Source organism: Bombina bombina, chromosome 2 (genome assembly GCF_027579735.1).
Source record: "Bombina bombina isolate aBomBom1 chromosome 2, aBomBom1.pri, whole genome shotgun sequence".
In the NCBI taxonomy this organism is placed as follows: Eukaryota; Metazoa; Chordata; class Amphibia; order Anura; family Bombinatoridae; genus Bombina; species Bombina bombina.
This window is the reverse complement of record NC_069500.1, coordinates 543,106,702-543,178,790: the sequence shown is the minus strand read 5'-3', so window position 1 is coordinate 543,178,790 and position 72,089 is coordinate 543,106,702. Positions and strand designations below refer to the sequence as shown.

At 38.4% G+C, this 72,089-nt stretch overlaps 1 protein-coding gene across 1 annotated transcript in view; it reads right to left on the bottom strand.

Annotated features, from left to right (window-relative positions):
- Positions 1-1,612, bottom strand: part of SPIN1 (spindlin 1) — a gene marked incomplete in the record, with an annotated part of 333,933 nt that extends 332,321 nt beyond the window's left edge. The window contains 1 exon segment of the mRNA XM_053702399.1: positions 1,209-1,612.
- Positions 1,613-72,089: the final 70,477 nt, after the last annotated feature.

The following is a 72,089-nucleotide window of genomic DNA, read 5'->3' as shown; positions in this document are numbered from 1 at the left end:
CATTCACACACTAGTCTGCAATCCAGTGAGAAATTAAAAAAAAAAAAATTGTAATGATCTTCATTGAAAACACAGATTACACAGTACGATTTACTTTTTTTTTTACATATAATTTATATGAATAAAAACACAATACAATTGCAACATTCCCTTATATGTAAATGAATGCCTTTGGAGTAAAAACACACAAACAGAAAATGACTATCCGCCAACAATTTTGGTGCAGCATGTCCCACCCCCCCTAATGGCAAACAACAATGTGACTCATGAGGCCTATCACAGATGTCACCCCAAACTTTGTATTTTAATGATTATGAAAATAGAGGGGGGGAAACTGACGTTACTGGAGCTATGTGCAAACCAGGGGATCTTACCCTAGATATGCCCCTGACGTCCTGAGGGTTTAGCCACCCTGGTTATTTTAATGAAGTTGGGGACACAACAAGATAATGAAGAAACTGGAACGGCAAAGAATAGAGCTCTGGGAGTAAGCAGGTTAGCACTCAGGCACCGCGACTGTCAGCCATGTTGTGTGTTGGTCCAGTATTTACAAACCTGCAGCAGCAGAGAGCGATTGAGTCTCAGAGAAAAGAGACTGAGGGGGAGGGGACGAAAAGCAGCAGACAAAGGAAGCAAAAAAAGCTTGAGACACTCTCACAGACAGGAGACTAAACCCTGACGTTGACTTTTAAGCATTAGCATTCGGCTTGTGACTGCTGCTCTTATTGACTTTGTGTATTTATTACATACAAAGTTTAACCCATTGACTGCCAGCGTCTGCTAAGTACTGTAGCCAACTGGTTTGAGTATTCTAAGGGATCCACGCCCTGACAGTCGTATAAAAAAAAAACTAAGGATACCTGGTGAATGCCTTAGTATGAACAAGAAACATTGAACCTTTGCAATGCATTGAAACAATAAGACTGCGTGACGTCACGGCCTTTAAAGTGGTCATGTTAATGGGGGAACACAAGGGGGCGTCAGAGCGCAACAGGGGGAGAGCCTCAGGCAGAGCAACAGGAGAAAGACTGATATGTGCAGTAACATTAGGGAGATGTTCTGACAACCTTTATTTCCAGTGTTGATATTAGAAAGAAAAGCAATGCTGAGTCCACCTCCAGTATTTACATTTCTTTTAATAAGAGAGGAAAAAGGAAAATCTTAATGGTCAGGCAATTCACAATAAATCCACAAAAGTGGTTTCTTACCTGAAGAGTGCTGCATAGACATAACATTCAGGTTACTACACAGTCCCTCCAGTCCTTGCGATTTGTTGCAGCTCTGTCTCAATGATATATTATTATTTTTTTAGTGTCCTAACCTCCTCCCTTTTTTCTGCCTGCCTTATCCGTCATAGGTTTTCTCGGCAGCACTAACAGCAACTCCCGCCTCAAGCTCTCCTGCTGAACTTCCAGACCCGGCCCATACCCTCAAATTCCAGTTCCTTGTTTTCCTTCCCTTCCTTCGTCTTTGGAACCCCTCCCCCCCACTACATTTCCTCTGCCAGATTTGGAGCTCCCAATTTGTTCTCTTTTTGGCTCAATTTCTGTACCAGGAGAAGGCATCGCCTTCCTGCCAAATAGTGACCCTATCCAAACGTCTACCCCCTCCTCTTCTGGTGCAGAACTCGTCAGAGGCGCATGCGCCGTGTCAGCCTACTCGCCGCAAGGTAAAACTCAACTACGCTTGCGCCAAATTACTCGACTGACTCACAGGACAAGTGTTCATTTGGTGTTTGTCATGTGTGTAAATTCTTTTCAGCTGCGTTCGTTGCTTTTGGCCAGAAGTAATCACAAATATCCTGAGTTGATTGTCTTAATTACAAATTGGTTATACGTTCTTTTGATTTACTCTGATCGCAAATGAAATGAAGATGGGCAACTTATTGCATTATTGAATTCCACCGTCTGTTATGAATGGGTAACAATATCGCCTCTTTGTTTAATACTTTAGTAATCTCAGTATGAAGAAAAACTGCAATTTCGATTTTTATTTTATCTCTTACACCAGGAAGACCAATAATATATTTAATGCACATATAGTATGAATACTTTAAATATTGCCTTTGGTTGAAGGTCAAATCTAAAATTGTCAGGTTTCTTTGGTATAATATAGGCTTACCATACGTCCCGTTTTTACCGGGATTGTCCCTGTTTTGAGCCCCTGTCCCAGTGTCCCACCCGTTTTTCATTTTTGTCCCGGCCGCCGGTGTTCTATCAATCATTCCAGCAAATTCATCAGACTAGCGTAGTCTGCTGAATTAGCTGGAATGATAGAACACCAGCAAATCTGTGAATTTAGCATTGTTGGGCATGCAGCATGCACTGCCTTTTACAGCTGTCTGCTGCCCGTCGGAATGTGCGACCGTGACGTCACCACATTCCTGCAACAGACGGGTCACAGAATCCGACTGATAACGCGTGCTCCACCTCTGCTTCACACTCAGTGTTTTAGGCGCCTTCAACTTAGGAGAACGCATCATGGGGCTGCACACTGTGGCTTCCTGTTGCTGAAGCAAATACCAACAACAACAAATTTCTTGACTTTTGCAGATCTTCTTGCTGATGATAAGTACGTGTGAGTTACTTACTACAATACAAATATACTTGATCTTTTCCTTTTTTCATATGCAACCACATATCTTAGGCTGCTATGTGGTGTTATTATTTATTTATATTATTAGATATCTCCATTAATAATTGTGCTTCTGGGGTCACTCATCAATCATCATTAATTATGGATGGTAAACTAATAATTGTGCTGCTGGTCATTAATTATGTCAATATAATTGTGCTGCTGAAGTCAACTCATCATTAAATTAATGATGATGATTGATGACCCCAACAGCACAATTATATTAACATAATTAGTGATGCCCAGCAGGACAATTATATTAACATAATTAATGATGATGACCCCCAGCAGCACAATTAAATTAACATAATTAATGATGATGACCCCCAGCAGCACAATTAAATTAACATAATTAATGATGATGACCCTAGCAGCACACTTAAATTACCTTCATTAATGTAATTATGTTAATATAATTGTGCTGCTGGGGGTCATTATCATTAATTATGTTAATATAATTGTGCTGCTAGGGTTATCACATCATTAAGTATGTTAATATAATTGTGCTGCTGGGGTCATCATTAAATTAATTGATGTCACTAATTATGTTAATATAATTGTGCTGCTGGGGTCATCCTCATTAAATAAATTATTGTCACTAATTATGTCAATATAATTGTGCTGCTGGGGTCAACTCATCATTAAATTAATGATGATGATGATGGATGACCCCAGCAGCACAATTATATTAACATAATTAATGATGATGACCTCAGCAGCACAATTAAATTAACATAATTAATAACATTAATTAATTTAATGATGATGTTGACCCCCAGCAGCACAATTAAATTAACATAATTAATTATGATGACCCCAGCACCACAATTATAATAAATGATGATGAGTAACCCCAGCAGCACAATTATATTACTATAATTAATGATGATGACGCCAGCGGCACAATTATATTACCATAATTAATGATGATGACCCCAGCAACACAATATATTACCATAATTAACGATCATGAGCACAGCAGCACAATTATATTACCATCCATAATTAATATAATTATGCTGCTGGGGTCATCATCATCATCATTATGTTAATTTAATTGTGCTGCTGGGGTCATCATCATTAATTATGTCAATATAATTGTGCTGCTGGGGTCAACTCATCATTAAATTAATGATGATGATGATGGATGACCCCAGCAGCACAATTATATTAACATAATTAATGATGATGACCCCAGCAGCACAATTATCTTAACATAATTAATGATGCTCACCCCAGCAGCAGAATTATATTAACATAATTAATGATGATGACCCCAGCAGCACAATTAAATTAACATGATGATGATGACCCCAGCAGCACAATTACATTAATTATGGATGGTAATATAATTGTGCTGCTGTGCTCATGATCGTTAATTATGGTAATATATTGTGTTGCCGGGGTCATCATCATTAATTATGGTAATATAATTGTGCTGCTGGCGTCATCATCATTAATTATAGTAATATAATTGTGCTGCTGGGGTCATCATCATTAATTATGGTAATATAATTGTGCTGCTGGGGTCATAATCATTAATTATGGATGGTAATATAATTGTGCTGCTGGGGTCATCATCATTAATTATGGATGGTAATACAATTGTGCTGCAAAAAAATGTAGTAATATAATTGTGCATGGAAAATTAGTTCTGGTCGACAAATGCCCTGCCCCTTGGCCACACCCCTGACCACACCCCCACTGGCACTGTGCCAAGTGGTCCCAGTTTCATCTCTAAAAATTATGGTAAGCCTAGTATAATATAATGGGTAATATCTGCAATTTTCATTCTTTCCAGTCTCCACAGGTATATATGGTAATTTGTAAGGCAATAATACAATTTTATTTCCCACTCAAATGTTCTTATGGTAGGTTTCAATAAATAAAACATTAAATACTAAACTCCAAATGATTAAGCCCCCCCCATGTTGTATGGATTTGAGGTGCGTTAACTTTGGTACCAATTAAACTGCTGAAACATGCACTAGACCTCAAGTATACCATACTGCTTTTTATTTTTGGGTAATGCTTTTAATTTTCTTAAAGAAAAGGCTTGTGCTTCTACAATTATATACAGGTGTACATCAGTAAGTGCCTTGGTGTGCTTTCTTAGTGGATTCGCAGGGAGCACTTGTGAGATCACTAGGATAAATTCTCTTGCGTTCCCAGGTGGATTTCAAATGGGATGTACTAAAAGGAATGACAATGGTGAATGACAAAATGGAATGCCCATAGACTTTAATGGGATGTAAAATTTAAAGTGTTAAAGCAAAAAAACTATGAGACATATTAACTAGATATTTACCAGATATATACCCCAGGTACAGTAGCATTTTCTGAAAGTGAGATTACGTCAGATTATAGCTGCTTTCTATGGAATGACAAGAGTGAATGACAAAATGGAATGCCCATAGACTATAATGGTATTACATTTAAAAGTGCTATAGCAACAAAAATATCAGACATATCAAATAGATATTTACCAGATATGTTCCCCAGGTACAGTAGCATAATCTGAAAGTGAGATTACGTCAGATTATAGCTGCTTTCTATGGAATGACAAGGGTGAATGACATAATGGAATGCCCATAGACTATAATGGGATTACATTTTAAAATGCTATAGAAACTAAAATATGAGACATATCAAATAGATATTTACCAAATAAATTCCCCAGGTACAGTAGCATATTCTGAAAATTAGATTACGTCAGATTATAACTGCTTTCTATGGAATGACAAGGGTGAATGACAAAGTGGAATGCCCATAGACTATAATAGGATTACATTTAGTGCTAGAGAAACACAAATATGAGACATATCAAGTAGATATTTACTAGATATGTTCCCCAGGTACAGTAGCATATTCTGAAAGTAAGATTACGTCAAATTATAGTTGCTTTCTATGGAATGACAAGGGTGAATGAGAAAATGGAATGCCCATAGACTTTAATGGGATGTAAAATTAAAAGTGTTAAAGCAACAAAACTATGAGACATAACTAGATATTTACTAGATGTGTACCCCAGGTACAGTAGCATATTCTGAAAGTGAGATTACGTCATATTATAGCTGCTTTCTATGGAATGACAAGGGTGAATGACATAATGGAATGCCCATAGACTATAATGGGATTACATTTTAAAGTGCTATAGCAACAAAAATATCAGACATATCAAATAGATATATACCAGATATGTTCCCCAGGTACAGTAGCATATTCTGAAAGTGAGATTATGTGAGATTATAGTTGCTTTCTATGGAATGACAAGGGTGAATGACAAAGTGGAATGCCCATAGACTATAATAGGATTACATTTAGTGCTATAGCAACACAAATATGAGACATATCAAGTAGATATTTACCAGATATATTCCCCAGGTACAGTAGCATGTTCTGAAAGTGAGATTTAGTGAGATTATAGCTGTTTTCTATGGAATGACAAGGGTGAATGACAAAATGGAATGCCCATAGACTATAATGGTATTACATTTAAAAGTGCTATAGCAACAAAAATATCAGACATATCAAGTAGATATTTACCACATATGTTCCCCAGGTACAGTAGCAGATTCTGAAAGTGAGATTACATCAGATTATAGTTGCTTTCTATGAATGACAAGAGTGAATGACAAAATGGAATGCCCATAGACTATAATGGGATTACATTTAGTGCTATAGCAATAAAAATATGAGATATATCAAGTAGATATTTACCAGATATGTTCCCCAGGTACAGTATCATATACTGAAATTGAGATTACGTCAGATTATAGCTACTTTCTATGGAATGACAAGGGTGAATGACAAAAATGGAATGCCCATAGACTATAATAGGATTACATTTAGTGCTATAGAAACACAAATATGAGACATCTCAAGTAGATATTTACCAGATATGTTCCCCAGGTACAGTAGCATATTCTGAAAGTGAGATTACGTCAGATTATAGTTGCTTTCTATGGAATGACAAGGGTGAATGACAAAATGGAATGCCCATAGACTTTAATGGGATGTAAAATTAAAAGTGTTGAAGCAACAAAACTATGAGACATATCAACTAGATTTTTACCAGATATGTTCCCCAGGTACAGTAGCATATTCTGAAAGTGAGATTAAGTGAGATTGTAGCTGTTTTCTATGGAATGACAAGGGTGAATGACAACATGGAATGCCCATAGACAATAATAGGATTACATTTAGTGCTATAGCAACACAAATATGAGACATATCAAGTAGATATTTACTAGATATGTTCCCCAGGTACAGTAGCATATTCTGAAAGTGAGATTATAGCTGTTTTCTATGGAATGACAAGGGTGAATGACATAATGGAATGCCAATAGACTATAATGGGGTTACATTTAAAAGTGCTATAGAAACTAAACTATGATACATATCAAATAGATATTTACCAGATATCTTCCCCAGGTACAGTAGCATATTCTGAAAGTGAGATTACTTCAGATTATAGCTGTTTTCTATGGAATGACAAGGGTGAATAACATAATGGAATGCCCATAGACTATAATGGGATTACATTTAGTGCTATAGAAGCACAAATATGAGACATATCAAGTAGATATTTACCAGATATGTTCCCCAGGTACAGTAGCATATTCTGAAAGTGAGATTACGTCAGATTATAGTTGCTTTCTATGGAATGACAAGGGTGAATGACAAAATGGAATGCCCATAGACTTTAATGGGATGTAAAATTAAAAGTGTTGAAGCAACAAAACTATGAGACATATCAACTAGATTTTTACCAGATATGTTCCCCAGGTACAGTAGCATATTCTGAAAGTGAGATTAAGTGAGATTGTAGCTGTTTTCTATGGAATGACAAGGGTGAATGACAACATGGAATGCCCATAGACAATAATAGGATTACATTTAGTGCTATAGCAACACAAATATGAGACATATCAAGTAGATATTTACTAGATATGTTCCCCAGGTACAGTAGCATATTCTGAAAGTGAGATTATAGCTGTTTTCTATGGAATGACAAGGGTGAATGACATAATGGAATGCCAATAGACTATAATGGGGTTACATTTAAAAGTGCTATAGAAACTAAACTATGATACATATCAAATAGATATTTACCAGATATCTTCCCCAGGTACAGTAGCATATTCTGAAAGTGAGATTACTTCAGATTATAGCTGTTTTCTATGGAATAACAAGGGTGAATAACATAATGGAATGCCCATAGACTATAATGGGATTACATTTAGTGCTATAGAAGCACAAATATGAGACATATCAAGTAGATATTTACCAGATATGTTCCCCAGGTACAGTAGCATATTCTGAAAGTGAGATTACATCAGATTATAGTTGCTTTCTATGGAATGACAAGGGTGAATGACAACATGGAATGCCCATAGACTATAATAGGATTACATTTAGTGCTATAGGAACACAAATATGAGACATATCAAGTAGATATTTACCAGATATGTTCCCCAGGTACAGTAGCATATTCTGAAAGTGAGATTACTTCAGATTATAGCTGTTTTCTATGGAATGACAAGGGTGAATAACATAATGGAATGCCAATAGACTATAATGGGGTTACACTTAAAAGTGCTATAGAAACTAAACTATGATACATATCAAATAGATATTTACCAGATATCTTCCCCAGGTACAGTAACATATTCTGAAAGCGAGATTACTTCAGATTATAGCTGTTTTATATGGAATGACAAGGGTGAATGACATAATGGAATGCCAATAGACTATAATGGGGTTACATTTAAAAGTGCTATAGAAACTAAACTATGATACATATCAAATAGATATATACCAGATATCTTCCCCAGGTACAGTAGCATATTCTGAAAGTGAGATTACTTCAGATTATAGCTGTTTTCTATGGAATGACAAGGGTGAATAACATAATGGAATGCCCATAGACTATAATGGGATTACATTTAGTGCCATAGCAACAAAAATATGAGATATATGAAGTAGATATTTACCACATATATTCCCCAGGTACAGTAGCATATTCTATAAATGAGATTATGTGAGATTATAGCTGCTTTCTATGGAATGACAAGGGTGAATGACAAAGTGGAATGTCCATAGACTATAATAGGATTACATTTAGTGCTATAGAAACACAAATATGAGACATCTCAAGTAGATATTTACCAGATATGTTCCCCAGGTACAGTAGCATATTCTGAAAGTGAGATTACGTCAGATTATAGTTGCTTTCTATGGAATGACAAGGGTGAATGACAAAATGGAATGCCCATAGACTTTAATGGGATGTAAAATTAAAAGTGTTGAAGCAACAAAACTATGAGACATATCAACTAGATTTTTACCAGATATGTTCCCCAGGTACAGTAGCATATTCTGAAAGTGAGATTAAGTGAGATTGTAGCTGTTTTCTATGGAATGACAAGGGTGAATGACAACATGGAATGCCCATAGACAATAATAGGATTACATTTAGTGCTATAGCAACACAAATATGAGACATATCAAGTAGATATTTACTAGATATGTTCCCCAGGTACAGTAGCATATTCTGAAAGTGAGATTATAGCTGTTTTCTATGGAATGACAAGGGTGAATGACATAATGGAATGCCAATAGACTATAATGGGGTTACATTTAAAAGTGCTATAGAAACTAAACTATGATACATATCAAATAGATATTTACCAGATATCTTCCCCAGGTACAGTAGCATATTCTGAAAGTGAGATTACTTCAGATTATAGCTGTTTTCTATGGAATGACAAGGGTGAATAACATAATGGAATGCCCATAGACTATAATGGGATTATATTTAGTGCTATAGAAGCACAAATATGAGACATATCAAGTAGATATTTACCAGATATGTTCCCCAGGTACAGTAGCATATTCTGAAAGTGAGATTACATCAGATTATAGTTGCTTTCTATGAATGACAAGAGTGAATGACAAAATGGAATGCCCATAGACTATAATGGGATTACATTTAGTGCTATAGCAATAAAAATATTAGATATATCAAGTAGATATTTACCAGATATGTTCCCCAGGTACAGTATCATATACTGAAATTGAGATTACGTCAGATTATAGCTACTTTCTATGGAATGACAAGGGTGAATGACAAAAATGGAATGCCCATAGACTATAATAGGATTACATTTAGTGCTATAGAAACACAAATATGAGACATCTCAAGTAGATATTTACCAGATATGTTCCCCAGGTACAGTAGCATATTCTGAAAGTGAGATTACGTCAGATTATAGTTGCTTTCTATGGAATGACAAGGGTGAATGACAAAATGGAATGCCCATAGACTTTAATGGGATGTAAAATTAAAAGTGTTGAAGCAACAAAACTATGAGACATATCAACTAGATTTTTACCAGATATGTTCCCCAGGTACAGTAGCATATTCTGAAAGTGAGATTAAGTGAGATTGTAGCTGTTTTCTATGGAATGACAAGGGTGAATGACAACATGGAATGCCCATAGACAATAATAGGAATACATTTAGTGCTATAGCAACACAAATATGAGACATATCAAGTAGATATTTACTAGATATGTTCCCCAGGTACAGTAGCATATTCTGAAAGTGAGATTATAGCTGTTTTCTATGGAATGACAAGGGTGAATGACATAATGGAATGCCAATAGACTATAATGGGGTTACATTTAAAAGTGCTATAGAAACTAAACTATGATACATATCAAATAGATATTTACCAGATATCTTCCCCAGGTACAGTAGCATATTCTGAAAGTGAGATTACTTCAGATTATAGCTGTTTTCTATGGAATGACAAGGGTGAATAACATAATGGAATGCCCATAGACTATAATGGGATTACATTTAGTGCTATAGAAGCACAAATATGAGACATATCAAGTAGATATTCACCAGATATGTTCCCCAGGTACAGTAGCATATTCTGAAAGTGAGATTACATCAGATTATAGTTGCTTTCTATGGAATGACAAGGGTGAATGACAAAATGGAATGCCCATAGACTTTAATGGGATGTAAAATTAAAAGTGTTGAAGCAACAAAACTATGAGATATATCAACTAGATATTTACCAGATATGTTCCCCAGGTACAGTAGCATATTCTGAAAGTGAGATTATAGCTGTTTTCTATGGAATGACAAGGGTGAATGACAACATGGAATGCCCATAGACTATAATAGGATTACATTTAGTGCTATAGGAACACAAATATGAGACATATCAAGTAGATATTTACCAGATATGTTCCCCAGGTACAGTAGCATATTTTGAAAGTGAGATTACTTCAGATTATAGCTGTTTTATATGGAATGACAAGGGTGAATAACATAATGGAATGCCAATAGACTATAATGGGGTTACATTTAAAAGTGCTATAGAAACTAAACTATGATACATATCAAATAGATATATACCAGATATCTTCCCCAGGTACAGTAGCATATTCTGAAAGTGAGATTACTTCAGATTATAGCTGTTTTATGTGGAATGACAAGGGTGAATAACATAATTGAATGCCCATAGACTATAATGGGATTACATTTAGTGCCATAGCAACAAAAATATGAGTCATATGAAGTAGCTATTTACCAGATATGTTCCCCAGGTACAGTAGCATATTCTGAAAGTGAGATTACTTCAGATTATAGCTGTTTTCTATGGAATGACAAGGGTGAATAACATAATGGAATGCCCATAGACTATAATAGGATTACATTTAGTGCTATAGGAACACAAATATGAGACATATCAAGTAGCTATTTACCAGATATGTTCCCCAGGTACAGTATCATATTCTGAAAGTGAGATTACGTCAGATTATAGCTGCTTTCTATGGAATGACAAGGGTGAATGACAAAATGGAATGCCCATAGACTTTAATGGGATGTAAAATTAAAAGTGTTGAAGCAACAAAACTATGAGACATATCAACTAGATATTACAGTATCATATTCTGAAAGTGAGATTACTTCAGATTATAGCTGTTTTCTATGGAATGACAAGGGTGAATGACATAATGGAATGCCCATAGACTATAATAGGATTACATTTAGTGCTATAGCAACACAAATATGAGACATATCAAGTAGATATTTACCAGATATGTTCCCCAGGTACAGTAGCATATTCTGAAAGTGAGATTAAGTGAGATTATAGCTGTTTTCTATGGAATGACAAGGGTGAATGACATAATGGAATGCCAATGCAGGGAGTGCAGAATTATTAGGCAAGTTGTATTTTTGAGGATTAATTTTATTATTGAACAACAACCATGTTCTCAATGAACCCAAAAAACTCATTAATATCAAAGCTGAATATTTTTGGAAGTAGTTTTTAGTTTGTTTTTAGTTTTAGCTATTTTAGGGGGATATCTGTGTGTGCAGTTGACTATTACTGTGCATAATTATTAGGCAACTTAACAAAAAACAAATATATACCCATTTCAATTATTTATTTTTACCAGTGAAACCAATATAACATCTCAACATTCACAAATATACATTTCTGACATTCAAAAACAAAACAAAAACAAATCAGTGACCAATATAGCCACCTTTCTTTGCAAGGACACTCAAAAGCCTGCCATCCATGGATTCTGTCAGTGTTTTGATCTGTTCACCATCAACATTGCGTGCAGCAGCAACCACAGCCTCCCAGACACTGTTCAGAGAGGTGTACTGTTTTCCCTCCTTGTAAATCTCACATTTGATGATGGACCACAGGTTCTCAATGGGGTTCAGATCAGGTGAACAAGGAGGCCATGTCATTAGATTTTCTTCTTTTATACCCTTTCTTGCCAGCCACGCGTGTGATGGAGCATTGTCCTGCATGAAAATCATGTTCTTGAAGGATGCAGACTTCTTCCTGTACCACTGCTTGAAGAAGGTGTTTTCCAGAAACTGGCAGTAGGACTGGGAGTTGAGCTTGACTCCATCCTCAACCCGAAAAGGCCCCACAAGCTCATCTTTGATGATACCAGCCCAAACCAGTACTCCACCTCCACCTTGCTGGCGTCTGAGTCGGACTGGAGCTCTCTGCCCTTTACCAATCCAGCCACAGGCCCATCCATCTGGCCCATCAAGACTCACTCTCATTTCATCAGTCCATAAAACCTTAGAAAAATCAGTCTTGAGATATTTCTTGGCCCAGTCTTGACGTTTCAGCTTGTGTGTCTTGTTCAGTGGTGGTCGTCTTTCAGCCTTTCTTACTTTGGCCATGTCTCTGAGTATTGCACACCTTGTGCTTTTCGGCACTCCAGTGATGTTGCAGCTCTGAAATATGGCCAAACTGGTGGCAAGTGGCATCTTGGCAGCTGCACGCTTGACTTTTCTCAGTTCATGGGCAGTTATTTTGCGCTTTGGTTTTTCCACACGCTTCTTGCGACCCTGTTGACTATTTTGAATGAAACGCTTGATTGTTCGATGATCACGCTTCAGAAGCTTTGCAATTTTAAGAGTGCTGCATCCCTCTGCAAGATATCTCACTATTTTTGACTTATCTGAGCCTGTCAAGTCCTTCTTTTGACCCATTTTGCCAAAGGAAAGGAAGTTGCCTAATAATTATGCACACCTGATATAAGGTGTTGATGTCATTAGACCACACCCCTTCTCATTACAGAGATGCACATCACCTAATATGCTTAATTGGTAGTAGGCTTTTGAGCCTATACAGCTTGGAGTAGGACAACATGCATAAAGAGGATGATGTGGTCAAATTACTCATTTGCCTAATAATTCTGCACCCCCTGTAGACTATAATGGGGTTACATTTAAAAGTGCTATAGAAACTAAACTATGATACATATCAAATAGATATTTACCAGATATCTTCCCCGGGTACAGTAGCATATTCTGAAAGTGAGATTACTTCAGATTATAGCTGTTTTCTATGGAATGACAAGGGTGAATAACATAATTGAATGCCCATAGACTATAATGGGATTACATTTAGTGCCATAGCAACAAAAATATGAGTCATATGAAGTAGCTATTTACCAGATATGTTCCCCAGGTACAGTAGCATATTCTGAAAGTGAGATTACATCAGATTATAGCTGCTTTCTATGGAATGACAAGGGTGAATGACTAAATGGAATGCCCATAGACTATAATAGGATTACATTTAGTGCTATAGAAACACAAATGTGAGACATATCAAGTAGATATTTACCAGATATGTTCCCCAGGTACAGTAGCATATTCTGAAAGTGAGATTACATCAGATTATAGCTGTTTGCTATGGAATGACAAGGGCGAATGAAAAAATGGAATGCCTATAAACTTTAATGGGATGTAAAATTAAAAGTGTTGAAGCAACAAAATTATGAGACATATCAAGTAGATATTTACCATATATGTTCCCCAGGTACAGTAGCATATTCTGAAAGTGAGATTACTTCAGATTATATCTGTTTTCTATGGAATGACAAGGGTGAATAACATAATGGAATGCCCATAGACCAGTGATTTTTAACACTTTTTTACATTACAAAATCCTGTGGCACACCACCATCCCAAAATTTTAAAAAAATCACACATTGTAGCCTAATATATATATATATATATATATATATATATATATATATATATATATATATATATATATATATATATATATATATATATAGCAAAGTTTAAAACATATGTCACACTGTTGTCAGTCTGCCGCGGCACACCTGAGGATCTCTCACGGCACACTGGTTGAAAAACACTGCCATAGACTATAATGGGATTACATTTAGTGCTATAGCAACAAAAATATGAGACATATCAAGTAGATATTTACCATATATGTTCCCCAGGTACAGTAGCATATTCTAAAAGTGATATTACATCAGATTATATTTGCTTTCTATGGAATGACAAGGGTGACTGACAAAATGGAATGCCCATAGACTTTAATGGGATGTAAAATTAAAAGTGTTGAAGCAACAAAACTATGAGACATATCAACTAGATATTTACCAGATATGTTCCCCAGGTACAGTAGCATATCCTGAAAGTGAGATTATAGCTGCTTTCTATGGAATGACAAGGGTGAATGACAAAATGGAATGCCCGTAGACTATAATGGGATTACATTTAAAAGTGCTATAGCAACAAAAGTATCAGACATATCAAATAGATATTTACCAGATATGTTCCCCAGGTACAGTAGCATATTCTGAAAGTTATATTACATCAGATTATAGCTGCTTTCTATGGAATGACAAGGGTGAATGACAAAATGGAATGCCCATAGACTTTAATGGGATGTAAAATTAAAAGTGTTGAAGCAACAAAACTATGAGACATATCAACTAGATATTTACCAGATATGTTCCCCAGGTACAGTAGCATATCCTGAAAGTGAGATTATAGCTGTTTTCTATGGAATTACAAGGGTGAAAGACAAAATGGAATGCCTTTAGACTATAATGGGATTACATTTAAAAGTGCTATAGCAACAAAAATATCAGACATATCAAATAGATATTTACCAGATATGTTCTCCAGGTACAGTAGCATATTCTGAAAGTGAGATTACATCAGATTATAGCTGCTTTCTAAGGAATGACAAGGGTGAATGACATAATGGAATGCCCATAGACTATAATGGGATTACATTTAATAGTGCTATAGCAATGAAAATACGAGACATATCAACTAGATATTTAACAGATATGTTCCACAGGTGGAGTAGCATATTCTGAAAGTGAGATTACGTCAGATTATAACTGCTTTCTATGGAATGACAAGGGTGAATGACAAAATGGAATGCCCATAGACTATAATAGGATTACATGTAGTGCTATAGCAAAAAATGTTAGACATATCAAGTAGATGCTTACCAGATATGTTCCCCAGGTACAGTAGCATATCCTGAAAGTGAGATTAAGTGAGATTATAACTGTTTTCTATGGAATGACAAGGGTGAATGACAAAATGGAATGCCCATAGACTATAATAGGATTACATTTAGTGCTATAGAAACACAAATATGAGACATATCAATTAGATATTTACCAGATATGTTCCCCAGGTACAGTAGCATATTCTAAAAGTGATATTACATCAGATTATAGTTGCTTTCTATGGAATGACAAGGGTGACTGACAAAATGGAATGCCCATAGACTTTAATGGGATGTAAAATTAAAAGTGTTGAAGCAACAAAACAAACAAAACTAGATATTTACCAGATATGTTCCCCAGGTACAGTATCCTATTCTGAAAGTGAGATTATAGCTGCTTTCTATGGAATGGCAAGGGTGAATAACAAAATGGAATGCCCATAGACTATAATGGGGTTACATTTAAAAGTGCTATAGCAACAAAAGTATCAGACATATCAAATAGATATTTACCAGATATGTTCCCCAGGTACAGTAGCATATTCTGAAAGTGAGATTTCTAGCTGCTTTCTAAGGAATGACAAGGGTGAATGACAAAATGGAATGCCCATAGACTATAATAGGATTACATTTAGTGCTATAGAAACACAAATATGAGACATATCAAGCAGATATTTACCAGATATGTTCCCCAGGTACAGTAGCATATTCTGAAAGTGAGATTACGTCAGATTATAGCTGTTTTCTATGGAATGACAATGGTGAATGACAAAATGGAATGCCCATAGACTATATTGGGATTACATTTAAAAGTGCAATAGCAACACAAATATCAGACATATCAAATAGATATTTACCAGATATGTTCCCCAGGTACAGTAGCATATTCTAAAAGTGAGATTACATCAGTTTATAGCTGCTTTCTATGGAATGACAAGGGTGAATGACAAAATAGAATGCCCATCCTATTATATAAAAGGCCAAGTGTGTTTGTCCGAAGCTGTCATGCACAGTAGAGACAGCACGAGGACAAACACACCTGGCCTTACTTGACATGCTTTTTGCGGCGGTGGGGCGAAAGGGGCGTGGCCGGACTGGGGCGTAGCTGTGGCCGGGCGCGGGAGAGAGGGGAGAGAAATAGAAAGAGAGAGGGAGAGACAAAAAGAGATAGGAAAGAGCAGAAGAGATGGGGGAGAGAGAGCAAAAGAGAGGGGAAAGAGCAAAATAGACGGAAGAGAGAGAAAAAGAGAGGGGGGAGAGAGAGCAAAAGAGAGGGGGAGAGAGAAAATAAGAGGGGGAAAGAGAGAAAGCAAAAGAGGGGAAGAGAGAGAGCAAAAGAAGAGAGGGGGAGAGAGAGCAAAAGAAGAGAGGGGGAGAGAGAGCAAAAGAGAGGGGGGAGAGAGAGCAATAAAGAGGGGAAGAGAGAGAGCAAAAGAGAGGGATGGCGAGAGAGCAAAAGAGAGGGGAAAGAGCAAAATAGAGGGAAGAGAGAGCAAAAGAGAGGGGGGAGTGAGAGCAAAAGAGAGGGGGAGAGAGAGCATTAAAGAGGGGAAGAGAGAGAGCAAAAGAGAGGGATGGGGAGAGAGCAAAAGAGAGGGGAAAGAGCAAAATAGAGGGAAGAGAGAGCAAAAGAGAGGGGGAGAGAGAGCAAAAGAGAGGGGGGAGAGGGAGCAAAAGAGAGGGGGGAGAGAGAGCAAAAGAGAGGGGGGAGAGAGAGCAAAAGAGAGGGGGGGAGAGAGAGCAATATAGAGGGGTAGAGGGAGAGCAATATAGAGGGGTAGAGGGAGAGCAATATAGAGGGGGGGAGAGAGAGCAAAAGAGAGGGGGGGAGAGAGAGAGCAAAAGAGAGGGGGGAGAGAGAGAGCAAAAGAGAGGGGGGAGAGAGAGAGCAAAAGAGGGGGGAGAGAGAGAGAGCAAAAGAGAGGGGAGAGAGAGAGAGCAAAAGAGAGGGGGGGAGAGAGAGCAAAAAAAAGGGATGGAGAGAAAGAGCAAAAAAAAGGGGAGAGAGACAGAGCAAAAGAGAGGGGGGAGAGAGAGAGCGCAAAAGAGAGGGGGAAGAGAGCACAAAAGAGAGGGGGAGAGAGAGCCCGCAAAAGAGGGGGGAGAGAGAGCGCAAAAGAGAGAGAGAAAACGCAAGAGAGAGGGGTAGAGAGAGCGCAAAAAAGAGAGGGGGGAGAGAGAGCGCAAAAGAGGGGGGAGAGAGAGCACAAAAGAGGGGGAGAGAGAGAGCAAAAGAGAGAAGGGAGAGAGAGAGCAAAAGAGAGGGGGGAGAGAGAGGGGGGAGAGAGAGCAAAAGAGAGGGGGAGAGAGAGCAAAAGAGAGGGGGGAGAGAGAGAGCAAAAGAGAGGGGGAAGAGAGAGAGCAAAAGAGAGGGGGGAGAGAGAGAGCAAAAGAGAGGGGGGAGAGAGAGAGCAAAAGAGAGGGGGGAGAGAGAGAGCAAAAGAGAGAGAGGGGGGAGAGAGAGCAAAAGAGAGGGGGGGGGGGGGGAGAGAGAGCAAAAGAGAGGGGGGGGGGAGAGAGAGAGCAAAAGAGAGGGGGGAGAGAGAGAGAGCAACAGAGAGGGGGAGAGAGAGAGAGCAAAAGAGGGGGGAGAGAGAGAGCAAAACAGAGGTGGAGCGAGAGAGAGAGCAAGGGGTGGGACCGCTGTACTGCAAAAAATGGCCCATGTAAACGGGCTTTAGGACTAGTAGACTATAATGGTATTACATTTTAACATTTTATAGCAACAAAAATATCAGCAAAAAAAAGGATATTTAACAGATATGTTCCCCAGGTACAGTAGCATATTCTGAAAGTGAGATTATGTCAGATCATAGCTGCTTTCTATGGAATGACAAGGGCGAATGACAAAATGGAATGCCCATAGACTATAATGGAATTACATTTAAAAGTGCTATAGCAACGAAAATACGAGACATATCAAATAGATATTTACTAAATATGTTCCCAAGGTACAGTAGCACATATTCTGAAAGTGAGATTACGTCAGATTATAGCTGCTTTCTATGCTTTCTATGGAATGGCAAGGGTGAATGACAAAATGGAATGCCTATAGACTATAATGGGATTGCATGGAACAGGTATATATAAACTGCGCTTTCCAGTTATCGCATAAAGTATTTCACAACAGATATAGAACCAACATATTAAAATACCATAGAAAGTAAGTGGTATATAGTTTTACGTACACTATACAATACAGAGAATATAGGGTAAAACTTCAAAGTGACCTGTATACTTATAACCACATCAGAAAAGTGTATATCACCCCTGTTGGTATGTAAGTTCCTGCATATAATGGAAGCAAAGGAAAATGTATTTTCCAATATATGTCCCTGGAAAGCTAAAGTTAAAAAATATACGTACAGGAATTAAAAACAACAAAGCATATAGTGCATATCACCACAGAAACTCTGTTGCAGGCCAGATGAGTGTTGACTTGTGCCCTTCCTACAGTCTAAGCGCAACCGGAACGTTGTGAAGACTTGGAGGTGCGGGGCTACTCAAAGTTGTAATAGCCTGTGTCTGGAGATCATGTGACTACAATATAGCTCCTCAATGCGTTTCATCGGGATCCGACCCAACTTTGTCAAGAAGTGATATATCAACAAACCGCTTAGAACCTTTTGAATTCAGCGGGCTGTCAAAGGTCAGGTACATTGCAGCGTCTGATTCGCTGACTACGTGTCACTTAATGATTGGCTACTGAACGCCAATGAAATCCTCCCAAGCAGCTGTCATAGCGATATGTGATATAATACATAAAGTGCTAAGAAGGCATATACCTAGCTATTGGACAATACTTATATAGCTATACACATACAAGCATGTATTAAGTAACACTGTAAAAGGGGTACAATGTAAAAGATTCAGTAATATAAAAACTTTGCAACGCAAATAAAACGCTTATGATTGAAAACATTACAACACGTAAAAGGCTATCCGGCAGACAAAATACAAACTATCAATAGTTAATGATGTAGGTAATTGTGTACTGTGATATGAGAAAGTGATCCAGGATACTAAATTTGAAATCCTATCTGCTATCAAAAATGGTTGACTATTATGTGATCTCATAGATAGTTCTGAAGATTATCAGCTGCTACCGCTAAAACACTGTCCTTACTAAAAGAGGTTTCAGAATCGAGAAACGTCAGTGCAACACTGGATGAAAGATGCAAGGGTCTGTCAGGAGTCCAGAAACTCATTGACCTTTTATACACACACACTAATTAGAAGCAAACAGATCACAGGTGAGGATGGTTACCTTTAATAGCCATTCAAACCCCTTTGTGTCAACTTGTGTGCATGTTATCAGGCCAAAATCACCAGGGTCTGTAAACTTTTGATCAGGGTCATTTGGGTAGTTTCTGTTGTCATTATGATTTAAAAAGAGTAAACACAGTTGATTGATAATAAATGGCTTCAGCCAAACACTAACCATGAGTGAAAGAAAAGTTTTTGTGTTATCATTCATATTCTCTGAAAAATGGCCAAGAAATCATAAATTCTGCCAGGGTATGTAAACTTATGAGCACAACTGTATATTATTAGATAAACCATTGACAATATCACCCTCCTTTTCAGTCAGCTTTGTCCCGGAATTATCCTGTTTATATATACTTTAGCCAACCTTGGCGCTACTATTCCCTTTTTCGTTACTTTGAATCAAAGATCCAGTTAAGGGGTCTTATATAGTGTAGCGTGTATATATATATATATATATATATATATATATATATATATATATATATATATATATATATATATATATATATACAGGTAGCCCTCAGTTTACGCCGGGGTTAGGTTCCAGAAGGAATGGTTGTAAATTGAAACCCAGTTTGTAATGTAAGTCAGTGGGAAGTGAGGGAGATAGGTTCCAGGCCCCTCTCAAAATTGTCATAAGTAACACCTAAAACATTATTTTCAAAGCTTTGAAATGAAGAATTTAAATGCTAAACAGCATTATAAACCTAATAAAATAATTACACAACACAGAATATATAATTAAACTAAGTTAAATGAACAAAAACATTTGCTAAACAGCATTATAAACCTAATAAACTAATCACACAACACAGACTTCACTTGCATTTTTCTGCAAACAGTTCTTTCTATGCATTCCAATCTGGACTGATTTATAGACAGGAACATCTTGTTCCTTTGAAATCTGCTTGATAGCTCAGGTCTGGTTAAACTGATTAATTTCAGATTGCTTGGCTTTGCTGCAACACAAGTGGACAGCTCCACCTACTGGCTATTTTAATCAATGCACTGCTTCTCAATGCTTTTCAATAGTAGTCACATGACTGGAAAAAAAAGGTTGCTATTCTGAAACGGTGTAAATTGAACCGTTGTAAAACGAGGGCCACCTGTATATATATAAATCTAGGCGCAGTTTTCTACAACCTCATACATCTATTTTCGTTCTTTGGTTTAACACGCCATGTTGTATCACAGAGGAGTAGTGTTTCCATATATCTTATCTCTCCCCTCTTTTAGTAAGGACAGTGTTTTAGCGGTAGCAGCTGATAATCTTCAGAACTATCTATGAGATCACATAATAGTCAACCATTTTTGATAGCAGATAGGATTTCAAATTTAGTATCCTGGATCACTTTCTCATATCACAGTACTCAATTACTTACATCATTAACTATTGATAGTTTGTATTTTGTCTGCCGGATAGCCTTTTACGTATTCTAATGTTTTCAATCATAAGCGTTTTATATTACTGAATTTTTTTACATTGTACCCCTTTTACAGTGTTACTTAATACATGCTTGTATGTGTATAGCTATATAAGTATTGTCCAATAGCTAGGTATATGCCTTCTTAGCACTTTATGTATTATATCACATATCGCTATGACAGCTGCTTGGGAGGATTACGTTGGCGTTCAGTAGCCAATCATTAAGTGACACGTAGTCAGCCAATCAGACGCTGCAACGTACCTGACCTTTGACAGCCTGCTGAATTCAAAAGATTCTAAGCGGTTTGTTGATACATCACTTCTTGACAAAGTTGTGTCAGATCACGATGAAACACGTTGACGAGCTATATCGTAGTCACATGATCTCCAGACACAGGCTATTACTTTGAGTAGCCCCGCACCTCCAAGTCTTCACAGCGTTCCGGTTGCGCTTAGACTGTAGGAAGGACCGAGTGACACAAGTCAACACTCATCTGGCCTGCAACAGAGTTTCTGTGGTGATATGCACTATATGCATTGTTGTTTTTAATTCCTGTACGTATATTTTTTACTTGCACTTTACAATTTGTATTAAATACTTTTACTCTTAGAGTGGTTTGCGCTCTCTGTTTTTGTTTTACAAGTTCCATTTGGGAGGGGGATCATAGTCCTCTCAGTATAATAAGAGCAGCATCCATTGACAGCATTTTCTGAGGCCACCGCTTGGAATTGTCCACACCGCTTTCCAAGGACATATATAGGAAAATACATTTTCCTCTGCTTCCATTATATGCAGGAACTTACATACCAACAGGGATGATATACACTTTTCTGATGTGGTTATAAGTATACAGGTCACTTTGAAGTTTTACCCTATATTCTCTGTATTGTATAGTGTACGTAAAACTATATACCACTTACTTTCTATAGTATTTTAATATGTTGGTTCTATATCTGTTGTGAAATACTTTTATGTGATAACTGGAAAGCGCAGTTTAGATATACCTGTTCCATGCAATCCCATTATAGTCTATGGGTATTCCATTTTGTCATTCACCCTTGCCATTCCATAGAAAGCAGCTATAATCTGACGTAATCTCACTTTCAGAATATGTGCTACTGTACCTTGGGAACATATTTGGTAAATATCTATTTGATATGTCTCGTATTTTCGTTGCTATAGCACTTTTAAATGTAATACCATTATAGTCTTTGGGCATTCCATTTTGTCATTCACCCTTGTCATTACATAGAAAGCAGCTATAATCTGACGTAATCTCACTTTCAGAATATTCTACTGTACCTGGGGAACATATCTGGTAAATATCTATTTGATATGTCTGATATTTTTGTTGCTATAGAACTTTTAAATGTAATACCATTATAGTCTACTAGTCCTAAAGCCTGTTTACACGGGCCATTTTTTGCAGTACAGCAGTCCCTTGCTCTCTTTCTCCCCCTCTCTTTTGTGCTCTCCCCCTCTCTTTTGTTCTCTCTCCCCCTCTCTTTGCGCTCTCTCTTGCTCCACCTCTCTTTTGCTCTCTCTCTTCCCCCTCTCTTTTGTTCGCTCTTCCCCCTCTCTTTTGCTCCCTCTCCCCACTCTCTTTTGCTCTCTCTCCCCCTCTCTTTTACGCTCTCTCTCTCCCCTCTCTTTTGCGTTCTCTCTCTCTTTTGCGCTCTCTCTCTCCCCCCTTTTTGTGTGCTCTCTCCCCCTCTCTTTTGCGCTCTCTCTCTCCCCCTCTCTTTTGCGCTCTCTCTCTCCCCCTCTCTTTTGCGCTCTCTCTCTCCCCCTCTCTTTTGCGCTCTCTCTCTCCCCCTCTCTTTTGCGCTCTCTCTCTCCCCCTCTCTTTTGCGCTCTGTCTCTCTCCCCTTTTTTTTGCTCTCTCTCTCCATCCCTCTCCTTTGTTCTCTCTCTCCCCCTCTCTTTTGCTCTCTCTCCCCCTCTCTTTTGCGCTCTCTCTCCCCTCCATTTTGCTCTCTCTCCCCCTCTCTTTTGATCTCTCCCCCTCTCTTTTGCTCTCTCTCTCTCTCCCTCGCTTTTGCTCTCTCCCCATCTCTTTTTCTCTCTCCTTTCCCTCTATTTTGCTCTTTCCCCCTATTTTGCTCTCTCTCCCCCCCTCTCTTTTGCTCTTCCCCTCTCTTTTGCTCTTCCCCTCTCTATTGCTCTCTCCCCCCTCTCTTTTGCTCTCTCTCCCCCTCTTTTGCTCTCTCTCCCACCTCCTCTCCCCCTCTCTTTTGCTTTCTCTCTTTCCCCCTCTTATTTTCTCTCTCCCCCTCTCTTTTGCTTTCTCTCTTTCCCCCTCTTATTTTCTCTCTCCCCCTCTCTTTTGCTTTCTCTCTTTCCCCCTCTTATTTTCTCTCTCCCCCTCTCTTTTGCTCTCTCTCCCCCCTCTTTTTCTCTCTTTTCCCTCTATTTTGCTCTTTCCCCTCTCTTTTGCTCTTTCCCATCTATTTTGTACTCTCTCCTCCTCGCTTCTGCTATTCCCCTCTCTTTAGCTCTTTCCTAACTCTTTTTGTCTCTCCCCCTCTCTTTCTATTTCTTTCCCCTCTCTCTCTCGCCGAACGTTCCCGGCCACGCCCACGCTCCCGCCCGACCACGCCCAAGCCCACTTTTGCCCCACCGCCGCAAACAGCATGTCAGGTAAGGCCAGGTGTGTTTGTTCTCGAGCTGTCTCTACTGCGCATGACAGCTTCGGACAAACACACTTGGCCTTTTATATAACAGGATGGGCATTCTATTTTGTCATTCACCCTTGTCATTCCATAGAAAGCAGCTATAATCTGATGTAATCTCACTTTCAGAATATGCTACTGTACCTGGGGAACATATCTGGTAAATATCTATTTGATATGTATCATAGTTTAGTTTCTATAGCACTTTTAAATGTAACCCCATTATAGTCTATGGGCATTCCAGTTTGTCATTCAACATTGTCATTCCATAGAAAACAGCTATAATCTCACTTAATCTCACTTTCAGAATATGCTACTGTACCTGTGGAACATATCTGGTAAATATCTAGTTGATATGTCTCATAGTTTTGTTGCTTTAACACTTTTAATTTTACCTCCCATTAAAGTCTATGGGTATTCCATTTTGTCATTCACCCTTCTCATTCCATAGAAAACAGCTATAATTTGACGTAATCTCACTTTCAGAATATGTTACTGTACCTGGGGAACATATCTGGTAAATATCTACTTGATATGTCTCATATTTGTGTTTCTATAGCACTAAATGTAATCCTATTATAGTCTATGGACATTCCACTTTGTCATTCACCCTTGTCATTCCATAGAAAGCAGCTATAATCTCACATAATCTCATTTATAGAATATGCTACTGTACCTGGGGAATATATGTGGTAAATATCTACTTCATATATCTCATATTTTTGTTGCTATGGCACTAAATGTAATCCCATTATAGTCTATGGGCATTCCATTATGTTATTCACCCTTGTCATTCCATAGAAAACAGCTATAATCTGAAGTAATCTCACTTTCAGAATATGCTACTGTACCTGGGGAACATATCTGGTAAATATCTATTTGCTATTTTGATATACGTACAGGAATGTCTATGGGCATTCCTGTACGTATATTTTTTACTTGCACTTTACAATTTGTATTAAATACTTTTACTCTTAGAGTGGTTTGCGCTCTCTGTTTTTGTTTTACAAGTTCCATTTGGGAGGGGGATCATAGTCCTCTCAGTATAATAAGAGCAGCATCCATTGACAGCATTTTCTGAGGCCACCGCTTGGAATTGTCCACACCGCTTTCCAAGGACATATATAGGAAAATACATTTTCCTCTGCTTCCATTATATGCAGGAACTTACATACCAACAGGGATGATATACACTTTTCTGATGTGGTTATAAGTATACAGGTCACTTTGAAGTTTTACCCTATATTCTCTGTATTGTATAGTGTACGTAAAACTATATACCACTTACTTTCTATAGTATTTTAATATGTTGGTTCTATATCTGTTGTGAAATACTTTTATGTGATAACTGGAAAGCGCAGTTTAGATATACCTGTTCCATGCAATCCCATTATAGTCTATGGGTATTCCATTTTGTCATTCACCCTTGCCATTCCATAGAAAGCAGCTATAATCTGACGTAATCTCACTTTCAGAATATGTGCTACTGTACCTTGGGAACATATTTGGTAAATATCTATTTGATATGTCTCGTATTTTCGTTGCTATAGCACTTTTAAATGTAATACCATTATAGTCTTTGGGCATTCCATTTTGTCATTCACCCTTGTCATTACATAGAAAGCAGCTATAATCTGACGTAATCTCACTTTCAGAATATTCTACTGTACCTGGGGAACATATCTGGTAAATATCTATTTGATATGTCTGATATTTTTGTTGCTATAGAACTTTTAAATATAATACCATTATAGTCTACTAGTCCTAAAGCCTGTTTACACGGGCCATTTTTTGCAGTACAGCAGTCCCTTGCTCTCTTTCTCCCCCTCTCTTTTGTGCTCTCCCCCTCTCTTTTGTTCTCTCTCCCCCTCTCTTTGCGCTCTCTCTTGCTCCACCTCTCTTTTGCTCTCTCTCTTCCCCCTCTCTTTTGTTCGCTCTTCCCCCTCTCTTTTGCTCCCTCTCCCCACTCTCTTTTGCTCTCTCTCCCCCTCTCTTTTACGCTCTCTCTCTCCCCTCTCTTTTGCGTTCTCTCTCTCTTTTGCGCTCTCTCTCTCCCCCCTTTTTGTGTGCTCTCTCCCCCTCTCTTTTGCGCTCTCTCTCTCCCCCTCTCTTTTGCGCTCTCTCTCTCCCCCTCTCTTTTGCGCTCTCTCTCTCCCCCTCTCTTTTGCGCTCTCTCTCTCTCCCCCTCTCTTTTGCGCTCTGTCTCTCTCCCCTTTTTTTTGCTCTCTCTCTCCATCCCTCTCTTTTGTTCTCTCTCTCCCCCTCTCTTTTGCTCTCTCTCCCCCTCTCTTTTGCTCTCTCTCCCCCCCTCTTTTGCTCTCTCTCCCCCTCTCTTTTGATCTCTCCCCCTCTCTATTGCTCTCTCTCTCTCTCCCTCGCTTTTGCTCTCTCCCCATCTCTTTTTCTCTCTCCTTTCCCTCTATTTTGCTCTTTCCCCCTATTTTGCTCTCTCTCCCCCCCTCTCTTTTGCTCTTCCCCCTCTCTTTTGCTCTTCCCCTCTCTATTGCTCTCTCCCCCCTCTCTTTTGCTCTCTCTCCCACCTCCTCTCCCCCTCTCTTTTGCTTTCTCTCTTTCCCCCTCTTATTTTCTCTCTCCCCCTCTCTTTTGCTTTCTCTCTTTCCCCCTCTTATTTTCTCTCTCCCCCTCTCTTTTGCTTTCTCTCTTTCCCCCTCTTATTTTCTCTCTCCCCCTCTCTTTTGCTCTCTCTCCCCCCTCTTTTTCTCTCTTTTCCCTCTATTTTGCTCTTTCCCCTCTCTTTTGCTCTTTCCCATCTATTTTGTACTCTCTCCTCCTCGCTTCTGCTATTCCCCTCTCTTTAGCTCTTTCCTAACTCTTTTTGTCTCTCCCCCTCTCTTTCTATTTCTTTCCCCTCTCTCTCTCGCCGAATGTTCCCGGCCACGCCCACGCTCCCGCCCGACCACGCCCAAGCCCACTTTTGCCCCACCGCCGCAAACAGCATGTCAGGTAAGGCCAGGTGTGTTTGTTCTCGAGCTGTCTCTACTGCGCATGACAGCTTCGGACAAACACACTTGGCCTTTTATATAACAGGATGGGCATTCTATTTTGTCATTCACCCTTGTCATTCCATAGAAAGCAGCTATAATCTGATGTAATCTCACTTTCAGAATATGCTACTGTACCTGGGGAACATATCTGGTAAATATCTATTTGATATGTATCATAGTTTAGTTTCTATAGCACTTTTAAATGTAACCCCATTATAGTCTATGGGCATTCCAGTTTGTCATTCAACATTGTCATTCCATAGAAAACAGCTATAATCTCACTTAATCTCACTTTCAGAATATGCTACTGTACCTGTGGAACATATCTGGTAAATATCTAGTTGATATGTCTCATAGTTTTGTTGCTTTAACACTTTTAATTTTACCTCCCATTAAAGTCTATGGGTATTCCATTTTGTCATTCACCCTTCTCATTCCATAGAAAACAGCTATAATTTGACGTAATCTCACTTTCAGAATATGTTACTGTACCTGGGGAACATATCTGGTAAATATCTACTTGATATGTCTCATATTTGTGTTTCTATAGCACTAAATGTAATCCTATTATAGTCTATGGACATTCCACTTTGTCATTCACCCTTGTCATTCCATAGAAAGCAGCTATAATCTCACATAATCTCATTTATAGAATATGCTACTGTACCTGGGGAATATATGTGGTAAATATCTACTTCATATATCTCATATTTTTGTTGCTATGGCACTAAATGTAATCCCATTATAGTCTATGGGCATTCCATTATGTTATTCACCCTTGTCATTCCATAGAAAACAGCTATAATCTGAAGTAATCTCACTTTCAGAATATGCTACTGTACCTGGGGAACATATCTGGTAAATATCTATTTGATATGTCTGATACTTTTGTTGCTATAGCACTTTTAAATGTAATCCCATTATAGTCTATGGGCATTCCATTTTGTCATTCACCCTTGTCATTCCATAGAAAGCAGCTATAATCTGATGTAATATAACTTTCAGAATATGCTACTGTACCTGGGGAACATATCTGGTAAATAGCTACTTCATATGTCTCATATTTTTGTTGCTATGGCACTAAATGTAATCCCAATAGTCTATGGGCATTCCATTATGTTATTCACCCTTGTCATTCCATAGAAAACAGCTATAATCTGAAGTAATCTCACTTTCAGAATATGCTACTGTACCTGGGGAACATATCTGGTAAATATCTAGTTGATATGTCTCATAGTTTTGTTGCTTTAACACTTTTAATTTTACCTCCCATTAAAGTCTATGGGTATTCCATTTTGTCATTCACCCTTCTCATTCCATAGAAAACAGCTATAATTTGACGTAATCTCACTTTCAGAATATGCTACTGTACCTGGGGAACATATCTGGTAAATATCTATTTGATATGTCTGATACTTTTGTTGCTATAGCACTTTTAAATGTAATCCCATTATAGTCTATGGGCATTCCATTTTGTCATTCACCCTTGTCATTCCTTTTAGTACATCCCTTTCAAATGTCTGATCAGATCATCAGATTATTTCAGAATCTTTTGTTTGTTTCTTTTTTTTTCTTTCTTTAACCCTTTGGCTGCTAAGCCATTTCCCACCTGGGTGCTAATATTTTCTTTTGATTTTTTTTTTTTTATTTTTGAACTTTTTTTTTTTTTTTTACAGACCCCCAAGACTTACACTATTGGAAAGGAGGTTAGGTGATTACCTTTCCAACAGTGGGCCTTGGGGGTCTGTAGCTGCTTAAATGCCTGAGATACAGGCTTCTAAGCAGCATGCCCCCTCCTCCTAAACTTAACATTGTTAAGTATAAATAAAGTTGCGCGGTGACGTCATCACGTAATTGCGCGTGGCGTCACCGTGCATCACGTGAAGCCCCTGCGATGCCTGTCACTCTACAGGCACAATCGCCAGGGTAGCAGCAGTAAGGAGCCCCCAGATCTCCCTCAAGGTGTGAGAGTGCTCATGACGGCTCTGAGCCGCCATTAGCACCAGAGTGAGAAACTCTGTGACGGCTCAGAGCCGTCATTAGCACTCAAAGGGTTAAATATTAGAGTACTTTACTTTTTTGAAAAATTTATGTTTTTCTGCTGAAACATGCATGTTCTTTTTATACTTGTAATCCCAGAGGCAGAACTTTTCTATACTTTCTGCGATCAGATTTTTTTTTAGAGAAATTTTGTTCTGCAGGTCTTTTTGAAATTAAAATTTAATTTTTAAGTTATGCATTTACGCACAAGATCAATTGCAGTGTATTGATTAACTGGAGAATAAAGCAATTTTTAAAGTTTTATAATATAATGCAGCAACTGAATATTGCAAATTGGCTGCAGACAAAAAAATAAAAAGCTTTTAGGTTTTTAAAATGTCTCCTGAATAAGTTTGTTTCCTTGTTCTCTTGGTTTAACATCAAGAGAAAACATCACAAGTAACAGCTTTCCAGACCGGGAAAGGCTAGGGGGCGGGGTTGGAAAAAAAAATCTGAGAGCCAGTCAACAATAAATACAAACTTACACAGTGCAGCCAGAGCACAGCTCTGTTGGAAGAGAACAGCCTGATGTGGAGCAGCACTGCAAAGTGAAAGTACTAACAGTTCCTGCATGTTTCCTGTTCTTTCTACAGACATTCTGCATTTTCTGCGATGACATCTCAGATCACAGCAGGTTCTGCCTTGGGGCTTGTAATGTCAAGGTATAAGTAAATATTATATATATATATATATATATATATATATATATATATATATATATATATATATATATATATATATATATATACAGGGAGTGCAGAATTATTAGGCAAATGAGTATTTTGACCACATCATCCTCTTTATGCATGTTGTCTTACTCCAAGCTGTATAGGCTCGAAAGCCTACTACCAATTAAGCATATTAGGTGATGTGCATCTCTGTAATGAGAAGGGGTGTGGTCTAATGACATCAACACCCTATATCAGGTGTGCATAATTATTAGGCAACTTCCTTTCCTTTGGCAAAATGTTTACAGTTATTTCAATAAAGCTTCTTTGAAAATAAAAAAATAAAAAAACTCCACAGGAGACAAATTCACACATTGCCTCCTGAAATGTCTCAATGGTCCCGGCTTGTAAACTTGGCCCTTGCCCTCCTGCAGTGCTGCTGGCTTAAAAAAATATGCTATCTTTAAATCAGGACACCCAACTAAAACTATTTGGCAAGGGGGGTTTGTTTTATATTAGGATAGAACTGTTGTCTCCAACATTTATGAGACGCAATATAGATGGCTTCAGAGCAGAACTAGGGGTCAGCGATCATCTGATAGGGATTTTAAATTCACGCCTCAGTGGGACATCCTTTGGAAACAGATGTGAAATATATAGAATATACAGATGATTATCTTTGAGGTAATCTGTTTTTTCACCGGAATGGTTGTTTAAATTAAGTACACCAAATGTTCTATTGTCCTCACTTGTGTGTTTAGAATAGCTTTGCATACTAAGTGGGGGGGGGGGGGGGAGAGCTGACCATAAGTGAAATCAATTTTTCTGAATGAATGAATCATTTGCTACTGACTAGCCAAATATAGGATTAATATAATATATATATATATATATATATATATATATATATATATATATATATATATATATATATATATACACACACACACACACACACACACACACACACACACACACACACACACACACACACACAGAGTGCAGAATTATTAGGCAAGTTGTATTTTTGAGGATTAATTTTATTATTGAACAACAACAACCATGTTCTCAATGAACCCAAAAAACTCATTAATATCAAAGCTGAATAGTTTTGGAAGTAGTTTTTAGTTATAGCTATTTTAGGGGGATATCTGTGTGTGCAGGTGACTATTACTGTGCATAATTATTAGGCAACTTAACAAAAAACAAATATATACCCATTTCAATTATTTATTTTTACCAGTGAAACCAATATAACATCTCAACATTCACAAATATACATTTCTGACATTCAAAAACAAATCAGTGACCAATATAGCCACCTTTCTTTGCAAGGACACTCAAAAGCCATCCATGGATTCTGTCAGTGTTTTGATCTGTTCACCATCAACATTGCGTGCAGCAGCAACCACAGCCTCCCAGACACTGTTCAGAGAGGTGTACTGTTTTCCCTCTTTGTAAATCTCACATTTGATGATGGACCACAGGTTCTCAATGGGGTTCAGATCAGGTGAACAAGGAGGCCATGTCATTAGATTTTCTTCTTTTATACCCTTTCTTGCCAGCCACGCTGTGGAGTATTTGGACGCGTGTGATGGAGCATTGTCCTGCATGAAAATCATGTTTTTCTTGAAGGATGCAGACTTCTTCCTGTACCACTGCTTGAAGAAGGTGTCTTCCAGAAACTGGCAGTAGGACTGGGAGTTGAGCTTGACTCCATCCTCAACCCGAAAAGGCCCCACAAGCTCATCTTTGATGATACCAGCCCAAACCAGTACTCCACCTCCACCTTGCTGGCGTCTGAGTCGGACTGGAGCTCTCTGCCCTTTACCAATCCAGCCACGGGCCCATCCATCTGGCCCATCAAGACTCACTCTCATTTCATCAGTCCATAAAACCTTAGAAAAATCAGTCTTGAGATATTTCTTGGCCCAGTCTTGACATTTCAGCTTGTGTGTCTTGTTCAGTGGTGGTCGTCTTTCAGCCTTTCTTACCTTGGCCATGTCTCTGAGTATTGCACACCTTGTGCTTTTGGGCACTCCAGTGATGTTGCAGCTCTGAAATATGGCCAAACTGGTGGCAAGTGGCATCTTGGCAGCTGCACACTTGACTTTTCTCAGTTCATGGGCAGTTATTTTGCGCCTTGGTTTTTCCACACGCTTCTTGCGACCCTGTTGACTATTTTGAATGAAACGCTTCATTGTTCGATGATCACGCTTCAGAAGCTTTGCAATTTTAAGAGTGCTGCATCCCTCTGCAATATATCTCACTATTTTTGACTTTTCTGAGCCTGTCAAGTCCTTCTTTTGACCCATTTTGCCAAAGGAAAGGAAGTTGCCTAATAATTATGCACACCTGATATAGGGTGTTGATGTCATTAGACCACACCCCTTCTCATTACAGAGATGCACATCACCTAATATGCTTAATTGGTAGTAGGCTTTCGAGCCTATACAGCTTGGAGTAAGACAACATGCATAAAGAGGATGATGTGGTCAAAATACTCATTTGCCTAATAATTCTGCACACAGTGTATATATATATATATATATATATATATATATATATATATAAGAAAGAGGGTTGCAATTAATATTTTAACACAAATATATGCATAGTTACTGCAGTTTAAATTACAGTTGATAGATTTAAAGAGCAGTTTATATTTTAGTTCATATTCAGTCTGTATATTGTTAAACATATATCCTTGATGCTAAATTGTTTTATCTGTGCAAATATAGAGGTATAACTCAGAGTTTGATTGTTGGCACAAATAATATATATAACTTCTAGTGTTTAAATTAGAGTATATAGACTGTCCTATTGTTTAAATAAGCATTATTAGAATTTTATTGCTTGGATGCTTAGCGATTAAAGATCTTGGAATCTCATTGTGTTAACTGGGTGGAATTTCTATTGTGAATAAGGTAGACTTTTATGGATTTTGCATAGCATATTTGAATAGTTTTTAAATGCATATAATATTGACTTATATTTTGATTCTTACAAATATATATATATATATATATATATATATATATATATATATATATATATCAATGTGTTCATAGATATTTACTAATAATAAAGAATTCAGATATTTATATTAATTTTATTATCTTAGTTTATGCATATTTGATGGTGGGTTTAGTTTAAAGAAAGATTGTTAAATATATCAAATTATAACCCTGACATATACTCACATATTGTTTGGAGAGTACTGCTAAGAATCTTATAAACATACTGACATATTATATGGAGGCACTGCTGAGAGATTATAAATATTTGTCATATTGATAGAATATATTTGTAGTAAATATAAATTATTATAAAAGAGAGAAAGACATTTCATATTTCGAATTGATATTTTGAAAATATAGAAGGTTTTTTTTGAAAATTGAAATATTGATTTTCATGTTCAAGATTAATATTTTGAAATATTATTAAAAATTAATTTTTGAAAAATTAATAAAAATATAAATTTTTCATATTTCAAAATTAATCAAAAATATTGATTTTTCATATTTCAAAGTTCATAAAAATATTAATTTTTCATATTTCAAGATTCATAAAAATATTTTTTCATATTTCAAAGTTCATAAAAATATACATTTTTTTCATATTTCAAAATTAATATTGATATTTTGAAAGTATATATTTTTTTTCCTCTCTCTTATTGGTCAAAGATTGTATTAGCTACTATATTAGAAGCCCCGGGAGCGCCTAATAAAAGGCCAAGGAAGTAAAAACAAGAAATAGTTGAAACAAGAAATAACTGAAGAGAAACCAGTATCTAAATGAAATAGTAACTCTATTTATTAAAATTAGAAAGTAACTCTATTTCTCATAAAGTGGTAAAAATCGAATGTATATATGACAAATAATAATTAAAAGCCTGGATCCATGTTACAATTGGTTAATAGTTAAAACACAACATCATAATAACGTCTTATGCAAGATTGAATAAATAAATTGTGATATCCAATGAAACGATGGTGAATATTACAAATAATGTGATAAATGTCTCTGAATCCTCAATAAATAATTAGATGAAAGCTATGTCTTCTTGTTTAGAAATGTGATAATCCAGTGAAAAAATGTGGTGTGTCCAAATATCAAAAAGCAAAAAATTAAAATAAAATGAATCACTTAAAAATTGTGATAAAAGTAAAAATTTAAAAATGGGTGAAAAAAATGAAAAAAGTGAAAAAATGGGGATAATATGTAACTCAATTGAAAAAAGAAGAAAGTTTGTGTCTATAGTGATCCTCCTTGTGAGTGTGTCCTCTGTTCGTGGATATGAAGTATTATGTGATATAAGGTGAAAGGATATCCAGACTGTACCTTGGACTTAATTCCTTAATGAATCTTGTAATGAATCCTGTAAAAGAAAATATAACATAGCGCAATAATGCTACACAAGTTTAAAAGTGGATAAGAAAAATGCTCACCAATTGTTGCCAACGCGTTTCGGCCCTTGGGACAGTAAATGTAAAAAATTATGTTACATAATTGCGCATATAGTGCAGAATTATGTAACATTATCTTAATAACAGCTTGAAAAAACAAAAGCTTTGAGAGATTTTAACCCCCAAAATTACTCTTACCTTGTTCCCTCTCCAGGCTTTTCTGATCAGGTCTTCTTTTCAAAAGCGTTACACAGGCACCCTAATAATAATGTAGCGCACACCCGCTCTAGTCTGGTAGCCCGATTCCGCTATTTACATAAATGTAGCTTGCTCCTGCTACCAGACCACAGCGTGAGCAAGCAACATTTAGTTCAATAGCGCAATTGTGAACAATGTGATTAGACAGCACACCCGTGAACTGCCTTTGAAAAGAAGACCTTATCAGAAGAGCCTGGAGAGGAAATGAGGTAAGTGTAACTTTAGCGGCTAAAATCTCTCAAATCGTTTGTTTTTTGAAGCTCTTGTTAAGATAATGTTACATAATTCTGCAGTATGTACAGAATTGTGTAACATTGTTTACTTTTCCTTTAACTGTTATTTATTCAACAAAATGATTACATAATAGTAACTTTTTGATGCCCTTAGCCCCATTAATTTGTTTTGGTCAGAAACATATAAACAGTTACTTTCTCCAACATTGGTGTGTCCGGTCCACGGCGTCATCCTTACTTGTGGGATATTCTCTTCCCCAACAGGAAATGGCAAAGAGTCCCAGCAAAGCTGGCCATATAGTCCCTCCTAGGCTCCGCCCACCCCAGTCATTCTCTTTGCCGTTGCACAGGCAACATCTCCACGGAGATGGTTAAGAGTTTTTTGGTGTTTAAATGTAGTTTTTATTCTTCTATCAAGTGTTTGTTATTTTAAAATAGTGCTGGTATGTACTATTTACTCTGAAACAGAAAAGGATGAAGATTTCTGTTTGTGAGAGGAAGATGATTTTAGCAGACAGTAACTAAAATCGATTGCTGTTTCCACATAGGACTGTTGAGATGAAGTAACTTCAGTTGGGGGAAACAGTTAGCAGACTTTTCTGCTTAAGGTATGACTAGCCATATTTCTAACAAGACCATGTAATGCTGGAAGGCTGTCATTCCCCCTCATGGGGACCGGTAAGCCATTTTCTTAGTCAAACAAACAGAATAAAGGCCTTATTATGGGCTAAAAAACTGGTAGACATTTTTATGGGCTAAATCGATTGCTTTATTTGGGCTTTTTATTCAGATTTAGGCTGACAATTTGCATTTATAAACTTGGGGAACGTTTATTAAACGGCAGGCACTGTGTTAGACACCTTTTCCAGTCAGGGGGCCTTCCTAGTTATAGACTGAGCCTCATTTTCGCGCCATTACTGCGCAGTTGTTTTTTGAGAGCAGGGCATGCAGATGCATGTGTGAGGATCTAAAAATTGCTGGAAAAGCTTCTAGAAGGCGTCAATTGGTATCGTATTCCCCTCTGGGCTTGGTTGGGTCTCAGCAAAGACTATAGCTGGGACTGTATAGGGGTTAAATTTATAAACGGCTCAGGTTCCGTTATTTTAAGGGTTAAAGCTCCGAAATTTGGTGTGCAATACTATTAATGCTTTAAGACACTGTGGTGAAATTTTGGTAATTTTTGAACAATTCCTTCATACTTTTTCACATATTCAGTAATAAAGTGTTTTCTGTTTAAAATTTAAAGAGACAGTAACTGTTTTGTTTTAAAAAGTTTTTTGTGCTTTGTTGACAAGTTTAAGCCTGTTTAACATGTCTGTACCTTCAGATAAGCTATGTTCTATATGTATGAAAGCCAATGTGTCTCCCCATTTACATTTATGTGATAATTGTGCCATAGCGTCCAAACAAAGTAAGGACAGTACTGCCACAGATAATGAAATTGCCTAAGATGATTCCTCAGATGAGGGGAGTAAACATGATACTACATCATCTCCTACTGTGTCTACACCAGTTTTGCCCACGCAGGAGGCCCCCAGTACATCTAGTGCGCCAATGCTTATTACCATGCAACAATTAACGACTGTAATGGATAACTCCATAGCAAATATTTTATCCGAAATGCCTACTTATCAGAGAAAGCGCGATTGCTCTGTTTTAAACACTGAAGAGCAAGAGGGCGCTGATGATAATTGTTCTGTCATACCCTCACACCAATCTGAAGGGGCCATGAGGGAGGTTTTGTCAGATGGAGAAATCTCAGATTCAGGAAAAATTTCTCATCAAGCTGAACCTGATGTTGTGACATTTTAAATTTAAATTAGAACATCTCCGCGCACTGCTTAAGGAGGTGTTATCTACTCTGGATGATTGTGACAACTTGGTCATTCCAGAGAAATTATGCAAGATGGACAAGTTCCTAGAGGTTCCGGTGCACCCCGACGCTTTTCCTATACCCAAGCGGGTGGCGGACATAGTAAATAAGGAGTGGGAGAAGCCCGGCATACCTTTTGTTCCCCCCCCTATATTTAAGAAATTATTTCCTATGGTCGACCCCAGAAAGGACTTATGGCAGACAGTCCCTAAGGTCGAGGGGGCAGTTTCTACTCTAAACAAACGCACTACTATTCCTATCGAAGATAGTTGTGCTTTCAAAGATCCTATGGATAAAAAATTGGAAGGTTTGCTTAAAAAGATTTTTGTACAGCAAGGTTACCTTCTACAACCAATTTTGTGCATTGTTCCTGTCACTACAGCAGCGTGGTTCTGGTTTGAGGAACTAGAAAAGTCGCTCAGTAGAGAGACTCCATATGAGGAGGTTATGGACAGAGTTCACGCACTTAAATTGGCTAACTCTTTTATTTTAGATGCCGCTTTGCAATTAGCTAGATTAGCGGCGAAAAATTCAGGGTTTGCTATCGTGGCGCGCAGAGCGCTTTGGCTAAAGTCTTGGTCAGCGGATGTGTCATCCAAGACAAAATTGCTTAACATCCCTTTCAAAGGAAAAACTCTATTTGGACCAGAATTGAAAGAGATTATTTCAGACATCACTGGGGGAAAGGGCCACGCCCTTCCACAAGATAGGTCTTTTAAGGCTAAAAATAAGTCTAATTTTCGTCCCTTTCACAATTTCAGGAACGGACCGGCCTCTAATTCTGCATCCTCTAAGCAAGAGGGTAATGCCTCACAACCCAAACCAGCCTGGAAACCGATGCAAGGCTGGAACAAGGGTAAGCAGGCCAAGAAGCCTGCCACTGCTAACAAAACAGCATGAAGGAGTAGCCCCCGATCCCGGACCGGATCTAGTGGGGGGCAGACTCTCTCTCTTTGCTCAGGCTTGGGCAAGAGATGTTCAGGATCCCTGGGCGCTAGAAATAGTTTCTCAAGGTTATCTCCTGGAATTCAAGGAACTACCCCCAAGGGGAAGGTTCCACAGGTCTCACTTATCCTCAAACCAAATAAAGAGACAGGCATTCTTACATTGTGTAGAAGACCTGTTAAAGATGGGAGTGATACACCCAGTTCCAATAAAGGAACAAGGAATGGGATTTTATTCCAATCTGTTCGTAGTTCCCAAAAAAGAGGGAACTTTCAGACCAATTTTGGATTTGAAGATCCTAAACAAATTTCTCAGGGTACCATCGTTCAAGATGGAAACCATTCGAACGATTCTACCCACTATCCAGGAAAGTCAATTTATGACTACCGTGGATCTAAAGGATGCGTACCTACATATTCCTATCCACAAAGAACATCATCAGTTCCTAAGGTTCGCCTTTCTGGACAAGCATTACCAGTTTGTGGCCCTCCCATTCGGGTTAGCCACTGCTCCAAGGATTTTCACAAAGGTGCTAGGGTCCCTTCTAGCGGTTCTAAGACCGAGGGGCATTGCAGTAGTACCTTACTTGGACGACATTCTAATACAAGCGTCGTCCCTGTCAAAAGCAAAGGCTCATACGGACATCGTTCTAGCCTTTCTCAGATCACACGGATGGAAGGTGAACATAGAAAAAAGTTCTCTGTCTCCGTCGACAAGAGTTCCCTTCTTGGGAACAATAATAGATTCCTTAGAAATGAGGATTTTTCTGACAGAGGTCAGAAAATCAAAACTTCTAAGCTCTTGTCAAGTGCTTCATTCTGTTCCTCGTCCTTCCATAGCGCAGTGCATGGAAGTAGTAGGGTTGATGGTTGCAACAATGGACATAGTTCCTTTTGCACGAATTCATCTAAGACCATTACAACTGTGCATGCTCAAGCAGTGGAATGGGGATTATACAGACTTGTCTCCAATGATTCAAGTAGATCAAAAGACCAGAGATTCACTCCGTTGGTGGCTGACCCTGGACCATCTGTCCCAGGGAATGAGCTTCCGCAAACCAGAGTGGGTCATTGTCACGACCGACGCCAGTCTAGTGGGCTGGGGCGTGGTCTGGGAATCCCTGAAAGCTCAGGGTCTATGGTCTCGGGAAGAGTCTCTTCTCCCGATAAACATTCTGGAACTGAGAGCAATATTCAATGCTCTCAGGGCTTGGCCTCAACTAGCAAAGGCCAGATTCATAAGGTTCCAATCAGACAACATGACGACCGTTGCATATATCAATCATCAGGGGGGAACAAGGAGTTCCCTGGCGATGAAAGAAGTGACCAAAATAATTCAATGGGCGGAGGATCACTCCTGCCACCTGTCTGCGATCCACATCCCAGGAGTGGAAAATTTGGAGGCGGATTTTCTGAGTCGTCAGACATTCCATCCGGGGGAGTGGGAACTCCATCCGGAGATCTTTGCCCAAATAACTCAATTATGGGGCATTCCAGACATGGATCTGATGGCGTCTCGTCAGAACTTCAAGGTTCCTTGCTACGGGTCCAGATCCAGGGATCCCAGGGCGACTCTAGTAGATGCACTAGTAGCACCTTGGACCTTCAACCTAGCTTATGTATTTCCACCGTTTCCTCTCATTCCCAGGCTGGTAGCCAGGATCAATCAGGAGAGGGCCTCGGTGATCTTGATAGCTCCTGCGTGGCCACACAGGACTTGGTATGCAGACCTGGTGAATATGTCATCGGCTCCACCATGGAAGCTACCTTTGAGACAGGACCTTCTTGTTCAGGGTCCATTCGAACATCCAAATCTGGTCTCCCTCCAGCTGACGGCTTGGAGATTGAACGCTTGATTCTATCGAAGCGTGGGTTTTCAGATTCTGTAATAGATACTCTGGTTCAGGCCAGAAAACCGGTAACTAGAAAAATTTACCATAAAATATGGAAAAAATATATCTGTTGGTGTGAATCCAAAGGATTCCCATGGAATAAGATAAAAATTCCTAAGATTCTCTCCTTTCTACAAGAAGGTTTGGAGAAAGGATTATCTGCAAGTTCTCTAAAGGGAAAGATCTCTGCTTTATCTGTCTTACTACACAAAAGACTGGCAGCTGTGCCAGATGTTCAAGCATTTGTTCAGGCTCTGGTTAGGATCAAGCCTGTTTACAGACCTTTGACTCATCCCTGGAGTCTAAATCTAGGTCTTTCAGTTCTTCAAGGGGTTCCGTTTGAACCTTTACATTCCATAGATATTAAGTTACTATCTTGGAAAGTTTTGTTTTTGGTTGCAATTTCTTCTGCTAGAAGAGTTTCAGAGTTATCTGCTCTGCAGTGTTCTCCGCCCTATCTGGTGTTCCATGCAGATAAGGTGGTTTTGCGTACTAAGCCTGGTTTTCTTCCTAAGGTTGTTTCTAACAAAAATATTAACCAGGAGATAGTTGTACCTTCTTTGTGTCCGAATCCAGTTTCAAAGAAGGAACGTTTGTTACACAATTTGGACGTAGTCCGTGCTCTAAAATTCTATTTAGAGGCTACAAAAGATTTCAGACAAACATCTTCCTTGTTTGTTGTTTATTCTGGTAAAAGGAGAGGTCAAAAAGCGACTTCTAACTCTCTTTCCTTTTGGCTTAAAAGCATTATCCGATTGGCTTATGAGACTGCCGGACGGCAGCCTCCTGAAAGAATCACAGCTCACTCCACTAGGGCTGTGGCTTCCAAATGGGCCTTCAAGAACGAGGCTTCTGTTGACCAGATATGTAAGGCAGCGACTTGGTCTTCACTGCACACTTTTGCCAAATTTTACAAATTTGATACTTTTGCTTCTTCGGAGGCTATTTTTGGGAGACAGGTTTTGCAAGCTGTGGTGCCTTCCGTTTAGGTAACCTGATTTGCTCCCTCCCTTCATCCGTGTCCTAAAGCTTTGGTATTGGTTCCCACAAGTAAGGATGACGCCGTGGACCGGACACACCAATGTTGGAGAAAACAGAATTTATGCTTACCTGATAAATTACTTTCTCCAACGGTGTGTCCGGTCCACGGCCCGCCCTGGTTTTTTAATCAGGTCTGATGAATTATTTTCTCTAACTACAGTCACCACGGTACCATATGGTTTCTCCTATATATATTTCCTCCTGTCCGTCGGTCGAATGACTGGGGTGGGCGGAGCCTAGGAGGGACTATATGGCCAGCTTTGCTGGGACTCTTTGCCATTTCCTGTTGGGGAAGAGAATATCCCACAAGTAAGGATGACGCCGTGGACCGGACACACCGTTGGAGAAAGTAATTTATCAGGTAAGCATAAATTCTGTTTTTTCAACCTTACCAAATGTTTTCTATTTAAAAATAAAAATAAAATAATATCTGCATATTTTTAAATTAACTAGATACAGAAGTATATATACTTATATAAAAAAAAGCACCAACAAAATGTTTACTTACCTGATAAATTCATTTCTTTCATGCTGGTGAGAGTCCATGATCCATTACTCCTGGCCACTAGGAGGATGCAAAGATTCCCAGAACTTCCAACAGTACTTCATTACTCCCACCTCATTGGTATACAAGTCTGACATTTAGCCAAGCAAGGAGAAGTAGCAAAAAAGCAGGGAAAACAGAGGTGCAAAATAGAACTGTAGCAAAAAAAAAAAAAAAAAAATTGCTGGGGCTTGTGAACTCTCACCACTAGGTATGTGCATTTGTGATAATCTGAATGCGGAGGAAGGAGGCCGCTTGTGGCGTAGGGTTATTTTCAGGCCCGGATTCTTTTTGTGAAACACACTCAAAATGATATTCCCAAATACTCAAAGTGGTATGGCAACTCTACTACTAGATTGACCTCTGAAATCAATCCTAAATCAAACCTCCAAAACACAATTAAGAATGCGCTAAACAGCTAACCACAAATACAGTCAGACATAAATATGTATATAATTCCGTTTACTCATAAGCACATAAAACATACATAAAAATCAATATAAATAAAATACCACCGATTGTAATGAAATTATAAAACCCACATAGGAGCAGACAGTTCTTATGCAAAGTCCACAGACAAGTTGCAAAGACAACATGCTAAGGGAAAACTCAATCCTAATCTGAAATGTCCCATTTACACTCTGAACAACCTGTAACACCTCCCCACATAGATTTGTAAGATATTTTCTGCTCTTACTGCAACTGCACAATCTTGGGGAGTTAACCTGATGTGAAGCTGAATGGTCCGGTGAGTGGAACAACTTTGGAAACACCTTAATGTGCTGTAGATCAATCTGAATGCAGATACAGCCTTAACCTAAATGCTGAAGCAAGTGTATGAATAATGTAGTGGTTCCCCATATCAAACAAGGTAATTATAGTTTTACCTTATAGCAGGACACTTTCTTGGCTTTAAACATAAAACACCCTCCTCCTCTACCCAGATAGCAGTTTTACCTAAAGCCTCTAGCCTGGTCCAAATCCAAGCCAAACCCACAAATACCCAATCCTGCCTCAAATTCAGTATGAATGTTCAGCCTAATTCCAGATAAAGCTCTGGTAAGGGGCAGATTGAATCTTTGTCAAGATGTTTGGTCAGTTCAGGACCCTTGTGTGTTGTAAATCATATCTTAGGTGAACCTAATAGGCTTTTGATCAAAGCCTCCTCAAGGAAGGTTCATATTTTATTTTTCAGTTCCTCAAGATTCTTTTGAAAGCCTGTTTTGGATCAAAAAACTCTTAAGTTTCTGAAAGTACCAACTTTCAAAATTGAGACAGTTTGCACTGTACTTCCTTTAGTGCAAGAGAGTCAGGTTATGTCTACCATTGACTTAAAAGAAGCCTTTTACATACACCTATTCACAGGGATCATGCCAGTTTCTTGAAATTTGCTTTTCCCTAAAGGCATTATACGTTTAGGTGCTGTTGCCAGACTAAATGGGATCAACACAGAGTTTTTACAAAAGTTCTAAGAGCATTGCTGACTGTGGTGCAAGTTTAGGGAATCGCTGTAGCTCTATACCTGGGTGATATTCTGGTGCATATACCATCTGGCAATGAAGCAAACGCAAGCAGTTCTTAAGCTGCTTACCAGACATGGCTGGAAAATCAAAGAGCTTCTTCACTTCTCAGCCCATGGTATCCTTCCTAGGGTATATAATTGACTCAGTGATTATGATACTTCTCTAACAGAACAGATCCTGTTGGACCAAAAGATGAGACAGTCTTTGACATGATGGCAGAATAACTATTTGCTTGTTTAGGGGACCCCTTTTTCGACCAGCATGGGTTGTGATCACCACAGACACGAGCTGGAAAAGATGTTACCAATAAACATTTTGGACCCTTCAGAGCTGGCTCAATCATCAGGCAAGAATCCTTTCTTCGCTTCCAATTAGACAATGTCACAGCAGTGGTTTACATCAATCACCAGGGTGGAACTCGCAGTTCCATTGCAATGAAAGAAGTGCCATGCATTCTCATGTCACCAGAACATTATTATTGCATGATTTCAGCCATTAATTTACCGTAAACGAACAAGTGAACTATAGCTTCACCCGGAGGAATGACCTGTGAACCAGGAGGTGTTTGACCAAATAAAGGGACACTTGGGCTTGCCAGCATTATTCAAGCTACTTTACTTCTTAATTTATTTTAAATTATTTAAAGCCAAATCGAATTTCAATCCACCAAGAATGAAGAATTCTCATATAAATATCTTTCTACCAATGGTTTTAAGGGACTTTGAAAAACTTCCTAAGAAACTCAAACAATGAACAATATGCACTTAAAGGGACAGTCTAGGCCAAAATAAACTTTCATGATTTAGATAGAGCATGTAATTTTAAACAATTTTCCAATTTACTTTTATCACCAATTTTGCTTTGTTCTCTTGATATTCTTAGTTGAAAGCTTAACCTAGGAGGTTCATATGCTAATTTCTTAGACCTTGAAGCCCACCTCTTTCAGATTGCATTTTAACAGTTTTTCACCACTAGAGGGTGTTGGTTCACATATTTCATATAGATAACACTGTGCTCGTGCACGTGAAGTAATCTGGGAGCTGGCACTGATTGGCTAGACTGCAGTCTGCCAAAAGAGCTGAAAAAAGGGGCAGTTTGCAGAGGCTTAGATACAAGATAATCACAGAGGTTAAAAGTATATTATTATAACTGTGTTGGTTTTGCAAAACGGGGAAATGGGTAATAAATGGATTATCTATCTTTTAAAACAATAAAAATTCTGGTGTAGACTGTCCCTTTAAGACTCTTATGAATGATATAAATCTAGTGATCCGCCAGGCGGACAAGGGGGAGGGTGGTTGTTCTACAAAATACTGTAGACTATATAATAGAAGCAGATTGTATCCTTAACAATATCAAATATTATCGGGTATTCCCACACTAATCCCGCTAACATATTTTCAAAAAAATTACAAACAACTACAGAGCTGCGCAAGGAAAGAGTGCAATAATAAACCATAGTTACAATCAGTCAATCAGGGTAGAATGTTATTACCTCAACAAAGTCAGTGTACGTTAAATGTCTTGAGTATATTTACATACAGACCAGACAAGTAGTCCTACTTTTATAATGGTTCCTTCTGTCAATACTGGTGTGCAAATCTTATATTGAAGACCCACTTTCAGAAATCCACATACGTGTCTCCAGGAGTAATGGTAATTCACATAGATGTGAAATATTGGCTTCCTTGGAACTGGATAGCTCTGCCTTTTAAGAATCACCGGTGCAGCTTCCACACTCTCTAAGTACTTAAAGGGATAGTAAAGTAAAAAAAAATATTTCATGATTTAAATAGGGCATGTAATTTTAAACAACTTTCCAATTTACTTTTATTACCAATTTTGATTTGTTCTCTTGGTATTCTTAGTTGAAAGCTAAATCTAGGAGGTTCATGTGGTAATTTCTTAGTCCTTGAAGACTGCCTCTAATCTGAAAGCATTTTGACAGTTTTTCACCACTAGAGGGCGTTAGTTCATGTTTTTCATATAGATATCATTGAGCTCAAGCATGTGAAGTTCTGATTGGCTAAAAATGCAAGTCTGTCAAAAGAACTGAAATAAGGGGGCAGTTTGCAGAGGCATAGATACAAGGTAATCACAGAGGTAAAAAGTATATTATTATAACTGTGTTGGTTATGCAAATTTGGAGAATGGGTAATAAAGGGATTATCTATCTTTTTAAACAACAAAAAATCTGGTGTTTACTGTACCTTTAAGGAGTACTCAGGCAAAGTTACACTGGAACATAAGAACAAAGAACCGCATCCTCGATTCAAGGTAAAAATTATACAAATGTATTAGAGCGCATAATCATATGTACTTACTAGAAACAAAAATTAAACACCTTAAAACTAATTCGATTCATATGCGGCTCCAGGCGGCTCTCTAGGCACTCAGCTCTGCTTTCGCCTGATCTTAATCGTCCGTTCAAGGCAAATTATGTTTATCTCTTGTAAGCACCTCTAAACAAGTGACAATGCGGATTGTAACTATTGTTTATTATTGTCTATCATCGCACATCTCTGAAGTTGTTTCTGTTACAAAGTAAGGTATAAGGATAGTAGCAGCAGCATGGCTGAAAGTGCATTTGAGTTAACCACTGAAACAACTGACAATTTGGCATATTTACACCAATGAAGTAGAGCCATTAACCTATTACAGGCTGCAGGTGAAAATGGAGATAGTGAGGATCCTCATAATCTATTCAAAATGCTTGAAAATTGTTGACATCTGATGATGCTAAGGAGTGGCAAGACTTAATACTACTGGACAACTATGTAATGCATAATGTCATCCATAGGGGATTGAGAATTAGAAAGTTCCCAGCTTTTCAGCTAGATGAAGTGGAATTTTCCACTGAATGGGACAAGACTCTACATGAGTATTCAATAATACAAAAAATAGAATGCGCCTAATGGTACAGATCAGTAGGTCACAAAGCAGGAATACGAGATTTAATCAGTCCTACTCAAATGAAGAAAAGCACTGGCAGTGCTTAACAAGCAAGCCGGATCCTAAGAGTCGTCCGGCAGACTCACAAGCAGCGCAGCAGCAAGGGTGATCCTCGTCCAAAAGTCTCAGGAGTCCAGGGATCCAGATGGAACTGGCAGCAGAAATAGACCAGAGAGTCCCAACAGAATTACTCAGATCTCGTGTCCAAATGGAAAATGAAGGCAGCACCAGGATGAAGTTATTTTTTTTTATTAAAACTCACTAAAAACAGCAACGCATTTCTCAGTGACCCAGCACCGTTTCCTCAGGCTATCAAACTCAAAATGATAATAATATTGGTAAAGCCTATCAGAATGTAAATTTTAAGTATAATGTCAATCAAAATGATAATGGAAAGCATTATCATAGGAGTCCTATTACAGAGAATAATGGAGAAAACTACAGAGAGGAGATAAGTACATATAATAGGTTTTCAGTATTGGATACTGATCCATAATGGGGTGAGAAGGGTGACAGACCCAAAATGCATATCCCTAATCCTAAACAGGGCAAGACCAATCATCAGAGCCACCACAAAGGGAATATCATACACATAGCCATAATAATGGAGAAAATAAACCACATCCAGATAATCATCAAAATGTATTGAGAGATATACAAGAGCCATGGACCATGGCCACAATGGAGACTAGCAGAGAGAGAAAAGGTTTCAAATTTAGACACAGGAGACATGGAGAACAGGAAACGTCTCTGGGAACACAAAAAATGGGAACTAAAATGAGGAAAGAAAGGTGGTCAATGAGCCAAAAAGACAGAGGGAAAGGAACAACTATTTGCTAAGGCCAAGCAGAATATTTTGAATCTGTCAAATACTGAATAGACTGATGATGATTTGTTGCTACTGAATAAGGGTTTGAAATTTGCACCTAAGAAGTTACCAAACAATTTCGTAACATACATAGATTTGCAAAAAAAAAATATTCGGAAGTTAAACTTGGAAAAGTATTATGCAAAAAGTCACAAGCTGAAATAAAAGAGAATGAAGAGTATACCAGATAGGATAAGGGGGACATGGAGGCGTTAAGGTTTATTGAAACAGCTAGATTCCTCTAGAGAATTGCTTGACTCACAGACTGTAGGCATTGAAGATTTACTAGAAATGAGTATTCATGATACAGAATATGAAATCAAACATAGTAAATGTAAACATCCATCCTCATTTAACCCCATTCATTTAACCCCATTCATGACTTGTGATGTGATGGCTCTCTATACAAATATCCCCCACGAAAAGGGTGTGGAAGCTTTTGGATATATGGGGAAGAAAAGTAGTATGTCCAACAAGCATTCAGGATTTTTGGAAGATGGTATAACATTTATTCTGAACCATAATTATTTTTGTTTTGACAAAGTTTTTTACAGGCAGATACAAGGGACCGCCATGGGTACCTCCATGGCGCCGTCCTATGCAAATTTATACATGGCTATGTTTGAGAACCTGATAATTTAGAATAATAATCGTTTTAGCAACAATGTCATTAGGTATTTTAGATACATTGATGACATTATCAGAATCTGGCATGGTGATGAAAGAAGGGCTCTAGAGTTTGTGAAATACATTAATAATAATGAGTTCAATTTAACTTTTGAGGGACAAAATAGAATTTGTGGATATTGAGCTGTTTGTCAATAGCAGCTCTAATTCAGTGATGGTGAGAAATTACAGGAAACCGACTGTTAGTAATGGCTTCCTTAATGCCAATAGTGGGCATATGAGAAATTGGAAAGAGAACATTCCGTTTGGGCAATTCCGCAGAATTCGGCAGAACTGTACAATGCTAGAGGATTATAATAAGGAGGCAGATGTGTTACAGAAAAAAATCCCGGAAAAGGAGTATGATACTAACTTGGTGGTTGAGGCTAGACAAAAGAATTCCCTTTGTCAACGTAATACTTTGTTACAGCAACATACAGAGAAAAGAGCTAATCAAGATTTTGAGACAAACAATTCAGTAAGATTTATAACCACATATAGTGACGGGGCAGATTTTATTAAGAAGATTCTCCACAAACATTGGGGTATATTGAGAGCAGATCCTATACTGGGAGAAGTGATAGATGTCAAACCACAGGTCGTTTTAAAAAAAAAAAAAAAATAAGAGTAAGTCTGGCACTCTAGACCTGTGGGCCGAGCAGGAACCTACATATGTGGGTGCAGCAATGGCTGCATGTGTGTTCATTTACTGAATTCTATAATGAACTGGAACAATACAAAAAGAGCACTCATTAAAAGTAGAGATACTTGTCACACCACATATGTGGTTTATGGCCTAATCTGTGGCATGATTTATATAGGAAGAACTAAGAGGAAAATAAAGAGACGCTGCTATGAGCATTTCAATGATATTGAAATAGGGTTAAAAACACAGTGTGTCATTTTAGGGTCCATCATGGACAGGACCCCATTAGCTTATGAATCAGTATACTAAAAGTTGTGCCACTAGGTGAGAACCCACACCAAAGACCCATCACCCTCAGATAGAGAGAAACAAGATGGATTCAGGAGCTGGACAGTCTTTCACCTAAAGGGGTAAACATTAATTTGGACCTACAAGCATTTATGCTTTAGAATTCCCTTCTGTCTGGGTGTGAGGATACAGGTCTGATTTCTATAATAATATCAGTAAACAATTGAATTTTACCTGAAAAGGTTTTGTATGAATACACAATCTCCTTAATACCATTACTTAGATATAAGGTTCCTGTGTGTATTCAGTATTTATGGTGGATTAATATTTATTGACACAACTATGATTCTCTCTAGTTGTGTCTGACTCATATGTTTAGTTATAAACAAAGATAAATTTTATATTGAGGTTTTTATGTTATGAACAATTTTCTCAGAATGTAAGGTTAAGAATAGGAGATTCAATATAAGTAATGAACATGACAAGTCTCTTGATAGAAAATGAGCAGAGAAAGCAATCGATTTTCAAATATATAAACTCAAGATTTTCAGTAATGCATTACCCTTTATAAAGTTGTCCTAGCATGCTTATATACATTATCGGTGGTGCACATACCTTGAATAAGTGATATTATATACAGATACAGCGTGTCTTACTTGGATATGGTGAACAGTTCAAAGTCTAAGGAGACAGGAGAGCAGCGTCTGATGCCTGCAGCGTGTGAGCAACTCCGGCGTGCTGCGCAGTGAGTTCAGAGAGTCGGAGGTGACGTCAGCAGTAGTTGTGAAGTGGTAACGAAGAGAGCTGCAGCTAATCACAGGTGGATGAGTTAAAGAGAAATTGATCTCCCCTTCAACTTAGATAATTAAGTATTAGCTTAAGGTTTAAACCATCTGGATAAAGGCTTAAAAGTGAGCATAGATTTAGAGAGAGAGTTTGATAAGTTCCTCCAATATATAAGAATGCTCAAGGCTAATTATTCTTAAGATGATAAAGAGACAAGATGCTGTCTCAAAACACTCTTTAATAATCAAGCAATGTCTTATGGGTAAAGTGTGTTTAAATAGTATACCTGAGGGGAGGAGAACTTGTCTTAAAGGCACAGTGAAATGGTTAGTGCTGACACTGGGAGACCTATTAATTTGGGTGTGAGTTGTTATGGGCACCACGTTATGGTTCTACTTACATTTGTACCAAAACTGTAGGGGAAGACACTACAAAGATGCTTATAGGGTTATACGATACATGTAATTACTGTCAATAGAGCCAAAATTGTGAGTTAATCAATAGGTGAGTGTTTTAGATTTATCTTAATGTTATTATGTATATTTTTTGGGAAAATGAAATGCAGGACTGCCCAATATTTATATATATATTTGCTTAATATATGTGTAATTTTTATGCATAATTTTATGTATGGTTTTAACCCATTATTAGGCACCCTGATAGTAGTAGAATACTGCATTATTATTAGTTTGGCAATGTATTGTTAATGCAAATAAGCATCTTTAATACACAAAGAATGACTCTATGGATAAGAAATTAACGTATTGGTTCACGGCAAATTTGTGGCGCGAAGATATAGAGACACGCACCAGAAACACATGGCTAGTGGGCGTGTTTGTTGTCAAAATACATAACACTATCCGCAACAGGAAGAGGTGGAGTCATGAGGGGGTTTTAAGGAAGGGGATCCTCACTATGAAACACAGCTGATCCGTGTGTCTTGAAATAGTCTGCGTAAGACAAATTAAACGCGTAGACGGGATCTGTGTACAGCTGCATTGTCACTTGCAGAGAGGTGCTTACAAGAGATAAACATCATTTGCCTTGAACGGACGATTAAGATTGGGCGAAAGCAGAGCTGAGTGCCTGGAGAGCTGCCTTGAGCCGCATATGAATTGAATTTGTTTTAAGGCGTTTTTAATTTTTGTTTCTAGTAAGTACTTATGATTATGTGCTCTAATAAATTTGTATCAATTTTACATTGAATCGAGGATGCGTTTATTTGTTCTTATGTTCCAGTTCAAAAAAATTACATTCATTGTTAAAGGAAGGTTTGGAAAAAGGTATTCTGACTAAAAAAGAAAGAGACTATCCATATCCCCAAAATCCCAATACAGCTATTTATTATCACTTACCAAAAGTGGATAAAAATGCCCAAAATTCCCGTGGACGCCCAATAATAGCTGGGATTGGTAGCCTAACACAGATTATTTTTTTTACACAAACACGTAGTAGCTTTACCCTCATTCATCAGAGATTCTACTGATCTATTACATAAATTGAAAAATGTAGATATTATGAAAACTACAGATGATCTTTGGTGGATAACAAGCAATGTTAGTTCTCTTTATTAAAACATTCCTCTCAATAAAGGTGTGTTAGCCATACAGTCCTATTTGGAAACAGACATCTATATGCCCTTGAGACAACAGAACTATATTACTGAACTAATCGAGTTGATTTTAAATCATAATTATTTTAAATATCAGGGACGTTTTTATTTACAAGTTAAAGGGACGTCCATGGGCACCAGATTTGCCCCTAGTTTGCCAACTTGTATATGGGTGGGTTTTGAAGAGTCTTGCATATACAAATCCCCAATGGGGGCAAGTCTGGTGTACTATGGTTGTTATATAGATGATTTGATTTTTTTTGTTCAAAGGTTCTTTTATCTGAAGTCTCCCTTTTTGTAAATTTTCTTAATGTCAATGATTTTGGTTTAGAGTTCACAAGCAATATACAACCCACTGATATAGAATTATTGGATTTAAATATTATCTTTTTCAGATACGGGCAATATTACCTCTAAAACTTTTTTTAAAAAAAGTAGATTGTAATATTTTTTTTAGATTTTTCAAGCAATCATTATTTTAGTTGGAAGAAAAATGTCACTTATGGACAACTTAGACGCATAAGGAGAAATTGTAGTACTTTAGAAAGCTATAAGACACAATCTATCCTCCTAAAAGATTCCTTGAAAAAGGATATCCTCTTGATTTGATCCAACAAGGCACTTTAAATGAAGATAGAAATACATACTTTATTAAATCCACAAATAAGAATACAAGGAGGGAAGATCCAGATAGGGACCCCTCCAAAGTTTCCACAACTCCTCTGTTTGTTACTGTCACGCTTCTATTACACCTATATGATTTGCTAATTAACTCATCAGGTTGTTTCTTTAAATACCAGCATTACCTTCTATTCCATGCTTGGTATTGTTTTCCTGAGCCGGATTAAGCTCCACCTGACATCCTGTCTCTAAGCTGTTGATTCTGATCACTAATCCTCAGCATCCACTCTGCACCGCTGTGCAGGGATCTGCCTCTCCAGACCGGAACCTCGGCTTCTGTGACGTCACACGCCCGCCGCGGCTGTCTCTCAGTACTGCCGCCATCACCGGAGCTAGCTACTCCTCTCTGCACAATCCTGTGTTACCGCTGACTCTGGACTCTAACCTACCTTGTCGGTTACAGGTACTATAGGAAGGGGTTCTGAACTTATTTCTCTTATTCTGCCTTTAACTTATGTAACACGCTGTTATTGAGATATTATAACGCCTTTACATTTTCATACAGCTCCTCATATATAAAATCAGGATCCTTAGTTTTAATCCAATTATTACTCATTTACCTATTATTATTCTCATAGCTCATTTATTGAAAGTGTGTAATAACTGAACTTAAGACATAGTAAATTCACTGCTGGTCGTTATGTTTATATTGCTGCATCAGCTATAGTGACATCTGCTGCTTTCTTCTATTCATATATCAAACTGCTCATGTGTGTGTGCTAGGGTTTCACGTATTGCTAAAGGGTGATATTTATGTATTCTCCTGCCACACATTCAGCAACACACAAATATGGTAATATATCAGTAGCTGTGGTCCAACATAAACCTCTCTCTTTGCAGACATTACAGTTACTGGTTTTAACAGCCACCACCGAGAGATTAAGAAAATCATTTCTAAACATTGGTCTATCCTTTGTGATGACCCTTATCTTATATCTAAAGCAAGGGTGGTGTTTAGAAGAGCACCGACTATCAAAAATAAACTGGCACCAAGTAAATTGGATAGATTTAAACCCCAATGTGGAGTCTTTAAGTGTTACAAATCCAGGTGCTGCATGTGTAGGTTGGTCAAAAATGGCACTAAGAATTTCCAGTCTAATATCACAGGCAAACAATTTAACATTAAAAAAACGCCTAACATGCGCTTCCAATTTTGTTGTATATTTGATACAGTGTATTTGTGGAGTACAGTATGTAGGGCGCATGAGTTGCAAAATCAAGAGAGACTGGAGTGAACACATTCGGAATATTAAAAATAAACTGCACCTATACTCATAAAGAAAGCTCCAAAACACTTTCTATCTTTCCCATTGAACAAATCCCTATAAATACCCATAATCCCCTATTACTACTTAGATGTAGAGAAACCTACTGGATCCACAAATTACATTCTTTGATCCCAGAGGGACTAAATGAATGTGTGGATCTGTCGGCCTTTGACCTTTAACAGATAATGTTATCATATCATTTGTCGTCTCATCACATTTTAGAAATTTATCAATTTTCGCATGGTGTCTATACACACATGAGTTAGTTGATCCTGTACACATATTTTCACTATTGTATTTGTTATTTGGTGTACTATGTATCACACTACGGAACAACATCTTTTTGTACTTGGCGTGATATTTAGTATTAATGATCCTATGTAATTTTCAATATAGAGACTCTCTCATTATGTCCTTTACACTCATAAGTGGTGACTTACTCACTTTACTCACTTTATGTTTATTGTTGCGTTCAAAAACATATATATACATATATTCACTTCTCACTCTTGTATCACAGTAGTTTTTCTCATCACATAATCACTGTTCCACTTGCATAGTTGTATTACTATTGTTTGTGTTCTATAGATGGACACATATGTACACACAGACACAATATCACATTTAGCCCCTTCTTCTTTCATACATTTACATATTTAGTCACAATCCAGTTGTTTTATTTTAAATATACACAAATATGTGTATAACAACACAGGTATCTTATCCACTTTCTGTTATAGATCCATATCGAGCTAGTGATAGTCCCTTTTTGCTTATATCGGGTCACATAGTATAATTAGAACATATGAGTATTACATTGAGGAGGCATATAATGGGAACAGATCACGATTATGTATAAGTTTAGTCATCACACATTTTTGTTTCACGCCCCCTTTCTTGTCACTGTACTGCATACCCTATTCAGATCCACTTCCTGGTTTGTCCCACGCCCCTTCTCTTCATTTCTTCACTGCATATCTTACACAGAAACACTCCCCTAGCATTACGTCTATTGGGGAGGAGTTTTTTCTGACAACGTATTTGAGGGGACTCCCTATCATAGCTGGTCATGATTATACTCGCGTCACTCCTATTCCGCCCATACACCAGCTTGTCATATTCGCAACTACACATCCACTACTCATAGTTTGTTGTAGCATTTGATATGAACTTTTTTTTTTTTATATATATATTTGATGTTTTTTCTTCATTTACTGATCAGAAGGTCTCTTGGAATTCTTTTGTGAGCGCTCTGGATTTTGTGATTTGGAGAGCATATATAGACCTACTGTGGATGGCCCAAATACATGTTTTACAAATATAGGGAGATCATTTGTAGTTCTGTTGTCCAAGTATTATTTTCATTTATTTTTTGAGTAATAAATTAAGTGACTTTTCACTAGATGTCACAAAACTTTGAATGTAAATAGGGTTTTATTTTATTTTTTATTCATTCATCCATTCGTTTTGTATATTATTTACAAAATTGCACTTATGCATTACATTAATATGTTATGACGATCAAATCTACATTGTTTATATTTTATATGTGTTTTTTTCTTTTTTTTCTTTTTTTCTTCTTTCTTTATTTAAAAAAGAAAAACATGTCAAGGATACAAAGTCAGCGCCTTAAAAGGCAAAACAATAATAAAGTTTACAAAAAAATATACGGACAAATCGTTTATACAGTCCAATTTGGCTCTGACAATAAACAAGCATATATTAATAGTAAGAAAAGAAAAAAATACATACAAACAAATAAAACCGCAGCAAGCATTAATTGTTGCATGATTTGGGAGACGCAGCTCCATCAGTAGTCATTCTTTGCCTTTCATCACAGGATGTTGGCAGAGAAGTGTCAGAAGATTTCAGAGTAGTCTCTTATGGAGGTTAGTACTTATCGAGATGGGACTGTCAGTAGACCTGTCAGCCTCTCAGTAAGAACATGGATGAAAGTTAGAGTCCGGAGATGCAGGGAGAGTCTTTCGGTGAAACCATCCCAACTCATATTAACAGCTCCATAAGCAATCAGCGTTGACGAGTTTTGCTGCCTGCTTTCTTCCCTCAAGTCCATGTCAGAAGCAACTACCTGTCAAACTTGAAGGACCGTGTTACTGTTCCATGGCATAGATTCTGGTAAGATAGTTTCATTTTTTTATACATGTATGATAACGCAAGAAGATAAGGTCACAGCGTGACTCCTTTTATCTGTATAGAATCAAGAGTTAATATCTCCTGAGGGGGATTAATGAACAGTGGGGGATAATCTTATATGTTTATTTGATTATATGCTGCTTTTATGTGCGAGAGGTTATGGGCTCATAGGCTGTTATGAAATATACAGGTTTCACTTTCACTTTGAGAGCTGTGCAGCTTACAAGTTTGGTGCGCTTTTTCTCATAGCAGAGACGGCCCTGCATTGTGCAGTTTTTATTCCCTCTTTCCTGACTGGGTGTCTATCAGAGAGGAGTCATACATCTCTGTACTGTCTGGTTCATAGGAGGTAGGGAATGCCCCAGCCATTGGGGTATAAGGGTGCCATTTTTTGTAAATAAAATAAGATTGTTTTATTTTATATAGTTCTCCGGGTTATTGCACTAGCGACGGAGGATTCTGTTACTTTAGAGAGTACTCCCTCTAATAAGAGTAATTCCTATTTATGTTGTGAGGAGGCCTTAGAGCCACCCTCTCAATTATGTTCCATATGCCTTGATAATGTGATAATTTCAAACATGTTTGATACCACTAAGCCTTCGACCTCTGAGGAGTGGTCGTCCAGTGAGGTGGGTACCCAACATTCTTCTCTCTCTACACATGCAGTTTCCCGTATCATTGCTGATCCTCCATCTGGAGGGGGCCTTTTTTTCCACCAGACGTTACTGCACAGTTCAGACGGCGGTGTCTGCGGCCTTTAATGATTTACCTCGCCCTGCCAAGTGCAAGCAAAAGGTTACATATTGCACTCCTTCCCAGAGTACATCAGATATTTTATTGGATTTAACTAATAAGGTTATCCGAGGATGAAGTTCTTTCTGAGACTTCAGTGTTTGAACATTCTGGATCGGAGTCTGCTGCCTCTAAACCTCCGGCTGCGGAGGAACCAGACTTTAGTTTTAGGAATTAGTGCTTTCTTCTAAAGGAAGTTTTGGCTAATTTAGAGGTTCCAGAGGCCAAATTGCCTGATGAACCTTTGTTTCCTAAATTGGATAGCGTTTGGGGACAGGGTGGTACCTTATCCTTCCCTGCTCCTGTTAGATTGTGAAAATTATTAAAGGGACAGTCAAGTCCAAAAAAAACTTTCATTTTTCAAATAGGGCATGTAATTTTAAACAACTTTCCAATTTACTTTTATCACCAATTTTGCTTTGTTCTCTTGGTATTCTTAGTTAAAAGCTAAACCAAGGAGGTTCATATGCTAATTTTTTAGACCTTGAAAGCCGCCTCAAATCTAAATGCATTTTGATAGTTTTTCACCACCAGAGGGCATTAGTTCACGTGTTTTATATAGATAACATTGAACTCATGCACGTGACTTTACCATGGAGACAGCTCTGATTGGCTAAAATGCAAATCTGTCAAAAGAACTGAAATAAGGGGGCAGTCTGCCGAGGCTTAGATACAAGGTAATTACAGAGGTAAAACATGTATAATTATAACTGTGTTGGTTTTGCAAAACTGGGGAATTAGTAATTAAGGGATTATCTATCTTTTAAAACAACAAAAATTCTGGTGTTGACTGTCCCTTTTAAGAATGAATGGGACAGGATTGGATTCCTTTTCCCCCTCTTCTTCCTTTAAGAAATTGTTCCCGGTCCTGGACTCTCAATGGAGTTGTGGGGTTCCGTCCCTAAAAGGGATGGCGCTATCTTCACCCTTGCTAAACATACTGCTATCCTACTTCAGAATAGCTCTTCGTTTAAAGAGCCCATGGATAAAAGATGGAAACTCTGTTTAAGGGACAGTCTAGTATAAATTAAACTTTCATTATTCAGATAGGACTTTTAATTTTAATCAACTTTCCAATTTACATTTATCATCAAATTTGCTTTTTTTCTCTTGGTTTGCTTAGTTTAAACTAAACATAGGTAGGCTCATATGCTAATTTCTAAGCCTTTGAGGGCTGCCTCTTATCACATGCTTTTTAAATCTCTTTTCAACACAAAGAGACAGAAAGTACACGTGGGCCATATAGATAACACTGTGTTCAGGAACAGAAAGTTATTTAAGATTTAGCACAAACCAATGCTAAATGCAACACAATAGATAATAAACAGTAACAGTCATGTGATCAGGGGGCTGGAAGAAGGTTCCTAGATACAAGGTAATCACAGCGGTAAAAAGCATATTAATATAACTGTGTTGGTTATGCAAAACTGGGGAATGGGTAATAAAGGGATTATCTATCTTTTAAAACAATAACAATTCTATGGTAGACTGTCCCTTTAAGAAAGACGTTTCAACTGGTGGCGGCTGTTGCCTCGGTTGCTGGAGAAACTACCTACGGGAGCGACTCCTTTATAGGATTTGATCGGGGTGGAGATGATCCCTCAACATTATTCAGGAAATAATTACGGCCTTGATGGTTGCTAATTCTTTTATCTGTGATGCTATTAAGCAGATTATTCAGGCTTCAGCTTTTGTGCTCAGACCGTCGGGCTCTGGCTGACGTCATGATCTGCAAATATGACTTCTAAGTCTAGACATCTTTCCCTCCCCTTTAAGAGAAAGATTTTGTTTGGTCCAGGCCTGGACTCAATTATCTCCATGGTCACAGGGGGCAAGGGTACCCTCCTACCGTAAGATAATAAGAACTAGTCTAAGGGACAATTTCGTTCTTTTCGTTCTGATAAAGCCCATTGTCAGCAGTCCTCCATTAAGCCAGTGCAAACCAAGAGTTCTTGGAAGCCGGCTCAGTACTGGAATAAATCCAAGCAGAGCAAGAAGCCCGCTGAGTCTAAGTCGGCATGAATGGGCGGTCCCTGGTCCTCTTCTGGATCTTGTTGGGGGCAAACTGTCACTCTTTTCAGTCGCTTGGTTCAGGAACTTGCAGTATCCATGGGTCCTGGAGGTTATAGCTCAGGGTTACAAGATAGGTTTCAAGTCTCAGCCACCCAGGGGCAGATCCCTCCTCTCAAACCTGTCTTTCTGATCAGTAAAGAGGGAAACCTTTCTGGGGTGTGTACGGGATCTGTCCTCTTAGGAGTTTTTGTCCCGGTGCCTATCGTAGAGAGAGGTTTGGGATACTATTTAAACCTTTTCGTGGTCCCAAAGAAGGAGGGAACTTCCGTCTGATTTTGGACCTAAAGTGCTTAAACTAGTTTTTATATGTCCTCTCGTTCAAGATGGAGACAAAGGGTCCTTTCTTCCCCTCATTTGAGAAGGGTTGTTCATGAGCATGATAGATCTAAAGGATGCTCCCTTCATGTACCAATCCTCAAGGACCACTTCCAGTTCCTAGGGTTTGCGTTCCTGGACCAGCAGTTCCAGTTTATTGTACTCTCCTCTGTCTTCTTCAATCCCATGGATGGAAGATATATCTAGAGAGAGTTCTCTTATATCAAGTACCAGGTACTATTATAGACTCCATAGACATGAGAATATTTCTATCAGACCAGAGACGTTGCAAGCTAGCTTCAACCTGTCTTGCCCTCCAGACCTCCTTAAGGCCATCTGTGACTCGGTGTATGGAGGTGATTGGTCTCATGGTGCCCAGCATGGACATCATTCCCTTTGCCAGTTTTCACCTTAGACTGTTGCAACTGTGCATGCTGATGCAGTGGAACAGTGATCATTCGGATCTGTCTCATCAGATTTCTCTGGATCGAGAGAATTGCTCTCTTGGTGGTTTTGTCAGGATCTCTTGTCCTGAGGGACGTCCGTCTTAAGACCATACTGGGTGATTGTGACTATGGTTGCGAGTCTGTTAGGATGAGGAGCTGTTTGGGGTGCTAGGAAGGCAAAGGGCCTATGGACTCAGGAGGAAAGCTCCCTCCCGATCTCATTTTGGAACTTCAGGCAATATACTATGCTCTGAAGGCTTGGCTCCTGCTGGGTTTGCCCCAGTTTATCAGTTTCCAATCAGACAATATAACCTTGGTGGCTTACATCAACCATCAGGTGGGAACGAGAAAATCCCTAGCTATGAGTGAAGTATCTCGGATTCTGGAGTGGGCAAAGACCATCTGTCTTTTCCTGCTGTTTACCACTACTTTCTCATGTAGTGGCTCGAATCAAGTGAGAGCAGGATTCAGTGATACTAACTGCTCCGTCTTGCCCATGAAGGATATGGTTCGCGGATATAGTGGGGTTGTCCTCATCTCCTCCATGGAAGTTACCTTGTTGCAGGGATCTGCTGACCAAGGTCTCTTTGTTCATCAATGTCTAGATTCTCTGAGGCTGACTGCGTGGAGATTGAATGCTTAGTCCTAGCCAAGAGAGAGAGTTATTTTTACTCTAATTCAACGTAATTCTGGATGTGGTTTGTGCCTTGAAGTCCTATCTTCAGGCCACAAAGGAATATAGATAAACTTCTTTTTCTGTTTGTTCTCTTTTCCGGGAAGTGTGGGGGTCAGAGGGCCTCTTCGACTTCCTTATCTTTTTGGCTGAGGAGTGTCATCCGTTTAGCATAGTGACAGTGGGACATAAGCCTCCTCTGAGGATTATGGCTCATCTACAAGAGCAGTGGTTTCCTCTTGGGCTTTCAAAAATGAGGCCTCTATGGATCAGATTTGTAAGGCGGCTACCTGGTGGTCCTTACATACTTTTTCCAGACTTTACAAGTTTGGGGCGCGATTCGATATACGGCGTAGTTTGCCGCGCAAGCAAGGGAACCCGCGCCGCCCGTAATTTCACCTCGCAACTCGACCTATCCAATATACTGCGCCGTCAGATGCTAAACTGGCGTAAGTAGGAAAAACCGGCGATCAGCTAAAATGTGCGCAAATACACATTTTAGTCGTCGCAAGTACTTACGCCAGTATTTTGTTCACGTAAAGTCTCAATAAAGTGTAGTTTTATGCAAATTAGCCTACGAATCGTAAAAAATAACGGCCAGTTCTAAGAGATGCGCCACGTAATTACGACATTCAAAATTCATACTTAAACCCCTGCGCAGCCGCCATTTTCTTTAGTGTGTTTGGTCGGTTCTTGGAGCTACAGCACACTACAGTGAGTAGGAGAAAGTCGTTAGAGTAGAGAGAGAGGCGCATTGCATAATATTTAGTTAGGTCGGATTTGGTGGATTTGTTAAGCTTGTACATTACTGTCACTTTTTTACATATTGCACACATTTTGCATACACACATATACAAAATACACAACACTTTTTTTTTTTATAACACCTTACACATTTTATTTATATTTTACAGTGTGAAAGGCTGAGTGTTTGGTTGTGATTGTGTGTGATTGAAGTGGGAGTGAGTGTGTGTAGTGTGATGCTGTCAGGGAGAGCTAGGGCGGGGGGGAGGAGGGAAGGGGAGTTGCAGGGAGAGGATTATGGACAGGAGGAGCAGCAGGGTCCCCATCAGGGAGTGAGCGGAGTGGGGAGAGGGAGAGCTAGAAGGGAGGATGGGAGTGGGGTTGCCCCAAGGCCAGGCACACTCAGAAGAGGGATAGAGGGTGCACATGGGGATAGAAGGGGGGAGGAGGGAGAGGATAGGGAGGAACCCACACCAGGGACATCCCAGGGAGGGAGTCAGGCGGCCCAGGACGATGAGCGTATGAGGTGCCCCAACTTCAGTATGCAATGGGGTACACTGAGCGCCTGCCTAAATAAGACCCTAGCTTTGGAAATTTGACTCCTAGTGGTCAAGATACGATTTAGATAAGGGTAGGGGTTACCAAAGCGCCAAACAAAAGGCTGGGTCTGAGCCAATAATAGTTAAAATCACAATTAGCATAAAAGGTGCATTTATTCATACAGATTCACAGGTTAAAAAGCAGATAAAAAACAACTAACAAACAATTAAAAAATATATAAAACAGCACAAAAAGACCGATTAAAAATACTAGCCTTGATCAGTGGCTAGTAAAAGCACTAAAAATGCCCGGTTTCCCAGTACACAATATTTCAAATAATGTCTGAAAACCATATAAACATTTAGATAGTGGACTACTAGAGGTGGGACATGTAAGTGTCCTAAGATACGTCTATAGTGTATAGCAGCCTATTGCTACAAAATTAAGTAAGATCAAATTGTCTTGCTAATTGCCGCAGCATATGTGACATACAATAAATGTCGTTTGTGATGGTGACCTGTGTAGGCAAATGCTTGTGGTTGAACAACCTATCTGTGCAAATCCTAAAAGGTGATTTGGGTGCAAGTGAATTGAATCTGCTAGTTACAGCAGCGTATGAGATTTGCAATGTATATTGTGTGAGATATGTCCTCACAGTTGATCTAACTTGTGTGTAGGTTGGTCTAAACTTAGTGTTAATTCAAATTGTGGGTAAATTTTATCCAAGATAGTATTGATGGATGATGTTCTTGAGTGTTAAAACTGGTGCGTGATAAATACAAACTAAAATGCAAATAATAATAGTAATAACACACTGGATTGTTAAAAATAGCGTGAAATATCAGAACAAATTCAAAACATCCAAATAACTACTGTGAGCAACGTTAAAAAACTTTAACGTGATAGCGTGAAATATCAAAGTAACAAGACAAAAAACAAGTGAGCACTGTGAAACACCTAGGTGGTGTTCAAAATCAATACAAAAGCAATTCAAAAAGTCATGGTCCCTAAATTTAAAGCAAACCAGAAGATTCAAAAAACAGTGGCCACTGTGAAAAAAGAAACAATTGAGTGAACAGTCAATCCAACAGACAGATAAGTGATTCCTAAAACCCTCTGCTAGTGTTGGCGTTCCTGCAATGATCCTGCAGCCGAAGGCGGAGTGGGGTTAGAAACCGGAAGTCCTAGTCTTCTCTAGTTTCGGCGATACCAGTCGACGCGTTTCGGTCTGTGCTAGACCTTTATCAAGACCTTGATAAAGGTCTAGCACAGACCGAAACGCGTCGACTGGTATCGCCGAAACTAGAGAAGACTAGGACTTCCGGTTTCTAACCCCACTCCGGCTTCGGCTGCAGGATCATTGCAGGAACGCCAACACTAGCAGAGGGTTTTAGGAATCACTTATCTGTCTGTTGGATTGACTGTTCACTCAATTGTTTCTTTTTTCACAGTGGCCACTGTTTTTTGAATCTTCTGGTTTGCTTTAAATTTAGGGACCATGACTTTTTGAATTGCTTTTGTATTGATTTTGAACACCACCTAGGTTTTTCACAGTGTTCACAGTGCTCACTTGTTTTTTGTTTTTTGTCTTGTTACTTTGATATTTCACGCTATCACGTTAAAGTTTTTTAACGTTGCTCACAGTAGTTATTTGGATGTTTTGAATTTGTTCTGATATTTCACGCTATTTTTAACAATCCAGTGTGTTATTACTATTATTATTTGCATTTTAGTTTGTATTTATCACGCACCAGTTTTAACACTCAAGAACATCATCCATCAATACTATCTTGGATAAAATTTACCCACAATTTGAATTAACACTAAGTTTAGACCAACCTACACACAAGTTAGATCAACTGTGAGGACATATCTCACACAATATACATTGCAAATCTCATACGCTGCTGTAACTAGCAGATTCAATTCACTTGCACCCAAATCACCTTTTAGGATTTGCACAGATAGGTTGTTCAACCACAAGCATTTGCCTACACAGGTCACCATCTCAAACGACATTTATTGTATGTCACATATGCTGCGGCAATTAGCAAGACAATTTGATCTTACTTAATTTTGTAGCAATAGGCTGCTATACACTATAGACGTATCTTAGGACACTTACATGTCCCACCTCTAGTAGTCCACTATCTAAATGTTTATATGGTTTTCAGACATTATTTGAAATATTGTGTACTGGGAAACCGGGCATTTTTAGTGCTTTTACTAGCCACTGATCAAGGCTAGTATTTTTAATCGGTCTTTTTGTGCTGTTTTATATATTTTTTAATTGTTTGTTAGTTGTTTTTTATCTGCTTTTTAACCTGTGAATCTGTATGAATAAATGCACCTTTTATGCTAATTGTGATTTTAACTATTATTGGCTCAGACCCAGCCTTTTGTTTGGCGCTTTGGTAACCCGTGCCCCAACTTCACATTCGCTGAAACCTCGCTCTAGTCCAGGCTGTCCTGGAGAACCATACCGCCCTCTTTGGCCAAGAGAAGGGCAAAGGAGTTGCCCGTAGGCGTAAAGATGCCTGGCTGAAGGTGGAGGAGGCTGTTAATGGTGTGTTCCAGCAGAGGAGGAATGTGGATGGCCTAAAGAAGAGGTGGAACGACTGTAAGAGGAGAGTTAAGGAGAAGATGGGCCAAGAAGCAATGTCCCAGAGGGCAACAGGAGGTGGGCCTCACCATGAGGCGGAATATAACGAGTGACAGGAGCTGATTCGTAGTTCCCTGAGCGTCACAGCAGTCCATGGACTTCCAGGGGCTCGTGACTCAGGGATTGCAACATCAGCGCAGCATGCTGGTGAGTAACATCCCACACACCAGTATTATATGTATTTGAGATATAACATCCTATAATGTCACACATTCATGTACACAATGAGGAGCATGGTATTTGGCCTACTAACAAAAACATCTACAATGAGATTCAACATTAAAGGGACATGAAACCAAATCTTTTTTTTCATTATTCAGATAGAGAATACAGTTTTCAACAACATCCCAATTTACTTCTATTATCTAATTTGCTTCATTATTTTCTTATTCTTTGTTTATTAAATATCAATGCACATGGGTGAGGCAATCACACGAGGCATTGATGTGCAGCCACCAATCAGCAGCTTCTGAGCCTATCTAGATATGCTTTTCAGCTAAGAATATCAAGAGAATGAAGCAAATTAGGTAATGGAAGTAAATTACAAAGTTGTTTACAATTGCATGCTCTAGCTGAATCATGAAAGAATCAAAATGGGTTTAATGTCCATTTAATGCTACTTAACACATTGAAATTCATGATATGAGGTGGAATAGTGAAATAATAACATATCTCAGAGTAACACAGGCCACAAGCCACATGTAGAGTTTTCAGTAAATGGACACTATAGTCATCACAACCATAGTGTCACTTAAAGAACACATTTTCTCCATCACTGACATGTACACAGAACTATTGTATGAAACACATACATGTATACTTTGCATATTAAAAACCCTCATATCACAAATCTCAATGTGCACATGCATGTTATAGAGTTTGACATGAGAATGTGTATAGGCCCTAGCATGTACATTGTATACCCACATGGATATATATCTGACTGTACTAATCCCTCTCATCATGTGACTCCTCCACAGAACCTCCAGTCACCAGGGTACCAACGCCCATGCATCCCCCTCCACCACCGCCACAAAGTATTTCTCCACCTCGACCACCGGTCCGGAGAGTCCAGCAGGAGTATGCCAGGCATGACCTGGGTTGGACTGCCTCAATTGACAATCCGGATGTCATGCCGCCAGCATTACATGAGGATACCTGGCAGGAGCCCTGGCCGGAGGACTATTCCTTTGGCTTGGAGGGGGAGCCAAGCCAGCCCCGAAGGGTAGTTGCCTTTACCACCCCCCCCCAACAATATCAGGCCACTCAGGGATTCTACCAGCAGGCTTAGTGGGTGCACACCAGCCGGCAATGGGACTATCAGTCCATCCGGACATCTCCACCATCTGCTGCACTTGGAAGAGCTCCAACAGCTGAGATCATCCCACAGGCAGCACCAGCAGCTATGATTCCACAGGCATCACCAGCAGCTGTGATCATCCCACAGGCAGCACCAGCAGCTGTGATTCCACAGGCAGCACCAGCAGCTGTGATTCCACAGGCAGCACCAACAGCTGAGATCATCCCACAGGCAGCACCAGCAGCTGAGATCATCCCACAGGCAGCATCAGCAGCTGAGGATATTGAAATTGAACCGGTGCCTAGTGTCCCTGCTGGGGAAGAGCCCATAAATCCGCTGACTTCCGTCATGGGCGATGAATACATTGCCCTACAGAGGAGGCAAACAGTAACCTGCGAGAGTCTCACATCAACCTGCGAGAGAATGCAGAGGGACCAACGCAGGTTTTACAGAAGTCAACAGACTTTACAACAGCGTTCCATTGAGCTGCAACGGGACATGGCAGCATCTTTAAGTGCTATGGTCCAGAATCAATCTCAGATGCTGCGAGTTATTTCTGACATGCAGATTCAGAGTGACAACAGATGGAGGGAACAGAACCAACTGTTGGGTCTGTTGGTGGAGCATGTTGGTGGAGCATTTCACATACCAGCAGGACATTGCCTCCAGCATCTCATCTGTGGCCAGCAGTCCTGCAGGATCCTCGGAATCCACACAACCAAGGAGAGGCAGGAGACCCACTCCAGGCCCCTCAGCCCCCTCATCTAAGAAGCCTAAAAGAAAATAAATATTGTTATATTTCTTCCTAAATCTTGTCCTCTGTTATTTACCATATAATTGTCATCCACATCCATGTGAGGGGTGTTTTAGTACACTAATATCTTTGAAAAATATAATAAGGCCTGTGTGGAAATGGCCCAGAAAAGGTAATATCATCATGTTTATGACATATTCATGTTCTCTAAACCACATCACATAGTTGTGTATGAAGGGTACATATAGTGATATTCACTTTTAAGATGTAAATCAAAGTTTCTCACATCCAATAGAAATTGACCCATGTGCAGGGATAGGCACGAGCCAAGGCTGTTGCTGATATTTTCTAAGGTAAAGAGTTTTAGTGAAGGACACCTTGCCTATCCCTGCACATGGGTATATATATCTAAATAATAATGTTTTTACAGAAGGTGTGAACATAAGATATAAACATCCATTTTCATTCCTCTAAATGATAGTCAATAAATCATAGTGACCAAAACATGAATTGAACTAATGATATATTTTCAGTAATTAGGGTGGTTAAGGGAATGGGGGTGTGATGTAGTAGTTTCACTTACATGCAGTGGAACTCCGCAGTATGTAATTCGATGACCAGCTGCAGCAGGGGCAGCACCATCACAATGGACCTCAGCAGCAACTATAGAATCAGCATGTGTAGACAGAACAACAGGGGATTGTTGGGCTTCCAGCACCCCTTGTGCCCCATGATGTCCCCCTGGGCCCCATGATGTCCCCCTGGGCCCCATGATGCACCCCTTTGTGATTGGTTTGACAAACTTGCAGGGGCAGGAATAATAAATGCTTTTAAGAGGTTAACTATTGTGATCAAGCTGCTGATATGTATGTTGTTAAGCATGCACTTGTTAGGCCTTCCGAGAGTTACGTTGGTTTCTAAGTCAGTGCAAGGGTTCCTGCGGCTGAAATTTGTGGCGAGATGAGATTGGAGTAGATTTTCTGAAATCTGTGCGCGTAAGTACTTACGCCGCATATTGGATACCAAACTGCGCGTGTTTTGTATGTCAGTCTATGGGCCAAAAAACTATGGGCGAAGGCAGAAATCTACCCGCGTAACTTCTAAGTTACGCTGTATATAGGATACCAAACCCGCGCAAATATTGGCGTCGCCGGCTTTTGCGGGCGACGATTTATATCGGATCGGGCCCTTGATGTTTTTGCTTCTGCTGAAGCAGCCTTAGGGAGAAATGTTTTGCAGGCTGTGGTGCCCTCAGCTTAGGGTCCGCCTCTCTTTTTCCCTCCCGTTAGCATTCCGTGTACTCTAGAGCTTGGGTATAGGTTTCCCAAAAGTAAGGAATGCAGCTGTGGACTCCTCCCATATTAAGAAGGACAACTTAAATTATGCTTACCTTTATAATTTCCACCCGTGTTCTCTGATGGGCGGCCCTAAATTTAAATTTATTCTTCTGGCACCTTTTTCACCCTGATATTTTTCCTACTGTTCCTTGTTCCCTCGGCAGAATGACTGGGGTTATGAGGAAGTGGGGGAGGTATTTAAGTCTTTGGCTGGGTTGTCTTTGCCTTTTCCTGGTAGAAACATAGAAACATAGATATTGACGGCACATAAGAGCCATAGGCCCAGCAAGTCTGCCCGACCTTACCTAACAGTATAAACGTATCTAGTTCGTAGGATAGCCTTATGCTTGTCCCATGCATTTTTAAAGTCCCCCACAGTGTTTGTTGCTACTACCTCTTGAGGAAGTTTATTCCATAAATCAATCACTCTTTCTGTAAAGAAGTGCTTCCTCAAATTACTCCTGAATCTACTACCCTTTAGCTTGAGCTCATGACCCCTTGTTCTTGAATTTTCCATTTTATGTAAAATACCCACAGCCTCAGTTTTACTAAACCCTTTAATGTACTTGAAAGTTGCTATCATATCACCTCTTTCCCTTCTCTCCTCTGGCCAGATTCAGTATTTCCCAAAAGTAAGGAATGCAGCTGTGGACTCTTCCCATACAGAAGGAAAGGAAATTATCTAGTACAAATGTAAGATATATTAATTCTTTGGGCTACCACAATAACAATTAATAAAAATAAGCTTCATAATCTCTACCTCACCAGTACCTATCCTTCCATTTTCTCCATGGAGGTGTGTAAACTTAAAAAATCGAACCCATAAACATTTTAACTTAGGTACAGGCTGTCATCACAATCTTATGAGACTCGGGCTATTAATCTATAAAGCCTACAATGGCCTAGAGGGGCGGGAGAAAGAAAAAAAAAAGAAATCTCACATCTTTCATTCTCTCAGCGGGGTCCAGCCTTATATTATCTACAAAATGGCAGTTCGGTCTATCCACTGCTGAGGTAGTAAACTTGCAAGTGCAAGTCATATAAATGCTTCAGCTTTTCTAAGCGAGTCTATAAATTGCAATTGAAGTGGTATTGGCCAGGCTATAATATTTTTTTTCCACTTTGCAAAAAAAAAGGTCTTAATTGTATGTCAGATACTGATCTCATATCGTGCTTTTCTCTTGTCATTTGTAGATTTATTACACTAATTAGTTCAGTGATACTTGGGACTTCCATTCTCTTAGTATTTGATTCCGAATTGCCAAAATAGTAAGATTTGTCTGAGATTGCTCCCCTATTACCTCTTCCGGTGTAAAGAAAAAGAACCTTAAAACATGTCAGAGATATTTTATTGTCTAGATATTTATTCACCCAATAGTTAACTCTTTTCCAATACTGTTTAATTTTAGGACAAGACTACATGCAATGAAAAATATCTGCCAGCTCCTTTTTTACATTTATGGCACAGGCTAAATTGCTTATTTTTAAATCATTTATGGTGTGTAATAAGTTATTTACAATTTTAATTTGAGATTCCCTCCAGCTTTTATTAGTTCTAGGTGTTTCTGATAACCTTATACTCTTGACTATATCCTGCTCTGATATTATCGGGGAATATTTCGCTAGGTTCTCTTAAAGTTTAGTTAAAATATTTGTCCAAACCTGTGGAACAAAGATTTGTACCAATAAGAAATTTTTCGAACGCCTGCACTGAATAATTTAATCCCGTTAGGAATCTCAGATGCTCCCCATTCAAATGCATTTGATCTAATTATTGGAGCCATATAACTCCTAAGCTGGAGGTAAGCATAAAAGATTTTTTCAGGAAGTGAGAATTTATTAGAAAGTTCTTCAAAAGATTGTATTATCCTGTTATCTTCTTGCATTATTTGATATATATATATTTAATTCAATTCTATCTCCACTTCTTGAAAACCGGGTTATACAATCCAGGTGTAAAGTCCGGATTCCCTAAAATAGGTAAAAGTTTTGAGGCTCTAAAATCTTGACCCAATACTTTACAAAACTTCTGCCACAGCGTTATAATATTTGAAAAAGTCCTCAGGTTGGCAATGATACTTGGTAGTTTAACAGGGGGGCAGTGAACAAGGGCCCTTAGATCAAATGGTGCTACCAGGTTTGTCTCAATATCTAAATATGTTACATAATTTGCTTCTGAAAACCAATCATTTGCAAATTTAACCATGCATATCCAGTTATAGTGTTCTAAGCTAGGCATTGCATAACCTCCGTATTTTTTAGTTTGTATTAATTTGCTCATCGCTATACAAGGCCTACTCTTTCCCCATAAAAATAATGAACATGCTGCATTGAATCTAGAGATATCTCGCTTAATTATAATCAGAGGTAAGTTTTGTAAAATAAATAGTATATGTGGAAAAAAGATTGTCTTGAGTAACATAATCTTGGTTGAAAGGGATAGGTAATATAGCTTCTATTAATTTCATTTGACATGTTAGAGAATAAGTCTTCATAATTCAGGCTATACCAATCGTTAGGATTCCTACTTATTTTAATTCCCAGGTATTTCATGCATCGGACCTCTTTAAAATTATGGGAGTAATTTACTTTCTGGGGTCTTGTGGATCCACATAATCTCGGACTTTGTGGGGTTTATTCTCTATACGGTGAACTTACTATAGCTATGTATGAGTTGTAGAGAATACGGGATACACTCTTGCCTGTGTCGCTTAAATAAAGAATGAGATCATCGGCATAAAAGGAAAGGACTACCTTTTGATTCCCCAATAGAGTTCCTTTTTATTTCTGTCTCAACAAAATTTCTAGTGGTTCAAAAGAAATATTAAATAAGAGGGGGGATAAGGGGCAACCTTGGCGCGTACCCTTTTGCAGTGTCATGTATCGAGACACTTCTTGTTAACTAATAATTGAGATCTGGGTTTATTATAGATCAATTTAAGCATATTAACTACTTTACCAGAAAATCCAAATTTTCCCAGGAACATAAACAGGTGTTCCCATATGATTGAATCAAAGACTTTTTCCGCGTCTAAAGCCAATAGGGCCAAGTACTTCCTATGTTTGGTACTCTGCTTTCTTTTATGAAAATGAACATCTATGGTCATTAATACTTTTCTTATATTGCGAACTACATTTCTTCCTGACATGAACCCTGTTTGATCTTTGTGAATTATTGCTCTCACCACCTTTTTAAACCTCTCAGCCACTATTGACATTAATATCTTATAATCATTATTTAAAAGCGATATTGGGCGGTAGGCACTCATATCCTCTGAATCTTTTCCTTTTTTGTAGATAAGTGTTATGATAAAGTTCGAGAAATATGGTGAATTCATCAAGTTCTCTGTATAATAATGATTAAATAATTTAGTTAATGTGTCTAGTATCATAGACCGTAAAGTTTTGTAGAATTCTGATGGTATCCCATTGGGGCCCGGGGCTTTATTTTGTTTCATTTTATTAATCGCCAATTCAATTTCTTCGATAGTATTAGGATAGTTAATACGCTGAAGTTCTTCATTGAAAATTTTAGGCAGGGTTATTTTCTGTTCAAATCTATCTTGCTCTATTGTATCTATACTTTCTTTCGAGTAGATTTTCTGATAGTATGTAAAGAAAGCGTTTCTGATCTCTGTGGCCTATTGGCTTTTTTGATGCTAGCTATGACCATTTTTCTTTCATATAAATTTCTTTTTCAGCTTTTGCTTTACTGTACTTGCTCCAATTTATGCTGTTTGGTGTATTAAGATATAATCTATATGCATTTTTGACCTGATTAGCATATTGAAGTTCATGTGCCATCCCTTTTTTTATCTTGATCATATATGCTTTTATCTCTCCTCTGAGCACGGCTTTACCTGCTTCCCCAAAAGTTTCTATTTTAAATAAATATCCTTTGTTGTTATTATAATATTCGCACCATTTTTCCGCTAGCCAATTTGAGAATTGCACACTGTGGACCATATGTCTTCGAAAGTGGAAAATGTTCCTATTCCTGTCCTTTGTGGTGCCATCTTAAATTTTAAAGTAATAATGGCGAGGTCTGAAAGTAGAATCTCTGAAATGTCTGATTCTATATCTAGTGATAATAACTTTTCCTCTATTAGAAAGAGGTCAATTCAAGATTTTTTTGTGTGTGTCTTGGAGTAAGGGTGTTGTATTCCCCATATATCTTTTAATTTTAAAATTTTACATAAATCTCTAAATAATCTGGCCTCTCTATGATGGGAGGTCATGTTTAAACAAAACTGTGCCTTGTTAAAATCGCTAGCAAGCACTAAATTGTGATCTAGATAGGGGCCTAACTTTTTCTTTCATTAGTTCCCAAAACTCCATATCCAGATTATTTGGTCCATATACATTGCATAGGGACCAAATTTCCCCACCAATTTCTAATTGTAAAATTTTAAATCTAGACAATGGGTCCAATTCTTGTTTTAAAATTTTATATGTGACGTTCTTATTGAATAGCACCGCAACCCCGCATTTCCTTTTTTCTAGATGATGTGGCGATAAGCTCAGAGATCCAACCACCTTTTAAGTTATCAATTTCAACATCTTTCATAGGATATTTTTCCTTTTAATTGGTGAAGTTATCCCTCCCACATTCCATGACACTGAATTAATTGTCATGTTGGTAAAATCTCAAAACCTGAAATTTCTTTAGCATTCCGGTGAGATAAGGGAAGTGAGAGGGGAAATAAAAAAAAAGAGAAATCCCTGGTTTTACACGAGAGATCAATGTTTATATAAAGTTTAATATCAGAAAATTAGATTTTATGTTAGTAACTTTGAAGACTGATCTTTGCTAGTTTCCGGGTGGTGTTTTTCACCTCTACTTGTAGCTTTCTTTGCTTGCATAGGACAATCTCTAAATCTTGTCTTCAATTACTTTAACAATGTACTTGTACGAACATACTGTTATCCCTGCGTGGATGTCTCAATTATGTCTGTTTGTACCCAATGTTCTCAATAAAAAATCTTTAAAAAAAAAAAAAAAAAAGAGAAATTAATAAAAAAAAAAAACTAGGGAAAGAGCCTGAGCACCTAATAACATTATTTATGTAAGAACTTACCTGATAAATTCATTTCTTTCATATTGGCAAGAGTCCATGAGCTAGTGACATATGGGCTATACAATCCTACCAGGAGGGGCAAAGTTTCCCAAACCTCAAAATGCTTATAAATACACCCCTCACCACACCCACAATTCAGTTTAATGAATAGCCAAGTAGTGGGGTGATAGAAAAAGGAATAAAAAGCATCAAAAAAAGGAACTGGAAATATAATTGTGCTTTATACAAAAAAACATAACCACCATAAAAAGGGTGGGTCTCATGGACTCTTGTCAATATGAAAGAAATTAATTTATCAGGTAAGTTCTTACATAAGTTATGTTTTCTTTCACGTAATTGGCAAAATGGCAGAAGCTTTCTGACCTTTCCTAGGACCAGAAAAGACAACAAATAGACTAGAAGTCTTCCTGAAATCTTTAGTAGCTTCAACATAATATTTCAAAGCTCTTACAACATCCAGAGAATGTAAGAATCTCTCCAAAGAATTCTTAGGATTAGGAAACAAAGAGGGAATGACAATTTCCCTATTAATGTTGTTAGAATTCACAACTTTAGGTAAAAACTTAAATGAAGTCCACAAAATTGCCTTATCCTGATGGAAAATCAGAAAAGGAGACTCACAAGAAAGAGCAGATAACTCGGAAACTCTTCTAGCAGAAGAGATGACCAAAAGGAACAACACTTTCCAAGAGAGTAGTTTAATATCCAAAGAATGCATAGGCTCAAAAGGAGGAGCCTGTTAAGCCTTCAAAACCAAATTAAGACTCCAAGGAGGAGAGATTGATTTAATGACAGGCTTGATACGGACCAAAGCCTGCACAAAACAGTGAATATCAGGAAGCTTAGCAATCTTTCTGTGAAATAAAACAGAGCAGAGATTTGTCCCTTCAAGGAACTTGCAGACACACCCTTATCCAAACCATCCTGAAGAAACTGTAAAATTCTAGGAATTCTAAAAAAATGCCAGGAGAATGTATGAGAAGAACACCATGAAATATAAGTCTTCCAAAGTCGATAATAAATCTTCCTAGAAACATATTTACGAGCCTGTAACATAGTATCAATCACTGAGTCAGAGAAACCTCTATGACTATGCACTAAGCAATCAATTTCCATACTTTCAAATTTAACGATTTGAGCTCCTGATGGAAAAACGGTCCTTGAGACA